Genomic DNA, 72089 nt, shown 5'->3' on the forward strand with positions numbered 1-72089 from the left:
GCAGTGAAAGACCTCCACAAACCCCACATTTGTGTGCTCAGTTTCTGCTCCTATTTTATCCAGGTCACTCCTAATACTGTATCTTGTATTCATAGCCAGGCTGTTTCCTGCTCCCCCAACTGTAATTACATGATCTTCCTTCTCAAAATCCATGCACAGCTGACCTAAGTTTTCTGTCACCTGGCTAAGGTGGTTTCACAAAGCTAGTGACCTGGTACCCCGCACCTAATTTCTCCTAAAGCTGCTGGCCCACACCCCTCCCATGACTGCTGCCTATAAGCAGAATTCTTCTTTTCCTATTCTGATTTGATCCCGACCTGTCTTTTTTCTTTAAGCTAATATTCTGCTTCACCCTACTTTCAACTACATCTGGATGAGGCCCTTCCTCCAGATAGCAAGCCAAATTGATTTACTAATTGAATTTCTGGAGTTTCTTCAAGTGTTTCCCTTTTTCGCTCTTTGCTTGCTACCCTTTCCCGGATCCCAGTCTCTGTTTCCTCCCTTTACCTACATAATTCCAAGTTCGCGTTTTCTTATTCAGCGTTAGGGGCACAAATTTTTGCCTTTTGTTCAACGATTTTTCTGTCCTTTTTACTAAACCTACACTGCCATGGAAGAGCCTCATCTTCTACCCTCGTTTCCTCGCCGCTACATTCGCCCCAATGAAACCATAACTTACAGTCTACACAGAACACCCCCCTCTTTCAAATTTCTACGGCAACCACCATATTTGTCACACATGGTTTGATAGAAAAACTTAACACAAAATCAGTATAATTATCCATGTCTCGGACCCAGAACAGTGCTGCTGTGGTTTGAGGAGCGCTATGGTGAACTCATGTTGATGTCTCGGCGACCAAATTACCTGATGTAAATTCTGTGGAACCCACCTGGGTCGCTATCGGGCACCATCACTGCCTACGCAAATCAGCGGGTCGTTGTTTACGCGAATTAGATGGCCTGTGCATAGACATACAATGCTACAAACGTCCACACACCTACCACCAAACTGTGGGATCCGTGATACGCAGAATCAGTGATTTATTTCGTTCCAAAGATTAACAAACAAGCCATTAAACAGTTGGTCGTAATGTTTTGGCTCATCAGTGAATCTTTATGCGTCCAACGTAGTGTCAAAGAAGTTAAGTAAAAATTGACAATCAAAACGATTTTCATTTGTACATTTCATATGCTAAAGTAGATTAACGATGTTTCTGAGGTCCACAAAGTTCTCGATATTCAACAGCTCTATCACAGATTAAAAAATTGTCACTGCAGATGGTTGTGTATACTCCAATATTCTATAGACGGAATCACAGACACACTCTCATGTAATTAGTTCTCTTTTGCATACAACCATAGCCTCCTATATTTGTACACAACAGGAGATATTTTATACCTTTTTAACCAAGCAATTTTTAACCAATTTCTGCTGTTTTAAGCATAAAACGTAACTTCACTACTTGAGCACCTGAAGATAACACATATTCGTCACTGGAACCACACTCAACGTCAAAATCACTTCCTCGACTCACATGATGTTTCATTTACAGTTTGGTCCGCTATCTTGCCACTGGTTTTACTTGATTTTGTACCAGACATAACTGAAGATCTGTGATTCACTAGAAATGCCTACAGGAAAAATAAACCTCACTTTCAAACCATAAACTTAGTTCGTTTTATCACGTAAACATTTACGATTTTCTCCATCGTTTACCGTAGTAAACTCAAAATTTGTGGTTGGTTCACTTTGGCATAAGAACCTCCAAATGACATATTTATCTTTTGAGGAATACGTATTAGCCCCCTAGAAGAAATGTTACATGCACTCTGCCATAAACATCGGATGTTCTGTGATTTTTTAGCTACTATTTCTCCCTTATACCTCAAACATCGTGAATAAATAGTTGTAAGTGCAGATACCATTCTGACCCCTCCAACACACAAATTGTCACACTGAACGGGAAATGTTAATTATTAGAAAAGGTTGAAATGACTGGTTGCTGTACCTAGGCTAAACTCTTATATATTACCATGCCAATCTCGTGGCACAAAATAATTTAATCAACCCCACAGTTTTGTCATCTGTATAGAAAAAGTCTCGTCGTAATCTACATCGAATTAAAAAAGACAAGTTATTCGCAGGAACTCGGTAACATGCCTTGTATAGTCCAATACGACAGCACTAGGTAACTGTGAGGCACAATATAACCCACGTCCGCCTGGTCTGTGACACACTCCATGCTGTAATTAAACGCTGCGAAGCTGTAACAAGGAAGCTTTTAATGCAGTCCATCAACGCAATGTGAGCACTGCTAACCTTGTTGGAATGATTAATTGTTTTATAATGTCAGCTGCGCACGTTTTTTATCGACGAACCCCTGTCACCAGCAGGAGAGAAGAGGGAAAACGGATTCCCCTACGCTAACGAGAGGCGAATTAAAAACTCTTTAAATTTCCATTCATCTCGAATAACACTACCGCCTCTGTCGCCGAAAGCAGCTGACGCGACGCAAAATACAGTGAGTTTATCGTGATATCTTTCAAAGTTAAGAAGACAGTAGTATTAATCAATACTGAATATTTTTCTGTAAAGAAATCATGATTATATAAAACGAGCACATATACTTCGGTTTACTTGTTTCAAAATTTTTTAGTTTGTTTGATATTCATAAAGCAATATGTCGCAAATAACAACTCTCATCCGTTATTCATAAGACATTTCTAAATTTTGATTCACGATTTCGTAACGGGAAATCTTTTCTGTAACAACAAAACAGTCAATATGAGATCATAGTTTATCAGTGACTTGGGACCCTCCGTACGAAAAATCATTTAAGGAGCTCCGTTGACTATTCCATGGACCCTCCGTACGAAAAATCATTTCAGGATCTCCGTTGACTATTCCATTCCTGTGAAACAGCTGAAGAAAAACCTAGGAGAGCTACGTTCAACTTGGCTTCACTAATCCATTAAGATACTCGTACGTTTCATTCAAGCAGGATACTGCTGCTATCCACCACTGTCCAGCCAAAAATTGTGTTCCGTGTCTAAAGAACTCATCACCGACGAAACGTTCAATCGTTGTTCACAGATAATGGAATATAATTCGTCTATCAACTGGGTGACAGTTATCTCTGTTTTAAGGGTGCATTCAGATCCAGGGACCTCACTGAGCAGCCCATTTGGTAAATTTTCTCCACCAGAATATCTTAATGTTGATTAGTCTTATCATGTATGAAGAGAAATTCTGCATTAGGGAATACATTAGCATACCATGTCTGTAGCTTTGGATGTGAGTAGCAATCATCCAACTACTAAATAAGTTGCGAAACTCCTGCACACTCCACCCACTGCCAACACACAGTTCTGCTTCCACGCTCTTATACTGCTTACCGCTTAACCTCAAGACGAAAGTGCAGCGACGAGCATTCTGGAAAACTGGGTTCAGTAGTGGAGAGAAGAATTTTCTTAATAGATGTTACCAAATACCTATCTTGCTGATATAGAAACAAACAGTTCCCCCTTCTCGACGTCCATGAATTTCACACCGCAGGACGTCTGGCTCACAATCCGACTGCTATGATATTCTACGAATCAATTTGTCTCTTCGTGTAGCTATAACCGCTGCAAGCAACTGTTTTCCAAGCACCATTGAATTTCGTCATGCATATGTCGTATTAAATCAGGCGATGCTGAAGGGAATTAGATTAAGAAATCAACCACCGAAAGCAGTATACAAATTTTGCTATTCAGCCAGCAAAACAGCTGGCGATGGCCGAAATAAAGACGGTATTAAATGCAGCCTAACAACGGCACTAAAAGCTTTTTCTGAAAAACGGGAAACGGGAGTTGCCTATGTTGAAGTGAAACGTCGATGATGAAGAGTATGGGCAAGAAAAGAACTGAAGTTTTTGAAATCTGTTGGTAAGGAAGAATACTGAAGATTAGATGTTTAGATTGAGTAACTAACGATGAGTAATGGCATCCAATTGGGAAAAAAGAGAGCTTTATGGAACAACTCGACTAAAAGAAGGTTAGATTGACAGGAAATATTCTAAAGCACCAAGAAAAGGTTTTGATAAGTGTGTGTGTGTGTATGTAAACATTTTAGAGGTACACAAAGGCTATGCTACAGTACAAAGGTTCAAGTGACACTAGGTTGCAGTAGGTATGCAGAGATGAAGAGATTTGCACAGAATAGACAAATGTGCGGAGTTGCATCGGGTAGTCTTCTGACTGAAGGTCACTATATTAACTCGATGTGGGTTGTTCAGCCCTATATTGGATTGTTCGACGCTATACTCGTCTCTTCAATGCTGTCATTCGCTTTTTGCTGCCTGACCTACTGCATACATTTATTTGAATCTTAACCACCACCAAAGCCTTGAAATTATGCATTTTGCAACAGTCCACACCACTATGAAAGTTGCACAAATAACCTAATACACAAGAAAGGAAGTAGAAGTAATGCGCTGAATTACAGACACACATCACTGACCTCTGTTTGTAGTGGGGTTTTGGAATATAAGCTGTGTTCGAACATTACGGAATACCACGATGAATACGATCTTTTAACACATAGGCAGCATGGATTCAGAAAATATCTTCTTTGTGAAGCACAACTGCCTCTCTGTTCACTGGAAGTAATGAGAGCTGCTGGAGCGCTGTCGACAGGGGATCTAAAGCTAATTCCATATGTCAGTTGTGCGGTTCAATCGTGAATTCGCGTCAGAAAAATCACAGTGCGTAGTAATTTAAAAGAAGTAGTCGAGAAACATCGAAGTGATCTGTCGTCCCCCTAGGAAATGTAATAGGCCCTCTGCTGTTCTTAATCTATATAACCGATTTAGGAGACTATCTTAACAATTTCCTCAGATTTATTATTGCCTTGTGAAATCATTAGAAGATTAAAACTAATTGCAAAATGACGTAGATGAGATATCTATATGGTGCGAAAAGCGACAATTGCCCTAACTAATGAAAAAGTATGAAATCCTCCACATGATTACTAAAAAATCCGCTGTGTTTTGGTTACCCGATATGTCTCACAAATTTTAAGGTAGTCGATATAAATAAATACGCAGGCATTACAATTACAAACAAACTAAACTGGAACCAAAGACTACACTTCACCGGTAGGGAACTTAAAAGGTACAACGCTTTTATTTAACAGACTGCTACACTACACTTGTTCGTCCTCTTCTGGAGAATTGCTTGGCGATATGAAATCCTTGCCAGATATAATTGACGGAGAACATCATTGGGGTCCAAAGAAGAGCATCTCCTTTTGTATTCTAGCAATGGAAGACAGGGTGGCAATCATTAAAGAAAAAGGCGTTTATCGTTGCTGTGAGATCTTTTGACGAAATTTCAGTAACCAACTTTGTACTCTGAATGCGAAGATATTTTTTGAGTCACACCTACAAAGAGAGAAATGACCACCGCAATAAAATAAATCAGAGTTCATACAGTAAGATTTAGGTATTCATTTCTACCATCTGTTATTCGAGAGTGGATCGGTCGTGAAATAGTCTGAAAGTGATCCTATGAACCGCCTGAATTGCAGAGTAGTCATGTAGATCCAGAATGAGATTTTCACTCTGTAGCTGATTGTGCGCTGATATGAAACTTCCTGGCAGATTAAAACTGTGTGCCGGACCGAGACTCGCCTTTCGCCTATCGCCTATCGCGGACAAGTGCTTTACCATCTGAGCTACCCAAGCGCGACTCACGCCCCGTCCTCACAGCTTTACTTCTGTCGGTACCTCGTCTCCTACCTTCCAAACTTTACAGAAGCTTTATCACACACACCTACAAAACACTGTTCTTTCAGTGTCTGTTGGTGACAGTATGTCGATGTGACGTAAAACCATACGTCTCTCCTCCTATGCGGTGCTTTAAGTGCTGGAAGTTTGTTCACATGTCTTCCCAGTGCAATTCCAGCGCCACATGGAGAGATTGTAGATATCCATTGCATCCAAATATTCCATGTGCCTCTCCTCCCACCTGTGTGTCCCCTGTGGAGAGCACCACTCCCCCCCTCCCCCCCTATGCCGCAACTGCAATGACGATGCCCCTCATCTAAGCCTCCTACAGTACATCCCCTAGGTGGTTGAGGGCATTTCTTCTTCTGTTGCTCCCAAAGCACGTACTTGGGGAACAATGGCCCCTCAAACGCCCAACAGCCTCCTCCAGTTCCTCTCAAGTGTAAGGAATCCCTTGAGACTCTATGTTCCAAGATCTCCACCTGTGCAGAAGTGGACACCAGCCAGAGGCTGAAGGGGCCACAAGCTGCTGGCCGAAGGGCTTCACAGTTTTCCTCTGTACTGAAGCTACTGCAGAGAAGCCCTCCCAGGAAGCCCTAAAGAGAAGTGAGAGGGCAAAGAGATGAAGAAGTCTATTAAGAAACAAGAAACTCTGTTGGCACCCACACCACCACTCCTTACCAGTTCCACATGTGAGGACGATGTGGAGATTTTAGTGTCCGCCAAGGATCTAGATCTCACCGACCCGTCAGAAGCAATGACATGTGAACTGCCTTCTTTGTCATTTCATGCCTTCCCACACTACTGAAAGCATCATCTTCCAGTGAAATTGTGGCAGTTTTTCCTCCACCTAGCTGAGCTACGACAACTCTTAAGCGTTACACTGCTTTCTGTGTTGCCCTTCAGGAAACTTGGTTTCCAGCAATGAAGATCCTCGCCCTTCGTAGCTATCAGGGCTGTTACAAAAATCGTAATAACTGTAACAGGATGTCAGGTGGAGTAAGTAAATAAGTCCTTACCTCTGTCTACAGCAAACCCCTGCCCTTCAAACACCTTGAGAAGCTGTGGTCAGGGTAAGGACAACGCATGAAATTACCATCTGCAACATCTACCTTCCTCCAGTTGGTGCAGTATCACAAAATGTATTGGCTGCACTAATTTCTCAACTCCCCCTACATTTCCTACTTTTAGGTGATTTCTACGCCCGTAGCACTTTGTGATTTGGTAAAGATGTCGAGAATCTATTAACTCATCTCGACCTTTGCGTCCTGAATATAAGTGCTTCCTCTAATTTCAGTGTAGCACATGGCACATACTCGGCCATTGGTCTCTCAGTTTGCAATCCTGGCCTTCTACTATCTGTATACTGGAGAACTCACAACGACTTTTGTCGTAGTGAACACTTCCCACTCTTCCTATCCCTCCCAAGACGTCTCTCACCTGGACGCTTGCCTAGGGGACTGGGATGCTTTCGCCTCTGTTACCACCCCTGGATCTACGATGCTTGGTAACATCGAAGTGGTGATCCAGAATTTTGCTATGACCGCCGGCCGAAGTGGCCGAGCGGTTCTGGGCGCTACAGTCTGGAACCGCGCGACAACTGCGGTCGCGGGTCCGAGACCTGCCTCGGGCATGGATGTGTGTGATGTCCTTAGGTTAGTTAGGCTTAAGTGGTTCTAAGTTCTAGGGGACTGATGACCTTAGAAGTTGAGTCCCATAGTACTCAGAGCCATTTGAACCATTTTTTTTACTATGACCATTGTTTCTGCAGTTCCTCATGTTGTCCATGGTGCAAGACACTGCCTAGGTGGTCACCGGATGTCTCTGTTGTCATTAGATATCGCAGATAGGCCCTTCAACATCATAAGCGGCACGCACAAGCGGCTCCGTGCCTGGGTCAGTCAACTAACTAAAAGGCGGAAGCAGGACTGCTGGGAACGGTACGCTTCCACCATTGGAGCACAAACTCTAATTTCCAGATTTGGACTAAGATCAGACGCCTTTAGAGATATCATATCCCTGCAGATATACTTGGGATTTCCACGAACGGTGCTATCTATACCGTCGCAGAAACAATCACAGAGCGTTTTACTGAGCATGATGCTCGAGCCACTGCGTCTGAGAATTACTATACGCCACCTTGAGCCATACAATGCCTCATTCAGTGAATGGGAATTTCTCAGTGCCCTTGCTCATTGTGCCACCACAAACACTAGCCAGACCTGCATGCATCCCCAAATGATTAAACATCTATCAGTGGATTTTGAGCGCCACATCTTTACCATTTTCAACAACATCTGGATCGATGCCGAATTCCCGTGTCAATGGGAAGAAAGTACACTATTGGCCATTAAAATTGCTACACCACGAAGATGACGTGCTACAGACGCGAAATTTAACCGACATGAAGAAGATGCTGTGATATGCAAATGGTTAGCTTTTCGGAGCATTCACACAAGGTTCGCGCCGGTGGCGACACCTACAACCTGCTGACATGAGGAAAGTTTCCAACCGATTTCTCATACACAAACAGCAGTTGACCTGCGTTGCCTGGTGAAACGTTGTTCTGATGCCTCGTGTAAGGAGGAGTAATGCGTACCATCGCGTTTTTGACTTTGATAAAGGTCGGGTTGTAGCCTATCGCGATTGCGGTTTATCGTATCGCGACATTGCTGCTCACGTTGGTCGAGATCGAATGACTGTTAGCAGAATATAGAATCTGTGGGTTCAGGAGGGTTAATACGGAACTCCGTGCTGGATCCCAACGGCCTCGTATCACTAGCAGTCGAGATGACAGACATCTTATCCGCATGGCTGTAACGGATCGTGCAGCCACGTCTCGATCCCTTAGTCAACAGATGGGGACGTTTGCAACACAACAACCATCTGCACGAACAGGACGACGTTTGCAGCAGCATGGACTGTCAGCTCGGAGACCATGGCTGCGGCTACCCTTGACGCTGCATCACAGACAGGATGCCCGCGATGGTGTACTCAACGACGAACCCTGGCTGCACGAATGGCAAAACGTCATTTTTTCGGATGAATCCAGGTTCGTCTGTTTACAGCATCATGATGGTCATATCCGTGTTTGGCGGCATCGTGGTGGACGCACATTGGAAGCGTGTATTCGTCATCGCCATACTGACGTATCACCCGGCGTAATGGTATGGGGTGCTACTGGTTACACGTCTCGGTCACCTCTTGTTCGCATCGACGGCACTTTGAACAGTGGACGCTACATTTCAGATGTGTTACGACCCGTGGCTCTACCCTTCATTCGATCCCTGCGAAACCCTACATTTCAGTAGCATAACGCACGACCGCATGTTGCAGGTCCTCTACGGGCCTTTCTGGATACAGAAAATGTTCGAGTGCTGCCCTGGCCAGCACATTCTACAGATCTCGCACCAATTGAAAACGTCTGGTCAATGGTGGCCGAGCAACTGGCTCGTCACAATACGCCAGTCACTACTCTTGATGAACTGTGATATCGTGTTGAAGCTGCATGGGCAGGTGAATCTGTACACGCTATCCAAGCTCTGTTTGACTCAATGCCCAGGCGTATCAAGGCCGTTATTACGGCCAGAGGTGGTTATTCTGGGTACTGATTTCTCAGGATTTATGCACCCAAATTGCGTGAAAATGTAATCATATGTCAGTTCTAGTATAATATATTTGTCCAATGAATATCCGTTTATCGTCTGCATTTATTCTTGGTGTAGTAATTTTAATGGCCAGTAGTGTATTATCGTTCCACTGCTAAAACCTGGTAAGACGCTGTTAGATGTGGATAGTTATTGTCCTATTAGCTTCACCAACGTTCTGTGTAAGCTGCTTGAACGTATGGTGAGCCAGCGGTTGTACAGGCTCCTTGAGTCTCCGGCCTTCTGGCTCCATCCCAGGGCAATTGTCGCCAAGGTCGCTCCACCACTGATAACTTGACAGACCTGCAGCCTGCCATCTGAAAGGCCTGCTCTCGCCGTCATTACGTAGCGGTCGCGCGGTTTCAGACTGAACCACCTAGAACCGCTCGGCCACACCGTCCGGCGAGAATGGGGTCCTGCAGGGTTTTGTACTGAGCGTCCCCCTCTTTCTAGTTGTCATTAATGGTCTCGCAGCAACTGTGGGGTTCTCAGTATCACCCTTCTTATATGCTGACGACTTTTGCATTTCCCTTTGCTCATCTACTATTGGTGTGGCTGAACGTCGATCGCAGGAATCTACACGAAAGGTGCAGTCATGGGTCCTCATCCAAGGCTTTCAGTTTTCAGCCACCAAGACTAGTGCAATTCTGTTGCCATCGTACAATTCATCTGCACCCACAATTTAATCTTGATGACCATCTCCTTAATGTAATGGACTCTTATCGCTTTTTGGGATTGGTTTTCGACGTACGTATAACTTGGCTTCCCCACCTTCATCAGCTTAAGCAAAAGTGTTGGCGGCACCTTAACATTCTTCGATGCCTGAGTCACACCGACTGGACTGCCCTACCCTGTTGCAACTGTACAAGACACTTGTACAGTCCTATCTTGACTATGAGAGCCTGGTGTATGGTCCAGCATCGCCCTCAGTATTGCGGATGCTGGACCCTATACACCACTGTGGAGTTCGACTTGCCACGGGAGCTTTTAGAACGAGCCCTGTGAACAGACTAATCGTGGAAGCTGGGCTTCCCCCATGCGGATCAGGTGACAACAACTGCTAGCCAATTATACTGCACACTTTCGCAGATCACCTAAACATCCGAATTACCGTCTCATTTTCCCTAAAGCGGTGACCCATATTCCGCAACGGCGGCTCAGATCTGGGATTAGAATTGCAGTCCCTGTCTGGTCCCTTCTTATTAAACTCGAGTCTTTCTCTCTAGCACCTCTCCTCTGGGTCCACTTACGTACATCGTCGTGGTACATACCTCAACCACAGTTTCGTCTGCACCTACCACAAGTCCCAAAGGACTTAGTTCATCCTGCAGCCCTCCGCTGCCTGTTTTTCTCTATTCTTGATGCATCCCAGGTTTCAGAAGTAGTTTACACGGGTAGCTCAATGGTTGACGGTCACGTTGGGTTTGCTTATGCTCACGCAGTACGAACTGCAGTGCCCTCGTTGACAAATGGCTGCAGTGTCTTCACTGCAGAGCTGGTAGCCATCTCTTGCGCTTTGGAGCATATCCGTTCGTGCACTAGGGAGTCCTTCCTCTTTTGTAGCGACTCCTTGAGAACGTTTCAATCTCTCGATCAGTGCTATCCTTGCAATGGTTTGGTAATGGCCATCCAAGAGTCTGTTTACATCCTCGAAAACGTGGACGGTCAGTGGTCTTCGTATGGATTCCGGGACACATCGGAATCCGGGGAAACGAACTTGTCGACAGGCTAGCCAAAGAGACTACTCGTAAACCGAGTCTGGAGCTCAGCATACTGGAATCTGATCTTTGATCGGTATTAGCCGCTGCGGTTTTCGGCTCTGGAGTACAGAGTGCCACTCCCTGACTTGGCCGAATAAGCTACCTATGATAAATGAGACAATGAATGTGTGGAAGTCTGCTGTACGAGCCTCTCACACCAGTCATACTCAGCTGACTCACAGCCACCTCCTACGTCACGAGGTCCCACCTTAGTGTCGCTGTGGTTCACGCTTGACAGTGGTGAACGTCTTGTTGGACTGTCCAAATTTAGCTGCCCTGCAGCTGACTTTAAATCCCCGCGACGCGCTCCCTTCGATTTTAGCCGGAAATGCCTCAACAGCTAACAAAGTATTTAAGTTTTATCCGTGAAAGGCTCTTTTATCAATCTATTTAAGGTAGCCTCCTTAGCTTCATCTCTCTGGCACTCACCCTACTTGCGTTTTACTTCTTCCTAGTTCCCTCTAGATTTTTGTGTGTTTCAGAATGGCTTGCTCATGTTTTCTATTCCTGCAGTCAGCCAGCCGATGCCATCTGCTATATTATTTTGACACCTTCTACCGCTTTTTTTTCCTTTTAGCTACTGTTTTCAATTTTCGCTTGATACTTTAGATTTCTGCTTCAGTGTGGTTACACATATAGTTTTACGCATTTTATTCCTTCCCTGGATTTAAGGTGTTAGGATAATTTGGGGTATTGTTTTAATCCGTGACCAATGTTACCAAGGAAAAAAGGGACTGATAATCTTGTAGTTTAGTCCCTTTTATCTTTACGTTTTCTTGTATGTTGCCTTTACATATCCCTACTATTTAGCTTTAACATTTTCAATTACTTGCACTGTGAATAATTACATTTACTTTATGTTTGCACTTCACTCTTCGTTTTTTATATCTTTTTCAGTGTTATTCATCAGTTTTATATCCACTTTGACGAGAGCAATCAGTTATAGTCCGACGGTGACCTTGTAAGCCGGAAACGGATTCAGGAAATGAATTAAAAGGTCGACCTTTACATTTATCGAAGCTATGGTACCCGCCCAGCGGAAGTGAGTCGACGTGACGTTCAACTGTGACAATTCTAAGTGGATGTCGAAAATGGCACGCAGCGATGTGGTTCGAACTCCACGTTAAATGGCAAATCTCGCTGCGGACAAACTGGTTCTCACGTCAGAGGACAGTAAGAGCTTGCTGGCTGCATCATTCATGCTGAATAAAGCCCTGTAGCATTCACATCAACTCCTAAATCACTAGGGCACCCGATTTAAAATTGTATTTATATTAAATAAAAGGTTGCAAAGCTGCCTTAAAATGTTCAGAACAACGAAATCAAACAAATCAATGTTTCTTGCAAATTAGATACGAAAAAACTATCATAAAGAGATAACAGTACCTTATAAATTCCTTCTTAGACATGAATTTACTGCGCAGAATTCGCTTAGGCGATTACTGTTTTTGTATGACGAAAATTAATCAGCTGAAGACTGTGCACTGACGATCGTATTGCAGTATCAGGGCCAGTCACGTACCTGAAACAAAAAAATGAAAATATTTTCAAAAATATGAGTAACGCCATCTTACTTGCCTCACGTAAATTTGACTCTAGAAAATCTAATGTGTTGCTAACAAATTAGCTACGCCCTGAAGACTGGAACAGCACCAAAAAACACTCTCACTCTATTATTCTAGGGAGCGATCGATGAAAGTTTATTTTTTTATACTGCCACAAATTTCCGTACTACAGTTACATATCATTGTAATTATTATGTCGTTAGAGTTTGGCATAGCTGATAGACATATAATGAAAGAAAACAACCAACGCCAGAACATAAACACGCTTAGAGGCAGGAGCAAAGTTTTCAGATATTAGCCTGCACAAATTATGTGTTCACTTCAGAACGAAATGGAAGTGAATGAAAACTCGAAAGACGTCTTACGAAAAGTAAGACAATCTGCAACGGTTTCTGTAACTTATTAAAAGTAATTTAAAAGTTTAAAACATTAATTAAGAGCTTGCAAAAGCAATTAACGCCGCCAAACCTCGACGTGCTCGTGGGGGAGACAGGCTATTCCACTGGCAGCGAAAAGGGCCTTGCGGGCGAACTACGTCGACGCAACCTGACAGCGTGCAAACAAGATGCCCCTCTTTGCGCAAAGAAGCTTTGGGCGGCGTAACTCCTTTGACTAGAACTTTGCCCGCGGTTCTGAGCACTGGGAATTGGGCTTTCCGGCGTGAAATTTACAGGGCAAGTACGTGACCTGACCTGACGTGACGTTAAGATCTTATACTGACGACGTCGCTGTTAGCGTGTTTCGGCGACAACTATCTCTCAACTCTTCATACTCGAGTAAAAATAGTGAATCGCTAGGCAGACCACAGCCCGTAGTAAGATGGTATCTCAGATCAAGAGGGTCTGCTTCGAAATTATCTCGCTCATTGCAGACAAACAAACACCAAAGTTACCATGACGCGGGTGGTTTGTTTGTTGTTATGAAACTGAACACATAAGTTAATGTCCATTTACGGAAAAAAATTCCAACACCAACAAGGAACTGTGTGACATAAACGAAAGCTGACAGGCGTGTTTCTACATCTGAAAGATGATTATTAAAATTTCGCGCCAGTGTATAAAAGTGACGCTAACAGCACCACTATGAGGCTGTAAATCAGGTTTGCTTTAAATACGTGCTGCAAAGATCGTGAGCGTTAGTTACTTCTGCGATTGGACGTGGTGAGTTGATGTTAGTCACTGATGTTAAGCGCAACAAAATGCCATTATCAACACCTCACTTACCTTAAACGAAGTGATTTCATAGTGTTACGAAAATCTGAATGTTCCTTCCGCGATAGTGCGGAAAAGTCTTGGCGGGAATGTAAGCCACTGTACATGATTTACATTATAGCTGGCGGCGGTGGTCACGAGAATGTACGGTGGCAAGAAGACCTTACTTAGGACGGTCACGTGGCACCACGGAAAGGGAAGACCGTCATGTACGGCGTATGGGTCTGGTGCAACGTACTTCATCCACAGCAGGAATCTGAGCAACATTTGGCACCACAGTGACAGCTCCGAGCCAGACGTCCTGTAGTGCGCACTCTGCTGACTCCAAACCACCGTAATTTGCGACTTCAGTGGTGTCAAGCTCATTGGAGGGCACGGTGGAAGTCTGTTGTGCTTTTTGATGACAGCTGGTTCTGTCTCGGCACCAGTGATCACTGTGTGTTGTTTAGAAGGAGGCCAGTTGAAGGGTTGCAACCAGTCTTTCTGTGTGCTGCACATACTGAACTTACACTTTGAGTTATGGTCTTAGGTGCAATTTCGTCTAACAACAGGAGCACTCTCGTGGTCACTCCACTCAACCAGATTGCAAATTTGTACGTCAGCCTGGTGATTCGATCTGTTACGCTGACGTTCATGAATAGCATACCAGACGATGTTTTCCAACAACGCTCGCCCACAGACCACTGTTGTAACCCATCATGCTCTACAGAGTGTAGACACGTGTCTCGGCCTGCTCGGTCACCAGATATGCCTGCAATCGAGCAAATAGGGGATATCATCAGACCACAACTACAGCGTCATCCACAGACAGCATTAACTGTCCCTGTACTGACCGACCAAGTGAGACAGGCATGGAATACATCCCACAAACTGACATCCAGCACATGTACAACACAATGCATGCATGTTTGCATTCAACATGCTGGCGGTTACATCGGTTATTCATGTACCAGCATTTCACATTGATTGGGGCAATGATGTAACTCGCGCTCACATTAACCTGTGATCTTGCAATGTTAAACACTTACACATGTTACCTAGAAAAATGTGTTTATGAAATTTCGTTATTCTTTATTAATTACTTTTTGGTGTTTTGGGCACAATAGTTCAGGTATATATGCCGACGTCCTAAGCTTAAAATTAAGAGATAGAGAAACTATACGGGATATTGAACGGGTAACTCAATACGCAAAGGAGATGAAAATATAATAGTCGTGCGAGACTGGAATGCCATTGTACAGGAAGGAGTAGGAGAAAGGGTTATGGGGGAATATGGGCTTGGTACAAGAACGAGAGAGGAGAAAGACTAATTGACTTCTGCAATAAATAGAAGGTAGTAATAATGAATACTCTGTTCAAGAATCACGAGAAGAGGAGGTATACTTGAAAACGCCCAAGAAATATGGGAAGATTTCAGTTAGATTACATCATGATCAGGCAGAGGGTCCAAAAGCAGCTACTGGATTGTAACACGTACCCAGGCACAGATATAGACCCAGGTGATGAAGAGTAAGATGAAGTTTACGAGACTAGTCAGGAAGAATCAGTATGCAAAGAAGTGGGATACGGAAGTACTAAGGAACAAAGAAATACGCTTGAAGCTGTCTAAAGTTATAGATAATGCGATAACGAATAGCTCAGTGGGCAGCTCAGTTGCAGAGGAATGGACATCTGTAAAAAATGCAATCACAGAAGTCGGAAACAAAAGAATAGGAACAGTGAAGGTATCTGCGAAGGAACCACGGGTAACAGAAGAAATAGTTCTGTTGATTCGTGAAAAAAGAAGCATAAATATGTTCAAGGAAATTCAGAAATACAGAAATACGAGTCGCTTAGGAATTAAATAAACAGCACGTTCAGGGAAGCTAAGGCGCAATGGCTGCACGAAAATGTGAAAAAATCGAAAAACAAATGACTGTCGGAAGGACTGGCTCAGCATACAGAAAAGTCAAAACAACCTTCGGTGACATTAAAAGCAATGGTGGTAACATTAAGAGTGCAATGGGAATTACGCTGTTAAATGCAGAGGAGAGAGCGGATAGGTGGAAAGGGCACACAGAAAGTCTTTATGAGATGGAAGACTTGTCTGATGTCATTGAAGAAGTAACAGGAGTCGATATGGAAGAGACAAAGCGTCCAGTATCGGAATCAAAATTTATAAGAGCATTTGAAGACTTAAAATCAAAGAAGACAGAAGGGATAGAGCAATAATAGCCCAACTGCGGCTCGAAGGAAGTTCTCGACCGAGTTAAAGCTGAAGACAACCGGTCCAAGTGTGCTAACAATCAAGAAATTGATTCGCAAGTTTGAAAGACCGGATAGTATTCATGATGACAGTGTTGGCAAGTCGGTCGTACGAAAAGGGTGAAAACGCCTAAAAACATTGAGAATACACGCGCTGTGTTTCAAACCAGACCCAGGAAGTCGATCAGACGAGCTGCGCAACAAGTAGGAATAAACCGGGAGATACTGCGACAAATTGTTATTTAAAACCTGCATCTCTTCCCATACAAAATTCAAACCATCAGCCATTAAGCCCAAGGCCCGTGGAACAGCGATGGCGTTTCACCAACCCTATTGTCCGCAGTATTATCGAACAGTACTTGATTTGAATACCTTTGGTTTAGCGACGAAGCCCACTTTCATTTGGATGGGTTCGTCAATAAGCAAAATTGTCGCATTTGAGGGACTGGGAATCCGCATTTCGCGATCGAGATGTCTCTTCACCCTCAACGGGTGACTGTGTGGTGTGCAATGTCCAGTCTCGGAATAATCGGTTCGATATTCCTTGATGGCACGGTGACTACCGAACGGTACTTGAAGGATTTGGAAGATGATTTCATCCCCGTTGTCGAAAGTGACCCTGATTTCGACAAGATATGGCTCATTCAAGACGGAGCTCGACCCCGTCAAAGCAATAGGGTTACTGATGTTCTGCAGGAGCAGTTTAGAGACCGCATTCTGGCTCTGGGGTACACAGAGGCCTTGTCATGGGCCTCGATTGGCCCCATATTCTCTCTGAACACATGCGACACTTTTTTGTGGGGCTATATTAAAAAAATGAGTACAGCAATAACCTCAAAACCATTGCTGAGTTGAAAATAGCCATTCAGGAGGTCATCGACAGCATCGATGTTCCGACACTTCAGCGGGTCATGCAGAATTTTGCTATTCGTCTGCGCCACTTTATCGTCAATGATGGCAGGCATATAGAAGATGTCATAAACTAAAGCCGAATATCTATAGTAATGTTTACATGTTGCATAAAGTGTGTGCACGGCGTAGTTTGTAACTATTTTTCGGCTTTTTTTCATACAGTTCGATAATTGTCACCCTGTATGAGTTTGGCTATACAGTATCCACATAATTCAGAAGACTGGAAGAGCTGACAAGTGCGAGAATTATCGCGCTATCAGCTTAAAAGCTCATACACCCAAGTTGCTGACAAGAATAATGTACAGAGAAACGGAAAAGAAAATTGAGGATCTGTTAGATGACGATCAGTTTGGCTTTAGGAAAGGTAAAACACCAGAGCCGCATTTCTGACGTTACAGTTCAAAATGAAAGCAAGATTAAAGAAAAATAAAGACATGTTTATCGGATTTGTTGACCTGGAAGAAGCATTCGACAGCGTAAAATGGTGCAAGATGTTCGAGATTTTGAGGAAAATAGGGATAAGCTATAGTGAGGGACGCGTAGTATACAACACGTACAAGAGCCAAGAGGGAATAATAAAAATGGATGATCGAGAACGAAGTGCTTGGATTAAAAAGATTAAAAAGGGTGTAAGGTATGTAGTCAACTGTTCAATCTGTGCATCGCGGAAGCAATGCTGTAAATAAAAGAAAGGTTCAAGAATGGAATGGAAATGCAACCTGAAAGGATATCAATGACACGATTCGCTAATAACATTGCTATCCTGAGTGAAAGTGAAGAAGAATTACATGATCTGCTGAATGGACTGAACAGTCAAATGAGTACAGAATATGGATTTACAGTAAATCGAAGAAAGACGAAAGTAATGAGAACAGCGAGAAACTTAACATCAGGATTCATGGTCATGAAGTTGATGAAGTTAAGAAATTCTGCTACCTAGGCAGTAAAATAACCAATGACGGACGGAGCAAGGAGGACATCAAAAGCAGACTAGCAGGCCAAGAGATATCAACTAGTATGAAACATAGGTCTTAATTTTAGGAAGAAATTTCTGAGAACGTACGTTTGGAGCACAGCAACGTATGGTAGTGAAACATGGACTGTGGGAAACCCGGAACAGAAGAGAACCGAAGCACTTGAGATGTGGTGCTACAGACGTATGTTCAAAATTAGGTGGACTGATAAGGCAAGGAATGAGGAGATTCTGCGCAGAGGCGGAGAGGAAAGGAATATGTGGAAAACACTACCAAGAAGAAGGGAGAGAATGACATGATATCTGCTAATACATCAGGGAATGATTTCCACGGTACTAGAGGGAGCTGTAGAGGGCAAAAATTGTAGAGCAAGACAGAGATTGGAATAATCCAGCAAATAATTTAGGACGTAGGTTGCAAGTGCTACTCTGAGATGAAAAGGTTGGCACAGCAAAGGAATTCATGGCACACCACGTCAAACCAGTCAGAAGACGGATGACTCAAAAAAAAAAAAGAAAAGAACCACAGTAGCATCTGTTGACATTATTGTTTATCCTTACTTACTTTCACCGTCGAGTCCACAATGATAAAATGCCGGATCACTTACAGCGTATGTTTAATTATTTGAGATCGTTTGCGGCCACAGTAATTTCAGTTGGGTACAAAACATTTATCGACACTAATATATTATGATTTATTTAAATCTTAGATCAGTTTTATGAAGATCATTTGTTTAAATACGTCAAACGAAGTTTACGAAATTGTAAATTATTCTTCAATAATACACACCAAAAAAGTTTTGCATCGCCCCAATACCCAGAACTCCTGAAGATAGACGTTGACTACGGATATTGTATAACAGACACAGTCCCTTTGACTGTTCAGAGATGTCACTAAACCCGCCCAAATATGTAAAAAACCATGCATGAGCAACGCCTATTAGACGGAGGGGGGTTCGACAGCCGATCAGTTCCAGTCATAACACCAGGAAGGAGGTACACGGCTCATGTTGTCTGTAGTTCAAGCAAGACTAGACGGTCAATACCGCCGTTTGATCGCGTCCGCATTGTTACTTTGTGCCAGGAAGGGCTCTCAACAAAGGAAATGTCCAGGCGGCTCGGAGTGAGCCAAAGCTATGTTGTTCGGACATGGAGGAGTTATAGAGGGACAGGAACTGTCGATGAAATGCCTCGCTCAGGCCGCCCAAGGACTACTACTGGATGACCGCTACCTACGGATTATGGCTCGGAGGAAACCTGATAGCAGCGTCACCATGTTGAATAATGCTTTTCGTGCAATCACAGGACGTCGTGTTAAGACTCAAACTGTGCGCAATAGGCTGCATTATGCGCAACTTCATTCCCGACGTCCATGGCGTGGTCCATCTTTGCTACCACGACACAATGCAGTGCGGTACAGATGGGTCCAACAACATGCCGAATGGACCGCTCAGGATTGGCATCACGTTCTCTTCACCGATGAGTGTCGCATATGCCTTGAACCATAAAATTGTCGGAGACGTGTTTGGAGGCAACCCGATCAGGCTGAACGCCTTAGACACACTGTCCAGCGAGTGCTGTTTTGGGGTGGCATTATGTGAGGCCGACTTACGCCGTTGGTGGTCATGGAAGGCGCAGTAATGGCTATATTATACGTGAATGCCATCCACCGACCGATGGTGGGGCATTCGTTTTCATTAACGACACTTCGCACCCCCATCGTGCACATCTTGTGAATGACTTCCTTCAGGATAACGAAGTCGCTCGTCTAGAGTGCCCAGCATTTTCTCCAGAGGTGAACCCTATCACACATGCCTGGGATAGATAAAAAAAAGGGCTGTTTATGGACGACGTGACCCACCAACCACTCTGAGGGATCTACGCCGAATCGCCGTTGAGAAGTGGGACAATCTGGACCAACAGAGCCTTGATGAACTTGTGGATAGTGTGCCACGATGAATACAGGCAGGCATCAATGGAAGAGGACTTGCTACTGGGTATTAGAGGTACTGGTGTGTCCAGCAATCTGGACCACCACCTCTGAAGGTCTCGCTGTATGATGGTACAACATGGAATGTGTGGTTTTTATGAGCATTACAAAGGGCGTAAATGATGTTTATGTTGATCTCTATTCCAGTTTTCTGTATAGGTTCCGGAATTCTCGGAACCGAGGTGATGCAAAACTTTTTTTGATGTGTGTAATTCCATCTATCTCTTTGAAGTATTAGCTGAACGTGACTATGACATAATCTCAAGCCTGATAACAGGTGCCTACTGCACCAAAAACAGTATGAAGTGGAAAACTTCGGCGAATTTGTCAGCGTATTAACGATCTAACCAATAAATACTAGTTTAACCGTGCAATTACGAGGGTTGTTCGGGAAATAAGGAAAGATCGGTCGCGAAATGGAAACCACAGTGAAGATCAAAACTGTTTTCTTTGCACATTTAGCTACACCTTCCAGGTACTTCTCTACATAGTCGCCACTCCGCCTTAGACGTTTGTCGGAGCGTTATACCAAATTTACAACACCGTCGTCGTAGAAGGCAGACACCTGAGCTTTCCGATAATTCTCTACGCTGATATATTTCGCGTAGCCTGCGCCCAAGTGTTGTCTTCGTATCCAGCGTTTCATGTGAACAGAGATGATACTCAGGACGAGCCAATTAGGGCTGTGTTGTGGGTGATCGAACACTTCCCATCGAAAGGCTGCAGGAGCGTCTTCACTGCCCCGGCAGAGTGCGGCTGAGAATTGCCAGGTAGAACGAAGTGCGTGGCAGTTGTGTTAGGTGGGCTGCATTCATTAAGGCGAAGCCTCTCAGCGGGCCCTCCTATATGGCAGGAAACATTGTTGTTCTAGGCACCTTTACTCGCTCACAGTTCGCCCACAACTGAAAAGAGCGTCTTGATGCGATCGACGGGCATACTAGAGACACTGCCCAAAACGTCTGAGAAAAGCCTCGTCGGATTTTCACAGTGGTTTCCATTTCGCGACCGATCGTTCCTCACTTGCCGAATAGCCCTCGTACTTTGATGCAGTTGAGCAGGTCATTTGTACAGGGGGTGCACAAGAATATGGAAACAGCGAGAGAAATGAACATACAGGTAAAAACATATGCTAGCCAAGCCGGGAGGTTGCCTGTTTTCTGTAACCACGAACGACACCTGTGCAATGTCCTAAATACGTTGTAAGTGTCAGTCGTGGCTACAACAGAGTTATGTACCGCTGTGATTGCATTATATCGGAGCTAAGTGAATTTGAGCGAGGGCATATTGTTTGTGCTCGTATTGTGGGTGCTTCTGTAACCGAGGCAGCCGAAATGTTTGGCGCTTCAAGAGCGACTGTGTCGAAAATCTATACCGCACACAGATAAATGGAAAAAAAAATCATCCGCTGTGTGACAACCTGCACGGAAGTGTCTGTTGAGCAGTCGTGGCAGACGGTCGCTGAAGAGGATTGTGGAGACAAATAAAATAACGACATCTGCAAAAGTCACGGCAGAAGTGAATACAGCACTCGCATACGCTTTCGCATCAAAACAATACTAAGGGAGCTCCACAATCAGGTAATTGCAGGACGAGCATCAGTGATGCAGATGTCCCCAACTGGAAAACGTGATCCCAAAGCCGTAAATCCTGGACTATGGAGCTATAGAAGAATGCTATTTGGTCGGTGACTCTTTTTTCACACTGTTTTTAACTTTTGGCCGAGTCTGCGTCACAAGAGTGAAATGTGGCGGAGTTTAGGTGATGATTTGGGCAGCCATATCGCGGTATTTCACGAGCCACATGGTGTAACGAGCATTTGGCTCTCATTTAAGTATGTGGCCGAAAGAGACACCCTTCCAGGAATTGTGAAACGAATCCTGTCGTCCAGGACCGTGTGCCACAAAGACTGCAGATTCGCCACGAGATGGGGAAATTCACAGGCGTGTATTGTGCTGAATGAGGCCAGGCTGTTCAGGCATAAGCGCGGCAGTGTGCGAGTGAGACAGACGAGAACCTACATCATAGAGAAACCGCGTAAGAGGTGTTTCGCCCAGGGACGCATAGCAGTGTTAAATATGGCGGACCTAAGATCGCCCATAAAGAGAAACATTTATGAAAACTATTTTATTCTGTAGTAATTCAGGGAATGTAGCCACAGTAATTTTAATCCACCACATTTCTTAAATTTTCATGGTGATCCCAATAAAACTTGAATACTGATCATATGTGTCAAAGTGAAATCAACAAGGTTTGAAACAAAGGCCTGAATGCTAAAATCTGAACGCTTTGGTCGACCTTAACGATCGACATTTCATATAAAAGCATCATTAAAATGACAAATGTTGTAAATATCAACTCTGTAACTTTATTTGTTTAAAAGGTATAGTAAATTTAAATTATCAGTATTTTCAGTTAAGCATCAGATCATCATCTCCTCCACACAAAACACATTGAACGAAGACAGCATGACACCTTATTGAATCATTAGATAATAGAATATTTTTTGTAAAGTTTAGTGCATAATAGTTACTTTTGTTCTTTATTTATTTATCAGTAAGCACATTGGTGCAAGACTACTGGCCGTGACATTCAAAGTTAAGAAGGAAATTTTATTGGTTTTATGTAAAAGAATTTAACGTTTATTATGTAATTGATATTATTGTTACTTTATTTGGAATATGAAAGTGATCAAGCTTTGATTATTTAAATCTATTAAAATGTAAAATAATAAGCTGTAACTAATCATATGGACGGCTTCAGGGAAGGCGACTGCACTAGTCAGTTGAGCGACGATGTTCGGCACGCGGGAGACGCGGCCGGAGACGGAAAGAGGGACAGTGCTGCTGGAGACGCGAAAGCGGACGGTCGGTCTTTAGGCAGCTAGAAAGTGAAACGACTTAGAAAGTTTCGAGTTGTGCGGTATAGCGGGACTTAGTCTCTCAACGGTGAGCAGCCTCGATCTCGATGTGAACTCTAACTTTTCGCATAGATAACGAAGTGAAGTATTGGACTTGTATTTCGCGATGAGATTGTGAATAATCGAACTGTGTTAATTGGATATGCGCTCGAGTGTAACACTAACTCTAAATACGACCAATTTTGCCATTAGCTTGCTTTCTGAGTAAACATTAGTATAACCAAATCGTCACTGTGTGGCTTACATCATTTATGGGTCGTTAATTTAGCTCCCGATATTATTATTACTGTTATTATATGTTATATTAACTTTGTATGTTTCATACACTTTCGCCAACAGCCAGACAATTTAACCAAAGGGTCACAAGTGTCTAACTTAGGGCGTTTGATGCGACATGTGCAGTTCAAACCCTAGACGAGTTTGGGCCAAGACATTTCGACGAAGACAAAGAGGAACCACATGTGAGCCCGAACATCTTTCGGATGTTAGCTCGCAATGGTTACTCTGCTAGATCACATTACTGCCAAGCATTATGTGACCATATCGGCTGATCAGGTCCACCCCATGTTTGTTCCCCAGTGGTGATGCTGTGTTGCAAGTCGACAGGGCTCCTACTCACAAAGGACAAGTCGTGCCCTAGAAAGTTTTCTTTTTTAATAACGAGGATGAACTGTCGCATGTCCCCTAATGACCACAATCCACAGATCTCAAAATTATTGGGCCGGGGAGAAGGTTGGGATCTGTACCTAATCATTCCAAAAAAACTCGAAGCTGTATTGAACGTCACCGGTTTTCCTACACCGTATTGGGTGTGGAAGTGTGTTCTGTTTCCGGTGCTCCTATATTTTTCCATCCCCTGTAGTAAGGCATGAACGCTTCGAAAGATCTGTGAGAATGTTGTTGTTTGATTATATTAGTCCTTCCTGCACTCAGTTAATTTGGGTACAATAGGGTATGTGGCGAGATTTCCACACGTTCTGTTTTCTGCATCCGTTTCTGAGTCAATGGTGCCCTCACTCCCTCTCTTCGCAAATCGAATACCTACCACAGTTCCATTACAGCAATAGAATATCTGATACGTCTAGCATCTTGACTGTGCCTAGGCGAAACACTGAATGTCTCTCCATCTCCTTCTCCGTTTTAGGCACACGGCTCTGAAAATAATTACCGTGCAACATGCATTTCATTCAGAGCTGCCCTGTATTCAAGAGAAGACAAAAGTCTTACATATTATCCTCGGCATAACTTCCCTCTTGACGTATCTCAACTGTGTGCGTTCTGTACAACAGTGTATCAGGATTTTTGCTATGCTTCAAACACTACCCATCGCTTACTCGTCCCTACCTATTCCTGTTTTAGTTCCACTGTCTCATCTACTATAGTTATCTCATTATTTCTTGCCCTTCTCCAGACCACTCAGCTTCTCCTCCAGATGTGATACATGCTGTTGTAGATTTCTATCTGATTGCATCAATTACATGCCGCTAAAAACTTACTGAGGAAATTTCTAACTATACTAAAGCTTCTGAAGTATTATATTTTTATTAGTAACATTACTATTCATATTACAGTGATAACTACATTCGATATCGTTACTGTACTTTTACTTCTCTGTATGACCAACTGGTTGGCTCTGAGCACTATGCGACTTAACTTCTGACGTCATTAGTCGCCTAGAACTTAGAACTAATTAAACTTAACTAACCTAAGGACATCACACACATCCATGCCCGAGGCAGGATTTGAACCTGCGACCGGAGCGGTCGCTCGGCTCCAGACTGTAGCGCCTAGAACCGCACGGCCACTCCAGCCTATGACCAACTGGGATCATCTAACAAATTCTATTCCTCATCTTTGTTTGCTGATTCCAATTTTTCCAGTACACTTTCTATCTTCTCAACGTGATGTTTTATTATCTTCCGTCCGTTTTGTTCCTAATTTCTTATTTTTTCTAATTACTATTAAAAACAGTCTTGATCACGATTTATTTAACAAGGTGACCGATTTCGACCACTACTGTGGTCATCTTTAGACCATTGAGTAGGAACCTCTTTCTGTTGGAGAATCTCCAACAGAAAGAGGTTCCTACTCAATGGTCTGAAGATGACCACAGTAGTGGTCGAAATCGGTCACCTTGTTAAATAAATCGTGATCAAGACTGTTTTTAATAGTAATTATTTATAAGACATTGATCACTGCTGTTCCCATAATGCATTCAAAAGTAATTCTTATTTTTTCTGCTTTCAAAACTGTCTAAAGCTAGAATTTTAGTCTTAAAAAAGCTTCTTTTTTTTACTTTCAATTCTTTGACTGTGCCTTTCTATTTAATTTCTCCTTTCTGCAGTCCTTGATATTATTAACTTCTTTTTCGATATATATATATATATATATATATATATATATATATATATATATATATATATATAAGCAGTAAAGGAAACAAAAGAAAAATTCGGAGTAGGAATTAAAATCCATGGAGAAGAAATAAAAACTTTGAGGTTTGCCGATGATATTGTAATTGTCAGAAACCGCAAAGTACCTGGAAGAGCAGCTGAACGGAATGGACAGTGTCTTGAAAGGAGGCTATATGATGAACATCAACATAAGGAAACCGAGGATAATGGAATGCAGTCGAATTAAATCGGGTGATGCTGTGGGAATTAGATTAGGAAATGAGACGCTTAAAGTAGTAAATGAGTTTTGCTATTTGGGGAGCAAAGTAACTCACGATGGCCGAAGTAGAGAGGATATAAAATGTAGACTGGCAATGGCAAGGAAAGCGTTTCTGAAGAAGAGAAATTTGTTAACATTGAGTATAGATTTCAGTGTCAGGAAGTCATTTCTGAAAGTATTTGTATGGATTGTAGCCATGTATGGAAGTGAAACATGGACGATAAATAGTTTAGACAAGAAGAGAATAGAAGCTTTCAAAATGTGTTGCTACAGAAGAATGCTGAAGATTAGATGGGTAGATCACATAACTAATGAGGACGTATTCAAATGGCTCTGAGCACTATGGGACTTAACTTCTGAGGTCGTCAGTCCCCTAGAACGTAGAACTACTTAAACCTAACTAACCTAAGGACATCACACACATCCATGCCCGAGGCAGGATTCGAACCTGCGGTCGCGCGGTTCCAGACTGTAGCGCCTAGAACCGCTCGGCCACTCCTGTCGGCTGAGGTGGTATTGAACAGAATTGGGGAGAAGGAAATTTGTGGCACAACTTGACTAGAAGAAGGGATCGGTTGGTAGGACATATTCTGAGGCATCAAGGGATCACCAATTTAGTATTGGAGGGCGGCGTGGAGGGTAAAAACCGTAGAGGTAGACCAAGAAATGAATACACTAAACAGATTCAGAAGGATGTAGGTTGCAGTAGGTACTGGGAGATGAAGAAGCTTGCACAGGATATAGTGGCATGGAGAGCTGCATCAAACAAGTCTGTGGACTGAAGACCACAACAACAACAACAGATATTCGTTTTGTTTGTCTGTTCTCATTTACTCAGTAAGATGTCCAAACGAGACCAACCTTCGCTTTGCCGTTGTTTCTGATATTTTCTTTATATTTTGCTAAATCTACTCTTTGCTTCTCATTTTCCACTCATCTGTTGTTTTATTTAAATCATTACTTCTGAATAATCTGTCTTTCATTTATGTCTGTTCAGTCCAGTTTTTGGTTCATTGTTAAGCAGTAGCATGCACACACGCATTTCGACAAAACATTGCGGTAAAGTGTTTTAGTTTTGTATTTCTAGAAATAGATTTCTTGTTGTAGACATTGTAAGTAAACCACACATTCTTTCGATTTTATCATTAATACGACAAGTATTATTGTTATTATTATTATTATTATTATTACTATTATCATTTATTATTATTATTATTACTGTGGTATACCGCTGAATAACTATATATGTTGTAATATTAAATTACTAAGGGCAACTGTTCTGAAGTAATGTTGCCAGGTCAAAAAAATAAATTAATAAAAATAAATAACTTCTTAGTTTTTCACCAACAAATTGTTTCAGTATATTATTTGCGTGTTCGTCATTTTTGGAAGGCTCCTTTTATGTATAACATTGAAATTAATGAAACTCATTGAAAACGGAGTATAACTTTTATGAACTTTCAGAGACCAAATTGCCAATGCTACTGCCATCTGAAAGACATGCCTGTCCTCCTGTTGCACTACATGTGTAAATAGCGCTCAGACTAGCGACAAAGAAGTGCCATCCCCTTTCACTTGCGAGTTGTTGGCAATGCCCTCGTATTTATCCGGCCGACCGGAACCATCGCTTCGGCAGCGCAGGTGTTGGTAGCTGGCGCGTGCTGCGGCCGTGTACCGCGGGCTGCCTCTCTGCCCGTCTCCCCCCGCCGGCCGGCAGCTGCGGCTTCCTAATGAAGGCTTTTTGCGGCCGACATTCCCGTTGCCGGCCTGACCGGCACGAACAATATCGCTCGCCCCGCCGGAGCGGAAACTCAAAGCGGGCCCGCAACACGAGACGCGCAAACATTTTAGCCGGCGGACGGATGCTAATGTTAACTTGCGGCCTTTAATTAAGGCACACGAGTCCCGCACCCATGTTCAATACTCTGTGGACCGAGCAGCAGGAATTGCGAGCTGCCGCCATCTCCCTGCGCACACGCACGTATTAACACACACACACACACACGCACACACACACACATTGCCAACCTCCGAGAAAGCAAAAGCGCCTGTTTGTGTCTATTGATTTCTCTGTTCGTCCCCTCAAGCTCGTCCTCATTCCAGTCCTGTCACAGGGTCTACCCTGTAACGTGGACCCACCCAATATTTCTCAAACTCCCCTAGATACCGACACTACGTAACAAAATTATCTGGTGATTGACACTCGTAGTACAGTGAAACAATCTTCTTGTTTGCAGAACACTCTAATGCATTCGATATTCCTTCAAAAAATTAGGAAAACAATTTTTGTCTTCTACACTCACTCAAAAACTCACGTGACTGTAGTGCATCATAAGGTTTGTCCATAAGTGCTCTATGCTTTTGGTTGTCTTACATCGCTAGGGCACACAGATAGCATTCAGAAGTACCATGGATTTTGTACATGTTTCTCATTGGCAACTTAACAATTTGCATCCTGTTTATAGAGTTAATTTGGCTTAAAGCTTTGAAGAGATAATAGCAAGGACATTTTGATTCTTTCTGAAAATCTCGCAGGTCAGATACCACAAGTTTTGTTATAGGTGCATTCTTGTATTTTGTGCTCTACTTAGGGGTATTCTGTACGTACTGTTTTAACAAATTATTCTCCAGTGACAACGCCTTTTAGCTTCCTCGTGCCCTAGTGTGAAAGTGTTACACAAAACTCTGAAAATATCATATAAAGCAAATTAGCGATACATCACAAGTTGAAATATTTTTAGAAACTAAATTCTCATGTTTCTCATTTTATGGTACTGTCTCCACCTTTAAGGAAACTAAAATATTAATACTTACATTTGACTTGACGGTCAGCAACTGCACGAAATATTATTCCGAATTATCCACTAAATGTCAGTTTCATGACGGCGGCTATGGATATAGATGTGTTACCCAGATTTCCCGCTTATCATAAGCGTTAGCCTTAATCAGTTATGATATCCGTACACGCTTCCCAGTGCGATCCAAAGCTACATATATCATTGTCCACTATTAATTCCACATAATCTCCAGGTTAGGAACTCCTTACTACACTCCCAACTACCTCACACAGCTGATAAATGTATGACCTTACGGCTGAATTTGACCTGCTGTTTTATGCCTTCATTACACTATGAATCGAGATCAATAAATAAATAAATGAAGCGCCTCTTACACGTATGATAACTAAAATTACATCTTTATTGCACTTATCTATGTAAAATAACCTTACCTCCTGTTATGCATTTCGATTTATATCCGTAGCAACAACAATTCATCACCACTGCAAATAAATCTTTGTAAAAAGAGCAAATACTATACATTTTTACGTAGGTTACGGTATCATTGCAAAACGTAAACAGCAACGCCATCCAACGTCATGTGACAGCATAGCTTTGATGTTGGCAACATGTGCAGTCTGTCATGTTCAAAGATATTCTTACTCTTTTGTTATAATGCTTCAATTATTCCTAGCAAATACTTTCAGAACTGTTTTCCTGTGCGAAAGGTAAAGATGAAACTGACGACACAGTGCATATCGGACAAATAGTTCACTTCTGGCAAATTTCAGCCCTATATATTGTACAATTTTCGACTGTTTTTGAAAAACATGAGTTAAACGAATTATTTTTCTGAGAGCTGCAGAACTGGCTTCTACTAGCATCTGTGTGCTAAGATTCCACGAATAAACTTTATTAGTATCTTGAACCACATAAAGTTTGAAAAGGTGGGCGGGGGGAAGTGATACACAGACAAAAACCACAACAATTTTGATTTTGATGTTTGTGTTTACGCCTAACCAGCTGTATGCTTTTACGTTGCTACGTGACCAGTTTATTATTTCATCTTTAAGCAGCATTAACTGATAAAAAACTGTCAATGAGTATAGGTTGTAGCTTGATAGCGGCCATTTTGTTCTACATAAGTGCCGCAGGAATATAATACAAATATACTGATATTTCTCGAACACGTTATCAATGCCTGATATCGGTATGGATGTCAGACGGACTATGGGCAAAGCAAGACTGCAAACGAATGATGCATGGGCCTCAAACCGGATAAAATTAAGAAATGAAACGAAAAATTCGGATCTAAAGCTGAATGAGCAATAGCACAATAAAATAACCTGAATCATGGAACTATGAAGAAATTTTATACTGGTCCCAAAAAGGCATAATCGGAATATTTAGGTTTAACTGTAAACAACCTAACTCCTGACGGTGATTGATATTACGACGATAACATGACGAAATCTCAAACTCTTCCTGAATGGAAAGGTGACACACAGTGCAATTATTTTCTAATCGTCAGTCTGTCTGATATATAGGTACAAAAGTGTTGCATATATGCATTCGGAGCCATTTATGCTAACGAAAATTAGTTCAGTCTGACTTTAGAATTTCTGACAGCGAGACAGTAGCTTCAAATAAAAATAGCATTTACGTTTCTGTGACCTGTTTTATTGCCAGTATTGGAATAAACATTGGTATAGGCACAGACGTAATTAACTTTCTAAAGACTATGAGTTCAAGAAACGACGAAAATTGCAAGATGCTCATCCTATTTAAAGACTATGTTGGTCTAGACTGTACATCAGTATCATAGGATAAATTTCAAACGTCTTTGGTGCGCCTCTTGTAGTGAGGCTATTTGATACGAGCTGCATACAGGACGGTGGATTCCAAAATGGCCACCATACTGGCAGCATAGTCTCACAGGTTTTCACCTCTCCCATCTTACAATATTTGACTTTAAATTTCTGTTTCTAAATATATTTTTGCTTTAGATGGGTGATTTTACAGCTGCCAGGTAAAATGTGGTACTACTACACTTTCTCCTGCTGTATAAAGACGTTCCTTAACTGATGAGATCTATTTGTAACAGTAGATTTATTAAAGTGTCGTGTAATACATAATTCGTGAGTTACACGACACACTCGAAGTGAAAGTAGATTTGAAGGTAACAACAAAGACGCGAGTAACACTGGAAGTAATCTCACAAACAGAACAATGGGGAGAGGATAAATGAGCCAGTAATCACGAAGTCACAGGATGCCGTTTGACTGGATGTTGCGAATCTGTAGAAGTATTTCGTTACATGCCAGAGCTGTCTCAAATGTGCAAAATGGTGATTACTGTTGATCGTATAAGTGAGATAAACAAAATGTAATGGAAGTTTATAGTAGACTGTGTGTCGACCCACCACCATTGTTTGCGCCGAATAACATTCCAGCGGAAAAGCCAACGGTGATCGATAAGCTATGGTACTTACATTCACTTAAGGTATTCCATTAAATGTTTCCCATAATTCTTCAACACACCTCTTCCGTCGTGTTTTACAGTCGTGTTGTAGAAGAAACACTTTAACTAGACCACTGTACCTAAAAGTGCATTATTATAGAGAACTCAGTGCAAAAATCCGTTCTGCCGCAAAGACTGACTACCGTTAGAACGACGCACACACTACTGCATCAGAGTGCTCTCCACCTCATTACAAGATCCGACAAGACATACACAATACACCACGTATGAAAATAGTAATAGTAGAGCCGAATGGTTACAAGAATATATTGCAGTGTATGTCACCAATAACCTATAAAGAAATATGTGGTCTTAGCTAATTGTCTACGAAATTTATTTGTACGCATCAGACATACAATGTCACATGAATGAGGAACTTCCCGAGTAACATTTCTTGCAAAACGCCCTGCAGGATTCTACGCCGCTGCACGCTTGCTTCTATGACGGACACATAGGAGATTAGTCCATACCCCGTTTCCTTCCTAACGATCAAATCGACGGTAGTGAACAGAGGATGACTACTTTTGAGAGCTCTGCCTGAATGTTACCATCAAGATAAAATTGTACTCACCCTAAGAAAGCTTTTATGTTGATGAAATCTGATCGAAAAGAACTATGGACGTCACCCTTTGATAGCTACAGCTATGAGCAGAGTTTTGTGGTTGGGGAAAGGGAAGTAATTCACGAGCCAAAATACGGATACCATGTGATTTCTAGTACTTGGAGTCAGGGAGCCAGGGAGTTTTAATGTAAGGTACTTTTAATGTTAAGAAGTTTTAATGTCAGCAGGTTTTAATACCAGAATTTTTTTATGGCAGTAAGATTTCATAATAGTAAGTTTTCATGGCAGGAAATTTCATTCACACTCCCACCGTATACAACGCGTATTTACTGAGAGCTGGAAAATACGTAAACTGCATTAAACTTTCTTTTCGACAGATTCATAAGGGTTTACAAATTTATATTTCGCTGTTTATTTATTTATTTGAATCATTCCATCATGTACCCGAATGTATTGTTTCAACCACTATCATTTCAGCCACTGTCATCTATTGAGCAGCTGAGCGAAACTCTGAAATGAGTCACTTTACTGACATACAACACACACCCCTATTCCTGCAGGTTTGTACATTTCATGCGCTATGTCTGCCATGTCTCCTACATCTTGTAACGCCCGGCACATTGTTCAATGGTAACTCATTCCTCTCAAAAGCTAAGAACTTTTGTCCTGTCTATTTATGATGTTAGTTTTTTAATGCACTTGCATGCCTAGGGCTACCAGTACCACAATTTTTCACCTAAATTTCCGTGTAAACGTTGCATTATAAGGATGAAACTGTTGTGTATCGTCACGTTTGGCCCTCAATTTTAAACATTTTCTGAACTTTATGGCCGTCAAACATGTTAACAAAGATTAAAGGACTGATGAAGGATCTCCTTCTACTAAAAGGAACGTAGTTGTCTTTAACACCGTGACAGACAACGAGGTCCGAGGATTCACCGTAGAACAGAACACTTGTCTGACCAGCATAAAGTTTTATTCCGATATCTGCAAAAGTTTACGAAATCTGTACATTTGTATAGACGCTGTGTACAGATATTGCTTCCACGAATTATTGTGAGCACCACCTAAAAGGTGACGTCAGCGCGTAGTTCATGACACTTGATTCACACTAACCAACGAAGAGGGAGGGAGGGGGGGAGAGCGGGGGGAGGGGTTGGGCCCAACTTACCATTTCGTTCGCTCCGATTGTTAAAACTTGGTTTTATTGTTTTCATATTCTAAACAACATTACGCTGAAGAACAATTGACCGTACATATTCTCTACCCACCGCCCCCTAATACCTATCCCGTCTTCTCTTCGACGATACGTCATCTCTGAGTAGAAGCGCCGGACACAAGATCTAAAAAGTACGCGACGTGGGCATATAAAATTGGCACTACGAGATGACTGGTCACTCTGGCAGCTGAAAGAAGCGTCATTGTGTAGTATGGCACAACAAGAACACAAGAGCCAAGACGACAGACAACAAACAAGCAGACAGCCAACAATGAAGAAAACATCACCCTCAACTAAGACTAGATTAACATGTATCTGAAATATTTGAGGACAGTGCACGGTTTATTCAACTTCGAAAATGAGTGAACATATACATTCTGGGTACGGTAACCGATTAAGTCTGTGAACTCTTATCGTGCATATGTATGAAAATGTAAGTACACAAATTCCAGTGTTACGAATCACGTCATACAAACCGCGAAGCACGATCTTCGTTGACGTACATGGTGACAAGAACGACAGTGCGTGAAAGCCGCTGGTGACATGCAACAGTAGCAAAATGAATACTAGGTAACAAGACTCTTGTCTGACACACCAGATCAACCATGTGTAAAAGGCTTCGAAATAGACTACTGGTGTATACGCTCCTGTTAGTAAGGGCTCACTTAAAGGAGGAAGTACTCTGGACCACATCGGATCGATGCTGCCCCTGAGTGACGATGGGTAGTCTGGTTTATGAGTGGGATACTGAGGAAAGTAAGTAGACAAACACTTTGAAACCACACTCAAATAAAAGAAGTCGGTAGGAGCAGCAAGGTCTAGGACCATAAAGCGATGTTGAAGGCGCTCTCCGCCGATGTGAATACGAATCCATTCTTAGAGGTCATGCATACATGACGAATTTATTCTTCGGCGATGAAAATGTGCCTTACAACACGAATGCAGGCGTTCAGAAATGGATGGAAAAGTTCGTTCAAAACTTCAAACTCCTTTCTTGCACACAAAATTTCAATATCTTAATCCATCTGGACTATTTTAGATCTCAGTGACATGGAGACCTTGAGTATTTCGACGATAATCCACGTATTCATACTAATGAAGTGCACAGGTGGAACAGTGGGTGGATGACGTAGCTCGCGGTCCTCAAGTCGACAATGTATGGAATAGGCTATATACTTTTTCCCCTTCCGTATAGTGATCTTCAGAGAAAGGTGACATTGTGTAGCAGGAGATAACAGTGAGTTTGGTTTTTATTATTTTACAGAAAAAACAATGTAGCGACATTTCTGTTTTTGATTGCCGGATTTGGGGAATTTGTCCATTTCTAGAGCTAAAACTGGAACACAGAGGACGGTTGCTATCACCGGAATCAGCCGGTAAAATTCTGATCACGATGAGATGCGACGTCAGCGTACTGAAATGCAGCTCAACAGAAGACTACATTTTTGTCTTTTTAATTTCCCCACCGTAGCAGTTGCTGCTGATTGTGAGACTGCACGCAGTGTTCACCGGCAGGTGACCGCCAGTGATCATCCATACCCACCGTTCGACTACCGTAACGCTCCCAAACGCATAGTGGAATATTACTCAGAATATGTCGCTTCTCGATTGCGATCATAACGATATAAACATTAGGTGACATCTATATTCCGCAAAGGACTTTATGACTGCCGTGATAGTGATGTGTTCGACTCGACACTCAGCTACTGGGAACTACTGGTGATACCAACAACACCCTTTATATAAGTGAAGGTAGACAACTCTCAGTAATACTCTTTGCTCATAATTTTTCTTACTTTATATTCCAACCGGTAATACCTTATAAATTTTTGTTCAGAAAGTCGAAACGTTTTGGCAGTACGCCCTCATGGACTAAAATGCAGTAGCCAAGATTTACTGCAGCTGCACAATATCACGAAATATGTTTTATCAGTAACTAAGTTTTATTTTGCACAACTTTCACTTGTATTTACGACACAATTATTACATCGCTTATGTTGTTTACTCGCCATTCCTAGCTGATATTGTTTTCGTCCACTGTAGTAACCGCCATGTTCCCAAAATATTTGTAGTAGTTATAAGTTCATAGTCTTTTACGACCAGTGTTCATTTTAATAAAATCGTTTTGAATGTTCGGACGCGTCATTATAAAACACAGCAGGAGTCTACGAACTTCTATGTCAACGTGGCGGAGTCTACGTTGGTGAAACTGGGAGACCACTTTGCACTCGCGTGTCGGACCTTTAACCGTACATGCGGCTGGGAAAACTTATCTGTGGCTGTACACCACCAAGAGTGAGGAAGAGCTGTCAGCATTCAAGAACATGGTGTGCTTGCTCGGCAGCCGACATCTCACTGCTGGCAGCCTCTACCCCCTGGCACAAGCTGTCGATTCGATCCTGTAACAATCACCTTCTGGCAAAGCACAAGTAATAACTACGGTACAGCCTCCCACCCCCATTCTCACCCTTTCTTTTTCATAAGAATATCTACTTGGAACTGCTCAGTGTCATCCCACGATGTGACGCAGGTAGTCAGCGGACAACCGAAATAATAAGACGGAAAATGCGGAATACCCTCCTCAGAATCTAGAAGTCAGTTGCTCTGAAGAGGATCGCTGGAAAGACGGCCTATACGGTGGTGGTGCACGTATTTTAGTTTTGTAATGACTTGAAGTAACACCTAAAACAGTTTTATTGGAATGGATAGTAGAATTTCTCAAACCGCAACCATAATTTATTATTCGGTTCATTCAACCTGACCAGATTAGTAGCTATTGGCACAACGAAAGAAATTCGTTAAAGTTTAAAAAGTGTTGCTTGTCAGGGTTCTCTTTCTATACAAATAATTGTCAAATTACACACAACATATGTTTCAGCCCAGAAACTACTAAGATGATTATTTTCATTATAACAATAATACTTATAGTGAGAAAGAAATAAAGATACCTACATACATATTTCTTACTTTGGCGTTTCTTACTGACAATAAACAACCTTAGCTACCCTCCTATCCAGTGATAATAGAGAATGGGAGAAACGTTACGTAAAATTCAAAGCGTTAAAAACCTAATTTATTACATACGCTGCTGGCACACTTGATAGTAGTGGTCGAAATGTTGGTTCATATTATAACACGAATTGTCACAAACACAGAACAGCATATGTGGCTCTGGAACAACACATATGTTCAAACTGGAGCCCTCAGAAGAGATGAATATTTGGGTAAGAGGAAGGAAGAGAGAGCATATAGACTGGAGGCAAGTAAGAGACGAGCCTGGAAGATCGCTGTTGCTTCTGCCGTCTTCACCAATCACAAACTGCCGAACTCCACCGCAAACACACAAACGTGGTAATATTTCAGAAGACCAGTTATTCTTCGTGTCTACTGAGTGCGTTACCGGTACACACACACACACATACACACACACACACACACACACACTTACACACACACAACATAACACACACACAACTGGTAGTTAGACCTTTCTACCATTATTGATTACGGACGCGACCGCTAAGTGCATAAAAGCGGCAGTGTATAAAGACAGTGTCACAAGGTGCCGGCGGAGCTGATAAAGCACGCCATGAAAACTGTAAAAACGGTAGTTGGAGCGTTATCATAAAAAATTGCATACCGATGGAATCTTGCTCTCTTGTGTAATTCTCAAAGGTTGAGTCAGTTGTGAAAAACAGAATGGAACCAATACACGACAGTGTGCCTAATGTATACAGGGTGTACCATAATTAATTGCGAATGAAACTATGTTGTTGTTGTGGTCTTCAGTCCAGAGACTGGTTTGATGCAGCTGTCCATGCTACTCTAACCTGTCCAAGCATTTTCATCTCTGAATAACTACTGCAACCTACATCCTTCTGAATCTGCTTAGCGTATTCATCCCTCGGACTCCCTCTAGGAGTTTTACCCTCCAATACTAAATTTGCGATCCCTTGCCTCAGAACGTGTCCTACTAACCGATCATTCTTCTACTCAAAGTTGCGCCACAAATTCCTCTTCTCCCCAATTCTATTCAGTACCTCCTCATTAGTTATGTGATCTACCAATCTAATCTTCAGCATTCTTCTGTAGCAGCATATTTCAAAAACTCCTGTTCTCTTCTTGTCTAATCTAGCTATCGTCCATGTTTCACTTCCATACGTAGCTACACTCCATACAGATACTTTCAGAAAGGACTTCCTAATACTTAAATCTATACTCGATGTTAACAAATTTCTCTTCTTCAGATACGATTTCTTGTCGTAGTCAGTCTACATTTTATATCCTCTCTACTTCGACCATCATCAGTTACTTTGCTTCCCAGATAGCAAAACTCATATACTACTCTAAGTGTCTCATTTCCTAACCTAATTCCTTCAGCATCACCTGATTAAATCCAGCTACATTCCATTATCCTCGTTTTACTTTTGTTGGTGTTCACCTTATATCCTCCTTTCAAGACACTGTCCATACCGTTCAGCCGCTCTTCCAGGTCCTTTGCTGTCTCTGACAGAATTATAATGTCGTCGGCAAACCTCAGAGTTTTTATTCCTTCTTCATGGATTTTAATTCCTACTCTGAATTTTTCTTTGGTTCCTTTACTGTTTGCTCAAGATACAGATATAATAACAACCCCGTCTCACTCCCTTCCCAACCATTGCTTCCCTTTCATGCCCTCGACTCTTGTAACTGCCATCTGGTTTCTGTACAAATCGTAAATAGCCTTTCGCTGCATGTATTTTTCCAAGTCTACAAATGCTAGAAACGTAGGTTTGCCTTTCCTTAACTTACCTTCTAAGATAAGTCGTAGGGTCAGCATTGCCTCACGTTTTCCAACATTTCTACGCAATCCAAGCAAATCTTCCCCGAGGTCGGCTTCTACCAGTTTTTCCATTCGTCTGTAAAGAATTCCTTTTATTATTTTGCAACTGTGACTTATTAAACTGATAGTTCGGTAATTTCCGCACCACTCAACAGCTGCTTTCTTTGGCATTGTAGTTGGTATATTCTTCTTGATATCTGAGGGTATTTCGCCTCTCATACCTCGCTCACCAGAAGAAAGAGTTTTGTCATGGCTGGCTCTCCAAAGGCTAACAGTAGTTCTAATGGAATGTTGTCTACTCCTGGGGCCTTGTTTCGACTTAGATCCTTTAGTGCTCTGTCGAATTCTTCACGCATTATCATATCTCCCATTTCATCTTCATCTACGTCCTCTTCCATTTCCATAATATTACCCTCGAGTACAGCGCCCTTGTATAGACCTTCCATATACTCGTTCCACCTTCCTGTGTTCCCTTCTATGCTTAGTTCTGGTTTTTTATCTGAGTTCTTGATATTCGTACAGGTGGTTCTCCTTTCTCCAAAGGTCTCCTTAATTTTCCTGTAGGCAGTATCTACTCCTAGTGATAAATGCTTCTACATCCTTACATTTGTCCTCTAGCCATCCTTGCTTAGCCATATTGCACTTCCTGTCGATCTCATTTTTGAAACGTTTATATATCTCCTTTCATCAATTAAATTCAATATCTCATGTTGTACCCATGGATTTCTACAAGCTTCGTCTTTTTAACTACTTGATCTGCTGCATTCACTATTTCATCTCTCAAAGCTACCTGTACGTCTTTTACTGTATCCCTTTTCCATGTTCTTGTCAATAGTTCCCTAACGCTCTCTCTGAGTCTTCCTAAAGCATCTGGTTCTTTCAGTTGATCCAGGTCCCATATCCTTAAATTCCTACCTCTTTGCAGTTTCTTCGTTTTAGTCTTATAGTTCATAACCAATAGATTGTGGTCAGAGTCCACATGTGCCCCTGGAAATGTCTTACAGTTTAAAACCTGGGCCCTAAATCTCTGCCTTACCATTACATAATCTATCTGAAAATTTCCAGTGTCCCCAGGACTCTTCCACGTACACAGCCTTCTTTCGTGATTCTTAAACCAAGTGTTAGCTATGGTTAAGTTAAGCCCTGTGCAAAATTCTATCAGGCGGCTTCCTCTTTCATTCCTTACTCCCAGTCCATATTCACCTAATACTTTTCCTTCTTTTCCTTTTCCTACTATCGACTTTCAGTCCCCCATGACTATTAAATTTTCATCTCGCTTAGCTATCTGAATAATTTCTTTTATCGCATCATATATTTCTTCAATCTCTTCATCATCTGCGGAGCTAGTTGGCATATAAACTTGTACTACTGTGGTGGGCTTCGTGTCTATCTTTGCTACAATAATGCGTTCGCTATGCTGTTCGTAGTAGCTTATTCGCGCTCCTATTCTTTTATTCATTACTATACCTACTCCTGCATTACCCTTATTTGATTTTGTGTTTATAACCCTGTATTCACCTGACCAGAAGTCTTGGTTCTCCTGACAGCGAACTTCACTAATTCCCACTATATCTAACTTTAACCGATCCACTTCCCTTTTTAAATTTTCTAACCTACCTGCCCGATTAAGGGGTCTGACATTCCACTCTCCGATCCGTAAAACGCCAGTTTTATTTTTGCTGATAACGACGTCCTCGTGAGTAGTCCCCGCACAGAGATCCGGATGTGTGACTATTTTAACTCCGGAATATTTCACCCTGGAGGACGCCATCATTATTTAACCATACAGTAAACCTGCATGTCCTCGGGAAAAATTGCGGTTGTAATTACCCCTTGCTTTCAGCCATTCGCAGTACCACCACAGCAAGGCCGTTTTGGTTGATGTTACAAGGCCAGATCGTTCAATCATCTAGACTGTTGCCCCTGAAACTACTGAAAAGGCTGCTTCCCCTCTTCAGAAACCACACGTTTGTCTCACCTCTCAACAGATACTCCTCCGTTGTGGTTGCATCTACAGAGTATACGATATTACAAAAAAAAGTTACGTCCTAAAACGAGATAAATGTAAATTTATGATTACCGGTTGCCACTGACATGAGTGTGAAGTACGGTATTGTCATGGTTAGAACAAGTGTATTAGAAACATCTTTTCGACCAAGTACCCATGAAATTGGGCTTATATTTCAAATATTTCACAATAATAATAAGTGTGATAAATTCCCCGGGAAGCATGGCATTAAACTTCACCAATTACTCCGCCTTAGTAGCTGCTTGATCAGTGCAGCGGACTGCTAAGCAGGAGCCCGGGTTTTATTCCCGGCGAGGACGGAGATTTTCTCCTCTCGGGGACTAGGTGTGGTATTGTCCTTACTTATTATTGTCATAATCAGCATTGCTGTTGAGATGGCTGAATGGGCGCTGCGCGAAAGCCATTAAATTGGAAAAAAAATCTTGAACACTTTCTTAGCTTCTGTGGAACTCAACGTAAAGAAAATGACAATAAATGATGTCCGAGAATTCCAGCAACTAAAGAACGAAACAATGTATTGCAAATCAGAGAACTTACATGTAAACATTAGGTATTCAGCGGATTTGTGCGTGTATCATCGTACCCTACACACAGATCTGTGCGTCTCTAAGCCCTGCTCGCGAATAATCTCGAGATCTATGTTTCGAAAGGCTTCCTCAACATTTTTACGCAATTCTTCGTTAGTTTTGCACAGACTTTCAGCCACGTTGGTCTTTACTGTTCTCAGTCTAAATTTACGGAAAGCGTTTAACACAGTTCCCCGCTCCAGACTGTTAAAGAAGGTCTGAGCATTCGAAAAATGTTCTCAGGTATCTGAAGGGCTCGAATACCTATTAAGTAATAGAACCCAATACGTTGTCCTTGACAGTGAATGTTCATCAGGGATGACGGTATCGTCAGGACTGCTTCAGGGGAAAAAAATAAACTGAAAGAGCACTTAAGATCGGTTGAAGGTCATACTCTTCCATTAGCTGGAGTACTCAAAGGGTGTCTGCCCGCTGGTTTCCTCGCCGCCTTACGGAAGGCTTACATCTGTTTGGCACGAAGAAGTGTGCACTCCGCAGGAAACAATACGTGGATGATGACAGGTTATTGATGCACCAAGACGTTCGCTCGGACATCGACTGGTTGAGTGGTAAGATGCGGGCGTACAGGCCCTCCTAGTAAAGTCGGGTAAGGCCGTCGTATTAAACAAGAGCATTTTGTAGCCAAAAGAGTGGGGAAAATATGGTGTATTGGAATCCCGGTACACATATCGCAGCATACGCTCCCTTACATGTTCCAAAACGCCACGCAAAGAAAAGGGATTTTTCTGGGGCTCATATGTCGGGTTGTATTAGTGATACAAAGGCAGGGTAAAGTGTTTTGGATAGCTCTTCGACTAGGAGCCATTTATGTGGCCAACTGAAGAATCGTCTTACTGTAACTGTTTTACAGTATAGGGTCGAAGTTTGAATATTACACACCTCCTCCAGCAAATGGAACAAACGGAGCAATCGACTGGTTCTACGGTGCGCATTAAGGAACTTATGAGGCACTATTTACTTCATGGGCGTTTCCTAAGAAAACCCGAAAAGGCGCTTTTCACCATTTTTTCGCCGTCATGGTTTTTCGAAACTAAAACCGAGTTTCAGACTCCAAGATGGTTATGCACAGGAAATTGCTGAAATTTTTACGATATGTTTCTAAGATCTCCACATCTAACTACTTTAAAATTTTTATTGATATCTTTAACCATTTCCGAGATACAGAGGTTTAAAGTTATCCTATTTGTACACGTAAAACACGCTTATAAAATCCAGTGTGTGTTGAGAACGTAGTTTATAAAGTGACATAGTACGGAGAAATATACTGTGAAGTGTCTCTGTTATCATCAGCAAGGCTATGGTAAACCGATGTTGTGGTACTGAAGCACATGCAAAATTTTTGTGCACGTAAAATTCGGACTGAAGTGTAAAATTGGTTTTGCGTTATTTCAGTTTCACATAAGTAAACTATTTAAATTTTGCTGACCAGTACATATCTTTTCATATGAGTTGTAGAAGGGAAAGAAGGGGATCAACGGACAAATGCGTCTATCGGAGTGCAAAAAAAGGCGAATAATCTCCTGTTTTATAACAGACCCTGACTGAAAAATAGGGTACCAGCTTCCTCATTCCACCTGCGTCAGCACTTGTAAAAATTTTCCCAAAAACTGATGCGAACATAAAACGCGCTTGTTTATGCTCGAAGGAGGCAGAAGCTGTGGGAAATAGACGGAAAAGTAATAAATACTGGAACAGTATGATTGTGGTATAGAAAGAGCGAAGGAGACAATGGCTGTATGTGTGAGAGAGAGAAAAGGACACAGTGACAGTGGAACATAGTTCACGGTGACAGAACAGTGCTCGGAAAAGAGTGAAGGAGACGCTGTCAGTAGGACAGGAATAAAGAGAAGGAGGAAGAGGAAGCGAGTGAGAACCAGTGAGGATGAGAGATATATCCTATAATAATAGTGACAGTGAGAATAGACGGCAGTAGTAAGAAAGAATGAATGGGAGAGTAGCAGTAACAGAGAGAACAAGAGGGAGACAAACAGTGAGAAGAGTAGGACAGAACGAAGGGGACCCTGGCTGTGGGACAGACAGACGCAGAGACAAGGCAGAATGAGTGAGTGAGAATGGGCAAGTGGGAGTGGATGGGTATGAACGACTTAACGGAGATGGACTAGTGGTTGTGAGCGAGTTAGGCAAGCCTTTGGGAGTGAGATTTGAGTTGCATGTTAAAAAGAGCGCGTATAGAGCACGAACATGTACGTAATCCAAAGTTTTTTGGAAAATTTCTAAAGGTGCTGAGGAAGATAGAATGAAGCATCTGGTACCCCACAATTCAGTCAAATTCCTTTAAAACGGGAGCCTCTTTTGCCCTCCGAAAACGACATTTTTCCGTTGCTGAATAAATGGGCTGCTGTTTTCTCAATGATTTTCCGATGGGAGTCCGCTTCATTCTACTTACCTTCTGCCCTGCCACATATCCTGCATAGTCATCGTGACCTGCAACGAGGTCAATAAACCTTCAAGCCATCCTGGCCTCGTTGCAAGATGACCACAGCGAAGTAGGTGACGCAGGCAATAGTGTTTCTCCGATGCGTTAACTCTGTTTCACGTAGTACTTCATTCATTTTTTCGTAACTGGCATCACTCACTGTCACTTGCGCTGTGTGAGGTGAGTGCTCTAAGCCTCTTCTGCGGATTTCCGTGATGCCTGTTGAAATATCTATGCAGCGTTGAATCGAAATGGCATCTACCATTCTGTCTACAGTCTCCTACAACCCTCGGCCTTTAACAGTTACGCTTCATCGGTTTTCTTGTGTCATGTGTAGTGTATGCAGAGGATTACTCGGATCCAAACGGTGGGTATGGGAGGAACGCTTTGCTCTTTCCCGGCCGTGGAGAGCACTGGCGAGTAAGCCGCTGGTGGTGACGAATGCCTGCTGCCAGACGCGGGCCGTGGCAATAAAAGTGCAGGCGCGGCTCAGGATTTAAGGCCTCTCGGCCGTAAACGCGCTAAATCCGCGGGCCGAGAGGGACCATCGCGCTGTATTAAAGCCAGGCGTCCCTATGCCGCTCAGTCTCTCCGTACGGCCCCAGAGGAGGGTGCTGCTGTGCCGCGCAGGCGCTACGACAAACCGGGATGCAGTAAAGGGCGCACTAACACCGGCACCACGTCTGCTTACGTTCCCATAAAGAAGGGCAGAGAGGGAGAGGAACACCGGCGTACGAAGACAAATTACAACGCAAACCAAGACGAGAGTGATAGGGGATGGAGAAGGAAGAGAGGGAGGGCAAGAGAGGAGGGAAAGACGGAGAGGGAGAGAGGGAGGGAGGGAGAGAGACAAATGAGACAGAAACGTCCAGACATACAGGCTTATACATCTGCTACAATCGAGTTCGCATGTAGAGGGTTAGATAGAGGAGGAGGAACTGCTGATGGACGAGGACGAAAAGGAAATAGAATAGCAGCAGACTGCTATACAGTATCTAAAGAACGGCATCGCGGGAACACCAAAAGCTGTTGTTGTGAGTACAGGGTGTAGTTGTGAAACTACCGTAGCTATCATAAACTCTCATAATTAAGCACAGACTATCGTAGTTTTTGTGGTAGCTGTCGTCAGTTAAGGTCGTACTCTCGTTATCTGTACTTTAGGTGTGTTGAATACCTATCTGGAGTTACCTGATAACGATCGTTTTCTTTACGTATGCAATCAGTGCTTACTAGTTTCCCCTAAAAACCAGAATGGCTGAACGGTCTAGAAACTGAGAAAAATGTTCAAATGTGTGTGAAATCTTATGGGTCATCAGTCCCTAAGCTTACACACTACTTAACCTAAATTATCCTAAGGATAACCTTACACACCCATGCCCGAAGGAGGACTCGAACCTCCGCCGGGACCAGCCGCACAGTCCATGACTGCAGCGCCTCAGACGGCTCGGCTAATCCCACGCGGCCTAGAAACTGGGTGAAGATAAATAAGGGCCAGGCAAACTATGGAACATTTTTGTTCTACATAGTTATCCTCCTGTCTATCACTTAAAGGTAAAAAGTATTTCTTGCAAAATTGAAATTGTTAATTTTAAAATTAGGTTTCATTCGAAAATAGCTAGATTATAACGCGAAACATAGGGATGCTGAAGTAAAAATTAAGCAAAACAGATTAATCATATAGCCCTCGAAAGCGCAAAAACCGCAAAACAAAAATATATCAATCATTTACTTTTGAATACATTATGGGAGAGGCAGTGATCAATGTCTTACAAATATTTGCTATTAAAAACAGTCTTGATCACGATTTATTTATCAAGGTGACCGGTTTCGACCACTACTGTGGTCATCTTCAGACCATTGGATAGGAACATCTTTCCGTTGGAGAATCACTACACTACCGTTGATTCTCCAACTGAAAGAGGTTCCTACTCAATGGTCTGAAGATGACCACAGTAGTGGTCGAAACCGGTCACCTTGATAAATAAATCGTGATCAAGACTGTTTTTAATAGTATATATCAATCATTGCTCAAATACTTCGTCGAACTTCTATAAAAAACGTTTTTTAATTCATAAACAACTATCGTATTCATCAGCAATAACTTGAAAACCTTGCCATCACGATGAAGAACGTTCTATTGAGTAAAAAATACTCGTAACAACGCTTTTATGTGTACATTTGTTCATATGAACTGTACTTGCAATAAAACTATCTGCTTTGGTTAAATAAAAGCTCAGCAGTTACGTGAGGATATAAAATACACAATGCACTAACACTGAATGATGTGCAGTTCTAATTATGTACAAAACAGACAACCAAACAAACAAAAAACAAAAATAAGTCGTCGACTCCCAGCGTCCCTCTTACACATTCATTTATGTCTTTTTGTCTACCAATGCTACCAATATTACTGGTAATCCTACGATTCACTGCATGATTTATGTAGTGTACCTGAACTGGCGAACCGTAGTTTTGGTGAGGACAGCTCTAGTATAGAGTCCTTCATAAGTCCATGGTTTCAGAAGATGACTACGCAAAAACTACAATACATACAGAAAAACGTTACATGTCAGTGGATAGACGATCTCTCCAAGTTTTCAGTCACGTTACAGGTGCTCAATATGGCTTTTGCCATTCGTGTCCCAGTACATTATGTTCAATATAAGTGACCGAATTAATTATCCTTTCTTGCAGATCTTCGACAGATTGGAAATATGCTGTAAGCTACCTACTGTATAATACATAACTCATCTTGCCACCCACTACCATAAAAAATAGCTTATCTTTTGCCAATGATAGATCGCGTCATTTAAGCCCCCCCTACCTAAAAAGCACGAAGACGGAATTGGATACAACTAAGATTGTGGCCGCCAATAACGGCTAAAGTCATAATATAGTCGATAAAACATACTGAAACAAAATTAGGGCCAAATTTGCTAACGAAAATGACGCAATAATATTAGCTAAAAAAGAAAATAAGAAGAAGGAAAATTTCGTTACAGTACCATATATGGGAAACACTTCTCTAAAATTCATTGGCGTCTCCACAGAGTCAGCATTGGCCCTAATTTTCATGATTTATTGACAGCAAAATCGATTTTCGATCACATAATATCTTTAGTGCTTTAGCGTACAAATTAAAGGTCATAGGCACTGGTGTCAAGTTATTAGCAGAAACAGAAGCTATGAAACGATCACATTTTTGGGATCGTTTCATAGCTTCTGTTACTGCTAATAACTTGACACCAGTGCCTACGACCTTTAATTTGTACGCTAAAGCACTGAAGATGATCATTATTAATAAATCATCAAAATTACGGTCAATGCTGACTTTCCTTCTAATTTTAATTCTCTAAGAATAAGTGACATCTTTCATAATGCTAATGTTAAAATTAGTTTTTGTGCAGAGAATAAACTATGAATGACCAACACACTCAATAGACAAAACTCAAAACACAACAAATTAGTACCATATAAAATTAAATGTAGGAACTCAAGTATGTTCTACATTGAACAAACAGGATGAAAACTCATTACAAAATACAAAGACCATACATACAAGAACGAAAACAACCATTCCACATATAGTATGCATCTTGGAGAAAAACGACATTCTATGGTACGCATAAGCACTAAACATTCCATTCTTCATAGAGCTGAACTATGGAGCTACATGAACGTATTAGACAAAATAGAAATTTTCACACATCTGGCTAAAAATCGGAATGACATTTTAAAACAACAAACAAAACGTATAAATAATAAATATATTGAGAAATGTGATAAAATTCCTACAGGAGATAAAATTCAGCACGAAAGCCAATCCTACAAAGGCGTGCTGAAAAATAATGCATTCGATATTTTTCGGGAAAACTTTGAAAGCTTTTTAAATGCCAGAAACATTATTAACATAATACACCTTTATACTTCATATCTACATATTTATTTCTCAACACAATCCACCTGGCTACAAGCACATTTCTCACAAAATGACACCAGTTTGTTGATCCTGTCACTTAGAATGTTTGTTGACTTCGTTGACAGAGCCACAGCCTTACCTCTGCTTGCAGCACTTCAACATTCTCAACGTGAAGTCGTCGAGCGTGTTCTTTAAGTTTCGGAAACAGATGAAAACCGGATGGAGCGAAGTCTGGACTGTACGTGCTCCCAGCTGGGAACAGACTGATATTGTTCCCGGCTGTGCATACGTGGCAAAGGCTAGAACGTTTTATTTTACTTTAGGCTTGAGCGTAGCTGCTCCAGATTCTGACTATTGCTTTTTAACAATGTAATTTTACGATTTAGTAACATTTCAGTCTGGTGAAGACACCAAGTGTAAGTGTCGAAAACTAGGTCAATGTACGTACTGTTTATGTGCAAACGGTTGACTGTTTAATCCTTTGTTGAAACTAGTATACGGTTGCTAAGCAACAGCCACGTTCAAAACGGTAAGATTCTGTTTTTGTAGTGGGATATCTCACGTAACCACCTCCACCTCATACCCCCAGCAATCTTTTGCTGAGCGAGTGAACTGCAATTTGAAGTCGGTGTTTATAATCTTTCACTCACAGTCACAGATCAAGTAGAATCAATCACATGGTTAAATTTAACATTGAATACAGCTGTGATTTAGGCCCACAAGACGACTCCTGCTAGATTGGTATTTACTTACCGTAAATTCTCCCCTCTGTAACTTTTGGGGAATCAATGATTTGCTTCCAGAGGACAGTAATCCCTAGACCGTAAAGAAAAAAATGGTAGGCCAAAAAGAAGAATATTCAGCTGACGAATAGAAGGGTGCATCTAAATCTACATCTACATGATTACTCTGCAATTCACATTTAAGTGCTTGGCAGAGGGTTCATCGAACCACAATCATACTATCTCCCTGCAATTCCACTCCCGAACAGCGCGCGGGAAAAACGAACACCTAAACCTTTCTGTCCAAGCTCTGATTTCTCTTATTTTATTTTGATGATCATTCCCACCTATGTAGGTTGGGCTCAACAAAATATTTTCGCATTCGGAAGAGAAAGTTGGTGACTGAAATTTCGTAAATACACTCCTGGAAATGGAAAAAAGAACACATTGACACCGGTGTGTCAGACACACCATACTTGCTCCGGACACTGCGAGAGGGCTGTACAAGCAATGATCACACGCACGGCACAGCGGACACACCAGGAACCGCGGTGTTGGCCGTCGAATGGCGCTAGCTGCGCAGCATTTGTGCACCGCCGCCGTCAGTGTCAGCCAGTTTGCCGTGGCATACGGAGCTCCATCGCAGTCTTTAACACTGGTAGCATGCCGCGACAGCGTGGACGTGAACCGTATGTGCAGTTGACGGACTTTGAGCGAGGGCGTATAGTGGGCATGCGGGAGGCCGGGTGGACGTACCGCCGAATTGCTCAACACGTGGGGCGTGAGGTCTCCACAGTACATCGATGTTGTCGCCAGTGGTCGGCGGAAGGTGCACGTGCCCGTCGACCTGGGACCGGACCGCAGCGACGCACGGATGCACGCCAAGACCGTAGGATCCTACGCAGTGCCGTAGGGGACCGCACCGCCACTTCCCAACAAATTAGGGACACTGTTGCTCCTGGGGTATCGGCGAGGACCATTCGCAACCGTCTCCATGAAGCTGGGCTACGGTCCCGCACACCGTTAGGCCATCTTCCGCTCACGCCCCAACATCGTGCAGCCCGCCTCCAGTGGTGTCGCGACAGGCGTGAATGGAGGGACGAATGGAGACGTGTCGTCTTCAGCGATGAGAGTCGCTTCTGCCTTGGTGCCAATGATGGTCGTATGCGTGTTTGGCGCCGTGCAGATGAGCGCCACAATCAGGACTGCATACGACCGAGGCACACAGGGCCAACACCCGACATCATGGTGTGGGGAGCGATCTCCTACACTGGCCGTACACCACTGGTGATCGTCGAGGGGACACTGAATAGTGCACGGTACATCCAAACCGTCATCGAACCCATCGTTCTACCATTCCTAGACCGGAAAGGGAACTTGCTGTTCCAACAGGACAATGCACGTCCGCATGTATCCCGTGGCACCCAACGTGCTCTAGAAGGTGTAAGTCAACTACCTTGGCCAGCAAGATCTCCGGATCTGTCCCCCATTGAGCATGTTTGGGACTGGATGAAGCGTCGTCTCACGCGGTCTGCACGTCCAGCACGAACGCTGGTCCAACTGAGGCGCCAGGTGGAAATGGCATGGCAAGCCGTTCCACAGGACTACATCCAGCATCTCTACGATCGTCTCCATGGGAGAATAGCAGCCTGCATTGCTGCGAAAGGTGGATATACACTGTACTAGTGCCGACATTGTGCATGCTCTGTTGCCTGTGTCTATGTGCCTGTGGTTCTGTCAGTGTGATCATGTGATGTATCTGACCCCAGGAATGTGTCAATAAAGTTTCCCCTTCCTGGGACAATGAATTCACGGTGTTCTTATTTCAATTTCCAGGAGTGTAGATCTCGCCGCGACGAAAAACGTCTTTGCTTTAATTAATACAAATCGAGCTGCCCTTTTTTGCACCCTTTCGATGTCCTCCGTCAATCCCACCTGGTAAGGATCCCACACCGCGCAGCAATATTCTAACAGAGGACGAACTAGTGTAGTGTTAGCTGTCTCTTTAGTGGACTTGTTGCATCTTCTAAGTGTCCTGCCAATGAAACGCAACCTTTGGCTCGCCTTCCCCACAATATTGTCTATGTGGTCTTTCCAACTGAAGTTGTTCGTAATTTTAACACCCAGGTACTTAGTTGAATTGACAGCCTTGAGAATTGTACTATTTATCGAGTAATCGAATTCCAACGGATTTCTTTTGGAACTCATGTGGATCACCTCACACTTTTCGTTATTTAGCATCAACTGCCACCTGCCACACCATACAGCAATCTTTTCTAAATCCCTTTGCAACTGATACTGGTCTTCGGATGACCTTACTAGACGGTAAATTACAGCATCATCTGCGAACAACCTAAGAGAACTGCTCAGATTGTCACCCAGGTCATTTATATAGATCAGGAACAGCAGAGGTCCCAGGACGCTTCCCCGGGGAACACCTGATATCACTTCAGTTTTACTCGATGATTTGCCGTCTATTACTACGAACTGCGACCTTCCTGCCAGGAAATCACGAATCCAGTCGCACAACTGAGACGATACCCCATAGCCCCTCAGCTTGATTAGAAGTCGTTTGTGAGGAACGGTGTCAAAAGCTTTCCGGAAATCTAGAAATACGGAATCAACTTGAGATCCCCTGTCGATAGCGGCCATTACTTCGTGCGAATAAAGAGCTAGCTGCGTTGCACAAGAACGTTGTTTTCTGAAACCGTGCTGATTACGTATCAATAGATCGTTCCCTTCTAGGTGATTCATAATGTCTGAATACAGTATATGCTCCAAAACCCTACTGCTAACCGACGTCAATGATATAGGTCTGTAGTAGCAGGGTAGTATGTTCTTTTTGAAAAATTTCTTAGCAAAGATGCTAAGAAGGTCACCGCTAAGACGCTTCCAAGGTTCGTGGGGCCTTGTAAGGTCATCAGGATTATCTCCGTGGTCAGTTTCCAGGTCCAGTGTATATTTCCGCAAAAACGTATTAGGGCTCGTACAAGCAAACTCAGAGTGGCCATGGGTAACCAGGATGCCGGGGCAGTGTAGGCCATTCACCATTCACCATTCACTCACCCCTCCCCCTCCCCCCCCCCCCACCCACTTCCTCCTGATCATGGGTTGGAGAATTGTGCCATGCGGGCATCTTTTGATATCGATAGTTCTTACTCGTTATTAGCCGGTCCGGCCGCAACAGCTTCTCGGTCGGTTTATCGCCCCGCAGAGGGCAGCTCTGTGGACCGCCATTTATGCGCCGTCGCTGGCTGGAGGCGCTCTCGAAGTGACGGGCGGTTCAGCGGTGTGTTTGACAGCGGCTGGAACGAACGCCATGACGTCGTGGCTGACAATATCCTTGACCTACTGCTACGCGTTGTGTTTCTGGTCACTGCGAATGTCGGCTGAGGCCGTAAAGTTCGCTCGTAGTGAAAGCTGTCTCTGCGCTATGCTCGGACCCGGCTTGTTCTCGGCACTTGAATTCGTAAGAAGCCTGTGTCCACTGTGGTGCCAGATTGTGTTCCTGTCAGCCAGTTTCAACAACCGGGTGCAGGGACATGTGGTGAATAGCATCCATTGGTTACTGATTCTTAGCAGACTCGTCATAACTACTTGCTGGCAGCCCTTGATCGAGTGGTTCTCAACATACTCTTCGATCTGCAAGAAATTATGAAGAGCGTCCGATTATTGTCTGCATGCATATGTTGTGTCGCGCAGTGACTATTCTACCACGCCATCCTCGTTACCTGTCGTTACATGAAAACATCTTCATTCACGAATATTTTAAATAATCTCATTCAAGTACCGTTTCTGTGGATGTGTGTAGCTAGTGGTGCTCGAGCTATTTGACTAAGTTTGGCAGTACCTATAATTACAATTTGTCGTTTCTTTTGGAATCAGGAGCTTCATGCGCAACTTGCGACTTTTCCAAGTTTATTTACAGTATCTATTTGTGTTGTAAATGCAAACTGTTAATTAGTTCAAATGGTTCAAACGGCTCTGAGCACTATGGGACTTAACACCTGAGGTCATCAGTTCCCTAGAACTTAGAACTACTTAAACCTAACTAACCTAAGGACATCACACACACCCATGCCCGAGGCAGGATTCGAACCCCCGAGCGTAGCGGTCACGCGGTTCCAGACTGAAGCGCCTAGAACCGCTCGGCCACACCGGCCGGCTGTTAATTAGTGGTTCGTATGTTATAGAACAGTTCGATGTATCTGTTGTCTATATAGTACGTTCAATTAATGAGGCCTGGATACGATAAATGCCTTTAATGAGAGTGTTTATCGCTCTAGTGGCGATCGCCATCCACACTTAAGTCAAGAAGAAATTACTTGGCTCTGCAACTCCTACTTGTATCATATTTTGAATTTCATGTTGACGAGTTATTCCGATAGCTTGGAACCAGTGGTCTTCCTTCTAATTATCTGCAGTCACATGATTGTCATTTCTGAACCTTATGTAACGTCTATCGACAGTTGTGCTGTCGGAAATTAGTTTAATTAATTCCAGGAATAGCTGCTCTAATCGCCTGGCACTGTTTTCTGTGTTTTAATATATTAGTTTGTGTTTTTAATAAATTTGTTAATACAATTTCTGGCCCAGTATCCTTCCACTCAACACCAGCTCCCTACCATATTGCAATATAGTTTTCTGCTCACACGTATCATACAATCCATCCTGACAAATGATTCCCACACACGCTCCACATTCTCTGCTAACAGCCCAACAGGTCTGTTTCTTTCACACTACATAAGCAACAAATTTTACGGAATGTGGTGTAGCACCCATGGTTTTTTTGTCGATTGGAGCTTTTACCTGATATGTGGTACGAAATCATAGCTGAACCGTCACAGATGTCTCACGTTTATCGAATTCTAGGATTCAAAACGCACACATCGCTTCCACTCTACACTGTTCCACCACTCCTGCCCCTAGTGATGCACTAAGCAACTAAGCCTCTACACGTATTATAACTCGAAATTTACAGACATGCTCTGTACACTGATGTGGGTAATTTTTCTCTATATGTTGCAGTTTTTATGGAAGTTGCCTTCGGAAACCACGGATGTACTTAATGATAACCCTCTATTCACGCCATCAGTCCAAAACATTCCGAAAAGCGATACTCTCTCTCTCTCTCTCTCTCTCTCTCTCTCTCACACACACACACACACACACACACACACACACACACACACTGACAATCATCTGTTGTTATTGTTGTGTTGTCGTCTTGTGTGCGACGACAGGTTTGATCCAGCTCTCCATGCTACTCTATCCCGTGTGAGCCTCTTCATCCTTGAATAGCTACTGCAATCTACATCTTTCTGAATCTGCTTAATGTATTCATCTCTTGGACTCCCTCTACGATTTTTATCTCCACAGACGTCTCTCCAATACTAAACTGGTTATCTCTTGATGTCTCAGAATGTGTCCTATCAACCGATTCCTTCTCTTGGTAAAGTTGTGCCACAATTTTTTTGTATCCCCGATTCCATACAGTGACTCCTCATTAGTTGCGTGATCTACACATTTAATCTTCAACATTCTGCTGTAGCATCACACTTTCAAAGCTTCTGTTCTCTTTTTATCTACTCTATTTATCGTCCGTATTTCACTTTCATACATGGTGAAAGGTGGCTACACTGAGCCACAGCGCCAGAGATCGCGCTAGAGAGTATTGTTCCGCCGCCTCCACTGGCAGTGATTATTGAGAACTCGTAGTGGTCAGTGCTTGGGGAGAGCTCGTGGTAATCAGTGCTTGTTAAGAACTCGTAGCAGAGAGTGTTTGTTGAGATGTGCTAGTAGGGAGTGCTTGCTGAGATGTGATACTGAAAAGTTCTTGTTGAGATGTGGTAATAGCGAGTCGGTGTGGAGATATATTGTAATGATTAGAGTGATTTTGGTCAATATATGAAGGTAACGAAACTTGATTTATTTTTCATTATTTCCATGTTTTAAATAATGCGTCATTACAGGTTCAGTCAACAAAGCATCTGGCTTGTGTTCTTGTATTAGAGTGTAATTCTGGTTTTCTTGAGTAATTATGGTATTTTTATTTTCTTTAATTAATTCAGTATAAATGATATTTGAAATTTCTTGTGTTATTGAAGAAGAACCGTGCCAGATGCGTACGTTGAGTCATACTTCCACACACAGAACAGTTACACTTGTGCTTTGGTTTCGTAGGTTTTATAGTTGCTGGGGACTTAATTAATTAATTGTGTTAATGAAAATTTCCATTTCATTCTTTGTTGTTGTTCTAAGCAGTCAGATTGCGTAATAATACTAGTCAGGGCCAACCGTTTACGAGACTTCGTAATCGAACAGCTACGAAAAATTAAAATTATTTGCATTCTATTTTAATTAAGCCCCCATGCACGTGGCGACCGCTGCTTCGGATCGTCCCTTGGAATCTTCTGATTGTAAAAATAGTAGACAGTAGCATTGTTGTAGCAATTTGTAGTTTAGTAATTATAGTCTGTTTTGCATGTGTAGATTTGGTAATTGTCATTCTTATAATGGTATTTTTTCTCTGAATTTGATTTGTTGTCTTGTATACGCGTTTGACGATTTAGTGCAATTATTTCAATTGTTCGTTAATCGTGTTTGAAGGAAACATTTCGTGTAAATGGTATTGTTGGAGATAAAGTGTCATTGTGTGCAATTTTCATATAGTGACGAGTTTTGTATATTCTGTAAATGATTACGCGATCAATGAAAAAGGCAAAAATGATGAATAGTGAGAATGACGAAATTGTTAACATGGCGAACTCGCCAACAGAGGAAAACAGTGTGATGAATAATGAAGTGGAAAACAATGTAATAAGTCGGGAAAATAGTCCGGAACCATTTCAAAATTATTCTCAATCAGAAAATTCACAGAATACGAGATTAACGATAGAAGATTCTGAAATAGTATCGAACACAGATAGCTTTACAGCCATGCAGAAGGAAGTTAGTTTTGCGGGAAATGTTAGGGGCGAAAAGAATTTCGAACCGGCTATTATGGAGCAGTTGATGGGTGCAATATTAAATCTGGGATCACAAATGGGAACAATGGTAACACAGATGGGAACAATGGAAACACGGTTATACTCACGAATAGGAACAATGGAAACACGAATGGAAACTTTGGGATCTGAATTAAAAAATGATATGGGAACAATGGAAACACAGTTTAGATCTGAATTAAAAACACAGATGGGGACAATGGAAACACGGTTAGGATCTGAATTAAAAACAGTGGCAACACGTTTAGAAACAGAGATGGAAACAATGGAAACACGGTTAGACTCATGAATAGGGACATGTTTCAAAAATATGAAAGATGCGTTAAAGAAAGAAATCAGAGAAGAAGTACAACCGATTTTGAATTCTCACAATAATAGATTAATTGCAGTAGAGATAAGACAAAGAGAACAAGATACAGAACAGGAAGAAAGAGATCGCGTGATAGTACAAAAATTTTCAGAGTTAAATTTACAACGTGCACACGATAAGGAAGAAATATTTGAGAGAATCGAGGAATCCGTACCAAATGACAGAATAAATAACTTAACGCAACAGTGTGAACAGTTAACTACTAAATGTGACAATACTGAAACCCGAGTCGCGACACTTACGGAAGACGTAAATAAACAGAAAGAGCAATTAGGTGACTTTTGGGAGAGAGTTGAGGAGATTTCAGATAAATTGACAAGTCTTAGTTTAAATGGGGACAGAGAATCGGATGATACAGCTCCATTGCCATTTGCAGAAACCGAAGAGTACCAGAACATAAATAAACATGTTGAAAATCAGGGAAAATTTAATGAACGCGTTAAAAGGGAAGTTGAGGCATTACGAATGCAAGTCAAACAAATTGAAGGCGAAATCGTAGGAAAAGACAGCAAAAGAAATTTAGAATCACAGATACCAGGGGGGTTTGAAGAAAGTAATTTGTTTCATTTACGGGATGCAACAAGAGAGCGCCAGACGCGCGAATTTGACAATAATCAACACTGGGACTGGGACAGACGCGGTAGGTCTTTGTCGCCACGAGGCGAAAACTTTGACTATAAACACTTTTTGACTGTTCGGAAATTTAAGATCTTCCGCAATTCTAAGAATGACATACATCCATGTGCATGGTTAGATCAATTTATGTATGCACTCCCACCAAATTGGCCACTAAGTCACAAACTGGAATTTATGTGTGGATACTTAGAAAACGAACCGGCGACGCAGATGCGCGCACTCATTAGAGATTGTAATAATCTGAATGATTTTTATCATGCATTTCTATCGGCATATTGGTCCGAAAACACACAAGACAGAGTCAAACATAGTCTGATTAAGCAGCGTAATTTTAAACAGTCTGAGTTCCGCACGCCGGCAGAATACTTTGAAGACATGATTCGAAAGAATCAGTTCCTGTCCAACCCTTATAGCCCGACTGAATTAATTCGCATTTGTTTAACTAAGCTGCCACAATCCATAAGACAAATTGCTTTAGCTGGAAGATGTAAAGACGACATTGAGACTTTTAAGACTTTGTTACAAGAACTTGAGTATGACAACGACGACGGGACTTCTTGTAACTTTTTCAGTAACAGTAATTACGATAGATTTTCAGAGAAAAGGGATAGTGATCGGAACGGGCGTTATATGGGTAATTTTGAGAATGACAGACGTAACAGACAGGACAATAGATACTAGCCCTATGACAATAACAGACGTTCTAACAGAAATTACACAGACAATTATAATAACGGTAATTCGTACCGGAATGATCATTCATACGGAAACAGTAATCGGTAGCATCAAGACAGAAATTATCCATACAGTAATAGAAATTCTTACTACAGAAATAACCAGGGTAGTAGGTCTAACAATAATTTCAGAAGTGACAGTCGAAATTATACAAGAAGTAGTTATGCAGACAGACAGGAAAACAGAAATTTTAATAACAGACACAACCAAGAATTTGCATCTAACAGACAGGAAGGACCTAATTGGCATCCTCCGCGTGACAGAAATTCAGAGAGACAAGTGGAAATAGTAGAAATTGATCCGCGAAATGTCGGGAATAATCAAAGACGTGACGCAAACAATCGACAATGACTAGCAGCTTCGGCTTCTGGCAGCAATATAGACGGTTCAGAAAGTAATGACACTACAGCTTTACACTACGTACGCCTGGAAGACATGAGAGACATTTTGCTAGATGAAAAGGAAAATAATGAAGACGCATTTTTACAGCCTGTTATTGAAGTATGTGTGGGTAAGAATAAGTTCACGGCAGTTTTAGATTCTGGGAGCCCATTGAACGTCATTAGTGAATCAGTTTTTCGTATATGTGAAAGAACTATTGCCTGTCCTGTGTTACCTATTTCTAAAACTACAATTCGAGGAGCGATTTCTGGAAAAGGTGTGGAAGTTAAATAATAGACCAACCTAAATTTCATTTGTTAAGGATACGAATTGTCTGCTAATTTTATTATTGTTCCATTACTCAGTACACAGATTATATTAGGTATGGAGTTTCTTAACACACATAAGGCAATTTTGAACTTTAAAGAAGGAAGTGTGAATTTGACTGTTGCCGGAATGCCGAAATGTTTGAAATTTTTCGAGTGTTTAGCAAGATCTGAATCAGATACAAAATGTTTAAGGTTTCTTACTTCTGATGTTTTCGTTGAGCATTATAACGACAGTGTGTTTATTCATGACAATGACAATAGATACAGGGACGCGATGGAGGATATAATTAATAGCGAAGAATTAATTAATGAAAAGGTTAAAAAAGCTGAAGTGCCAGATGACGTTGCAAGAGAAGAGCTGCACCATATTTTGACTTCACATGCTACAGTGTTTAGTCATCACACAGGAACTATACAAGGCTTACAATATTTATTTAAAGTAAAAGAACACACACCATTTCGCGGGAAAACGTACGCTATTCCTTTGGCTTACAGAGACAAGGTTAAGAATGAACTTCAATACATGTTAGATCAGGGCATTATTGAGCCAGCAGTCAGCCCTTATACCAGCCCATTACACGTTGTTCTTAAAAAGGATGGGTCAATTCGTTTGGTTCTGGATTCCAGACAGATAAATAATATTATTATTCCTGAAACTGACCGTCCACTAAATTTAGATGAACTTCTTCAACATTTCCATGGAATTAAAGTTTTATCCACGATTGATATGCGCGCAAGTTTTTGGCAAATAGAACTCCACCCTGATTGTAGAAAATATACTGCCTTTTTAGCCTTTGGTAATTGTTACCAGTTTCGGAAATTACCGTTTGGACTTACTGTATCTTCTGCAGCATTTATTCGCAGTTTAAATGAAATTTTACCTGTTTATCTTCGTGACAATATTACTTCTTATGTTGACGACATTCTTATTGCTAAACGTTCTTGGAGTGAGCACAACAAAATTTTGGATTCATTATTACGTATTTTTGCACGAGTTGGCATGACAGTGAACTTGGAAAAATCTGAATTTGGTCGTTCTCAGGTGAAATTTCTCGGTCACATTATTTCTACAGAAGGTATTCTTCCTGATCCAGAGAAACTAGACGCTATTCGTAATTATGCTGTTCCTACCACAAAACGTGATGTTCGAAGTTTCCTTGGTGTCTGTAATTTTCTTAGACGCTTTGTTAGATTGGACAATTTGGCCACACCTCGTTTATGTGAACTATCTGGAAAGAAATCTAATTGGTGTTGGGATGAGGAAGCTCAATCAGAATTTGAACAACTTCGTGATGCTTTAGTTGCTGCTCCACTTCTTTCACATCCGGATCTATCTAAAGATTTTTGTTTGGCGACGGACTCATCATACAAAGGCCTAGGTGCACATTTATTTCAAGAGATAGAAGAAAACGGCGTTGTAGTACAGAAGACTATTGCCTTTGGAAGTCGTGTTCTCTCTAAATCCGAAAAGAATTATTCGATTACGGAACTTGAAGCTTTGGCTGTTGTTTGGGCTTTCACAAAATTTCGCACATTTTTGTTCGGTAGACATACTAAGGTTTACACTGATCATCGAGCTTTGGAATTTCTTATGTCGACAAAATTAACTCATGGCAGATTGTCACGATGGGCGTTGTACCTACAGGAATTTGATTTTAGTATTGTTTACATACAGTGATCTTCAAATATTGTTGCTGATGCTTTATCACGTGCACCTATGGGTTTGAAACAAAGTGCTGACGAGGACTGCAAAGAAAACCATTATTGTTTGATGTATATTCAAGGTGTTGCGTTTGAGACCTTTATTTCGTCTTCGCTCCAGGACATCGCTAAGGAGCAAAATAAGGATCCAATCTGGAAGGACATTAAGGACAAGTGGAGGAGAAAGGAAAGCGTAGCGATTAGACAGCATTATTAAGTTCGCAAAGACATTCTTTTCAAACGAAAATCGGTCGACAACTCTGTTTGGTTAGTTTGTATTCCTGATGAGTGGGCCAATAAATTGATTTGGTACACACATTTCAGTTATGCGCACTTTGGTCCCAGAAAATGCTTTCATAAATTGCGAGAAAATTGCTACTTCAGTAATATGGAAAAACGTATTCGATCTGTTCTTGCCAAATGCAAATTATGTCAAAAGGCTAAGCCGCCAACTGTTTCTCACAGAGCACCGTTGTTTCCTATCATTCCAGCGAAATTAAAGGACATGACTGCAGTCGATTTGTTCGGTCCAGTGGTTCGTTCTACTAATGGTTTTGCGTACATTTTCGTAGCAGTGGAATTAACATCAAAATATGTGTGTTTTACACCTTTACGCAAAGCAACAGCTCGTTCAGTATCTAATGCTTTCATCAAACATTTTCTTAAAGAAGTGGGTCATGTTGATAAGGTTATATCAGATAATGGATCACAGTTTCGCTCTAAAATTTGGCTTCGTACTCTACGGCGTCGTAAGATTAAACCAATTTTTATTTCACTTTTTCACCCTCAATCTAATGCTTCAGAGAGATGGATGAAGGAAATCAATAAATTGTGCCGTCTTTATTGTCATCAGAATCACAGAACTTGGGATCAGTATCTTAATATTTTTCAAAACATTCTGAATGAACTTCCTAATGACTCAACTTCTTTACCGCCTCTATTGATATTAAAAAATAAAGTACCAACAAATCGCATTTCTGAAATCGTTCCTTTTCCGCCTTCACGGAAACTGCGGCATTCTGAAGTTGTCAACCTGGCTCTACGAAATATTGCGTCTGCGGCTGCTAGAAGAGAGAAATCAGCTAAACGTCCTGGTCGTTTAAAAATTTTGTCAGTTGGTCAAAAGGTGTTAATTAAGTCTCATCGTTTGTCTCATAAAGGAAAAGGCTTATGTCGCAAATTTTTTCTGCTTTATAACGGTCCATACAGAATTCGCAAAATTATCCATGATAACACTGTTGAAGTAGAAACTCTTAAATCTCGGCGCTCTAAGGGAATACATCATATATCGAACGTAAACATTTTTGTGGAATGACATACTTTAGAGAAACTAACAGCTACATGTAAACATGCGGAGAATACAAGGATACCGCGCCGTGTTCCGGCGGCGGCGCGTACTCAAAGCAACAGTCAGTCTGCGCGCCGCACAAGGCAGTCGTTGACCGCAAACAATTACTTCCTACGTCACGCACCTACAGCTGATCGAGCGCTCAGTGCGAATGCACTGACAGCCGTAAACAAATACACAGTCTAAATTCTCCGAATAAATTCTGTATAAAGCTATGGTTACTTTATTAATTATATTATTAACGTTCAGTATTTTTCAGGATACGGTTGTATAAAATATTTAAGACCTTCAGGTAAATTCTGTGTGTGTCCGACGTTAAGAGGACTTGCTATGGAGAAAATTTCAGGAAGAATGTAATTTCAAAAAAAAAAAAAAAAAGGGAAGTAAAAAACCAAAAAGGTAACGATTAATTGAGTTTATTTTTCAGGTAACATATTTCCACTTAGGTACGTACTTTAGACGTAATTTGCTGCTCGCGATTACGTGATTCATACTTTGTGCTAATTTCATGTTCTATGAATTTACTTGTGAAGCAACGTGCTTGCGTACGTTAACTGATTTTGACAATGAGTGATTAATGAATAGGGTTGTTACCTGTGTATATTATGTATCGCTTGGCTGCACTACTTTTTCACTGATGTCATATTTTTTTTATTATGTGCCTGTTGTGCTTATTTATTTAAGTTATAATTGTCACCTGATTAATTGTGCTGACTGTGGTTATGTATGTAGGTTATACTTTGTGATTTATCTGCTTGCGCCTTCATGTTTACTTATTAAGATTTCATATGAACATTTATTTGCTTATGCTGATATGATGCTAATGACCTGTTTATTGTGTAAGACATATGTTTGCTGCTGTGCGTATGGATTGCATATTTACACATTTCTGTTTTGTTGTCATAACTACTCTTCAATTTAGAATATAGCAATGCTGATGTACAGTGTACGAACATAGAGTTTAGGTTACACTGTGGTATTAATTATAGATTGTTCGCTTGGCAGAGCCTCGTTGTAAGAATTGTGTTGCATCCACTTGTTGACATTCTGTTCTCTACTGGTATATTTACTCGCTATTGCATGTTTTGCTTATGCTCAGTGCCTTATATTTTTAAGATAAGAAAATGAACTGCTATAATTCGACGAACGACATTAGTACGAGAAACTTCATAGAAGTCACATGAGCTGGAGGTTTTATGGAAGCTGTATAAATTTATGCTAATAGGAAGGAAGCTAACGACATGACATACCAACACTAGGTTAGACCATTGACAGTTATTACACTGCATTTTTCGTGAGTAATTGAAATAAGAAGTGACACTTGACACAAAAAATACTCCACATGTTTGTTTCTGCCATGATTCTTGAAGTGGTGTACACACTGTGAAATATCATGATCATTAACACTTCGTAATCGTACTTAATTACTGAGAGTTATTCGAACTAAGTCTGTTAGAGCTCATGTATGCATTTCTTTTATTTAATTATGGACAAGGAACCAAAATGTATCTTATAATTTATAATGAGTAGCAGATTTGGATCAGATGGATTACACGAGAGGCTGTGTGTTGACATTGTGTCTTCGGATTGTATGAGATGATGAATTGAGGTTTGCATTAGGATTTTGTCTGCACTTGTTCGAGGAGACTGACTAGAGGAAAGAGTTGTTATGGAAGTGAAATGATATTGGCAATAAGGTTTATATGTATCGACGTATTGAAGAAGTATTATTTAGATATTAAGATTATATGAAGTTGATGATTATTGGAGTTTTGGTGGATAAGAGGTAAAGTAAGTAAGGAGCATTTTTTTTTTGTTGGTTTATATGGAACAAGGAGGATGAAGATGGCAGACTCGAACACTTAAGTAGAAGGAAGATTGTCTACACACACTTTGTTAAATCAATAAGCAGTACATACTTTTTTTGAGAGAGGAAGCATTTGTTTGGCTCACTGACAGTTGTTCAGCAACGATACATTTGATTTGGCTTGGCAAACATTGGTCTTGACATGATGACTATGACGTTGACTTAACTATTATTGACTGTTATACATTGCTGCCACTACTACTTGATACACATGTCGAACATCAAATCTTGGACAGAGTTACATTTACACAGTTAACACTATTCAATTACACAGTAGCACTTAATGTGGATGATAGATGGGTGAGTGTGTTTTGTGTGTTTTCCTTTCCTAATCCTACCCACCTATCTCCTAAATATTATTTTATTTGTTGGTAGTGGCTTGCACTGACACCCATAAATATTATAGGTTTACTGATATTTGTGTCTTTGTAATAGTTAATATGACAATTATCTGATATCATTTGTGTGTTTATTATGATTTGTATGTTTAGTGTAAGAGCTTTGTAAAAGCATTTGTATGTGTATTCAAACTATTGTTCATGCCTGAACTGTCTGATTAGTGATGGTGCTGCACTTTTCAACATGATGTGTGACATTTAGTCATGTTGAATTTCTGCTGATGAACTGTGTGATCAGTGATAGTAAAAATTATGGACTGTTACTTGTACCTTTTCTACATGATTGGTGCCACTAGGACATGTTTAATTTCTGCTTATAAACTCTGATGAACAGTGTGATCAGTGATAGTGAATTTTATGGAACTGCTTCTGCTGAGAAATGTGACTTGTTGCTGTGTGTACCTGCTCAACATTGCTGGGTACCACTGATGGACTGCTTCTACTGAAATGATGTTGCTTCTTGCTGTCTGCACCGGGTCAACATTACTGGGTGCCACTGATGGACTGCTTCTACTGAAAAGATGTCACCTGTTGGTGTCTGCACCTGCTCAACATTGCTGGTGCCACTAACGGAACTGCTTATACTGAAATGGTGTTACTTGTTGGTGTCTGCACCTATTCAACATTACTGGGTGCCACTGATGGACTGCTTCTACTGAAATGGTGTTACTTGTTGGTGTCTGCACCTGCTCAACATTGCTGGGTGCCACTGATGGACTGCTTCTACCGAAATGATGTCACTTGTTGGTGTCGGCACCTGCTCAACATTGCTGGGTGCCACTGATGGACTGCTTCTACTGAAAAGATGTCACCTGTTGCTGTGTGCACCTGCTCAACATTTCTGGTGCCACTAATGGAACTGCTTATACTGAAATGGTGTTACTTGTTGGTGTCTGCACCTGCTCAACATTGCTGGGTGCCACTGATGGACTGCTTCTACTGAAAAGATGTCACCTGTTGGTGTCTGCACCTGCTCAACATTGCTGGGTGCCACTGATGGACTGCTTCTACTGAAAAGGTGTCACCTGTTGCTGTGTGCACCTGCTCAACATTTCTGGTGCCACTAATGGAACTGCTTATACTGAAATGGTGTTACTTGTTGGTGTCTGCACCTGCTCAACATTGCTGGGTGCCACTGATGGACTGCTTCTACTGAAAAGATGTCACCTGTTGGTGTCTGCACCTGCTCAACATTTCTGGTGCCACTAATGGAACTGCTTATACTGAAATGGTGTTACTTGTTGGTGTCTGCACCTACTCAACATTACTGGGTGCCACTGATGGACTGTTTCTACTGAAAAAATGTCACTTGTTGGTTTTTGCACCTGTTGACCATTGCTGGGTGCTACTGCTGGAACTGTCAACTGCTTATTCTTGGGCTATGGAAAGCGTTTATGTGAATATTTGTATAAACTGATTTTTTTTTGTATTATTGTTTGTGAAAAGTTATGAGACTCTTACCTGCACATATTCGTCATTGATGACGCTATTGATTGAACTGTTTAACCACATAATACTTGTGTAAACTATTATGTAAAGTCACATGTATGAAAGAATTTGTATTGCTTACTGTATTCTATATATTAGGTTATTGAAAGGTCAGTGCAAAGCAAAATTTTATCTAGTTATATGATATTTACGCATTAATATTATCTTTTATTTTTGTCTGTATTTTTTTTGACGAATTTGGTGGTATTTTCACCACCAATGCTGGCAAAAATACCATCAAATTCTAGCCCGTGGAGGAAGGGCATATGAAAGGTGGCTACACTGAGCCACAGCGCCAGAGATCGCGCTAGAGAGTATTGTTCCGCCGCCTCCACTGGCAGTGATTATTGAGAACTCGTAGTGGTCAGTGCTTGGGGAGAGCTCGTGGTAGTCAGTGCTTGTTAAGAACTCGTAGCAGAGAGTGTTTGTTGAGATGTGCTAGTAGGGAGTGCTTGCTGAGATGTGATACTGAAAAGTTCTTGTTGAGATGTGGTAATAGCGAGTCGGTGTGGAGATATATTGTAATGATTAGAGTGATTTTGGTCAATATACGAAGGTAACGAAACTTGATTTATTTTTCATTATTTCCATGTTTTAAATAATGCGTCATTACAGGTTCAGTCAACAAAGCATCTGGCTTGTGTTCTTGTATTAGAGTGTAATTCTGGTTTTCTTGAGTAATTATGGTATTTTTATTTTCTTTAATTAATTCAGTATAAATGATATTTGAAATTTCTTGTGTTATTGAAGAAGAACCGTGCCAGATGCGTACGTTGAGTCATACTTCCACACACAGAACAGTTACACTTGTGCTTTGGTTTCGTAGGTTTTATAGTTGCTGGGGACTTAATTAATTAATTGTGTTAATGAAAATTTCCATTTCATTCTTTGTTGTTGTTCTAAGCAGTCAGATTGCGTAATAATACTAGTCAGGGCCAACCGTTTACGAGACTTTGTAATCGAACAGCTACGAAAAATTAAAATTATTTGCATTCTATTTTAATTAAGCCCCCATGCAATGGCTACACCCCAGACAAATACTTTCAGTGAAGAAGTCCTAACACTCAAATCTATATTCGATATTATCAAATCTCTCTTCTTCATACATGCTTTTCTTGCCATTGCCAGTCTACATTTTATATCCTCTCTACCTCAGCCGTCATCAGATATTTTGCTACTCAAATAACAAAACTCATCTACTACTTTAAGCGTCTCGTTTCCTACTCCAAATCTCTTAGCATCACCTAATTTAATTGGACTGCATGCAACTGTCCTAATTTTGCTTGTGTTGATGTTCGTATTATACCCTTCTTTCAAGAGCACGTCCATTCAGTTCAACTGCTCTCCAAAATCCTTTGGTGCTCTGACAGAATTATAATATCCTCAGCAAACCTCAAAGTTGTTATTTCTTTTTCGTAAAGTTTAATTCCTGCTCCGAATTTTTGTTTGACTGCATTCACTAATGTTCAATGTACAGGTTGAATAACATCAGGAATAGGCTACAACCCTATCACACATCCTTCTTAACCACTGCTTCCCTTTCATGCCCCGCGACTCTTATTTCTGCCATCTGGTTACTGTACAACCTGTAAATAGCTTTTCGCCCCCTGTATTTTACCCCTGCTTCCTTCAGAATTTCAAAGACAATATTCGAGTCAATACAGTCAAAAGCTTCCTCTAAGTATAAAAATGCTATAAATCTAAGTTTGACTTTCCTTAACTTATCTTCTAAAATTAGTCGTAGGGTTAGTATTGCCTCACGTGTTGCTACATTTCTCCGGAATCCAAACTTATCTTCGCCGAGGTCGCCTTCTACCAGGTTTTCCATTCTTTTGTAAAGAACTGGTGTTTGAATTTTGGAAACATGACCTATTAAACACATAATTCAGTAATTTTCGCACCCATTATAAACTGCTTTCTTTGGCACAGGAATTATCATATTCTTCTTGAAGTTTGAGGGAATTTCGCCTGTCTGATACATTGGCACACCAGATGGGAGAGTTTTGTCACAGCTGGCTCTCCCAAGGCTATCAGTAGTTCTGACGGAATGTCGTCTACTCCCGGGGCCTTGTTTCGACTTAGATATTTCAGACCTGTGACATAATTTTTCTCTCAGAGTCATGTCTCCCATCTCATCTTTATCTACGTCCACTTCTCTTTCTTTAACATTGTTTTCATATTTATCTCCTTTGTATAGACCCTCTATATACTCCTTATCTGCTTAGGACTGGATTCCCATCTGAGCTCTTTACATTCATACAGCTGCTTCTCTTTTCCCCAAAAGCCTCTTTAATTTTCTTGTAGGCGGTACCAAGCTTTCCCTTAATGAAATATGCTTATAAATCCTTACATTTGTACTCTAGTCATTCCTGCTTAGCCATTTCGCTCTTCCTGTCAATCTGATTTTTTAAACGTTGGTATTCCCTTTCACCTGCTTCATTTGCCGCATTTTTATATTTTCTCGTTTCATCAGTTAAATTCGGTATTTCATGTGTTATCCGAGAGCTTCTATCAGGCCTTGTATTTTTACATATTTCATTCTCTACTGCCTTCACTATGTTATCTCTTAAAGCTAATCATTCGTCTTTTACTGTAATCTTTTTCCCTGTTTTAGTCAACCGTTGCCTAATGCTCCCTCTAATATTCTCAGCAACCTCTGGTTCTTCCTACTTCTCCAGGTTCCATATCCTTAATTTCCTACCTTTTCCCAATTTCTTCAGTTTTAATCTACAGTTCATAACCAATAAACTGTGGTCAGAGCCCACAAATGCCCCTGGATATGCCTTACAATTTAAAACCTGGTTCATAAATCAATCAAATGATCAATCTGAAACCTTCCGGTGTCTCCATGTCTCTTCCATGTATACAATATTGTTTCATTGTTCTTAAACCAAGTATCAGCAATCATTAAGTTATGCTTTGCTCAAAATTCTATTAGGCGGCTTCCACTTTCATTACTTTCCGCCAGTCCATATTCACCTACTATTTTTCCTTCTCTTCCTTTTCCCAGTATCGAATTCCAGTCACTCATCACAATATCACTATTAAATTTTCGTCACCCTTAACCATCTGAATAATTCTTTCATTCAATATTTTCTTCAATATCTTCATCTGCGGAGCTAGTTGGCGTATAAACTTATACTACTGTGGTGTATGTGGGCTTCGTGTCTGTTTGCTACAATAATGTATTCGCTATGCTGTTTCATAGTAGCTTATCCGCATTCCTATTTCCTTATTCATTATTAATCCTACTCCTGCACTACCTATAATTTGATTTTGTGTGTATTCACCCGACAAGAAGTCTTGCTCCTCCTGCTACCGAACTTCACCAATTCCCACAATATCTAACTTTAACCTATACACTTCCCTTTTCTAAACTACGTGTCCGATTAAGGGATCTGACATTCCACTCTCCGATCCGTAGAACGCCGTTTTGTGTCTAGTGATAACGATATCCTCCTGAGTTGTCCCCGCCCGGGAGATTTGAATGGGGAACTGTTTTGCCTCCGGAATATTTTACCCAAGAGAATTCCATCATCATTTAACCACGCAGTAGAGCTGCTTGCTCTCGGGAAAAATTATTTCTGTAGTTTCCGTTGCTTTCAGCCAATCATTTGCTAGTAAACTAAATATACGAATGACAGGATGAGGGACGGTCGTAAGCTAACGTGGGGCCAGTGCCAAGCTGTCAGCTTGTTAGTTGAGGAGGCGGCTACCTTGCATGGGCTTCCAGCGCCCCGCTGGCAACCCGGTCTCCGTGTATCGCACATCCAGACCGGACCTGAGGCAGCTATCACAGCCGCAGATCTCGCTACGGAGTTGCCGAGGGTTGACGGCAGTGACACATCTCCGATAGCGAGGCGGCGAGAACTGGCCGCCGTTGCTAGGTAGCAGGCTCCCTCCGCCTGTCGGCCGGGTGCGTTGTTTCCCTGGGAACAAGACTAGACATTCTGCAACCCACTCACTCAACCCTACATCTGCGTCTCTATCTTGAAACCTCTCTGCAAATCAGGAACATAAATGCAACAAAGGAGGACGACAGGCTGCCCACACTCATACACTGACGAAAAAAAATCCCAGCACCAAGGAGGTGTTTTGCGAAATAAACGGATGATAGTAGGCGTGTTTCTGTATCTGAAAGACGACGTCGATTCAGATTTCGCGCCAGTCGCGTAAGGGTGACACCAGTGGCCCCACTAGTAGGATACAAAATAAGTCTGCTTTAAATACGCACTGTAATACACGAGAGCGCTAGTCACCTCTTCTATTGCACATAGTGAGCTGACATTAGTCAGTAATTCCCTTAAGGGGCTCCGGAACGCCCTATACTTGCAATGTTAAAATAACGCTTATAAATTACATCTTTCCTCACAAAGTATTTGAGGTAGGAAGTTGAACATTTTACAGATTGTTTATTGGAATATGGGCTACAACTTAACACAGGGATTTTACAAAATTTAAGTTCAGTTATTAAAGATGATTTTTTTTCAATTGTAATGAAAATTCACAACATTTTTTTTACAATTTTTTATTTATATATTCAAAAATATACAGTTTTTTGTAAAAAGGCTGTGTTAAATTATGCAGAAGGTACTGTGTAACATTTACTGAAAGTTTGAAACAAATATGTTTGGAAGATCCTTGGAAAACATGTAATTAGTATGAGAAAATAAAAGTTTTGGGAATCGAGCGACAAAGATTGGATAAACTTTTTAGTGCATTCCAGGTCCATAGGATGGATTATCTTCATCCTCTGCAAACTCCACCTCCAGCTTCCTCTTGTTCCTCCTCCTGTTTACTCTTGCTTGTATTTCTAGACTCTTTACAGCCCTGTCTGCAGCCCGAAGGCGTTCCTTGTCTAAAGCAAGCATCGCTCGTACCATGTTAGAACCTATCTTCATTCCCATATTTCTAAATACCTTTGGCTTTCCAACATTTCTCCTTTTCCTAAAAGCCTTCAGAGGATTTCTAATAACTTTACTTTTACTCATTATTATACTTCAACAAAACAGAGACTCAAGAAACAGAATTAATTACGAATATTTTCGAGATAACGACAGAGTAAATAAACATGAAACAATCGACAATCACACCAGCGATATATATTGAACCATCACAGGTTAGCCACAACACATACTTTATCTCACATCACTAAAATGTACCTGATGAACACGGACGTTAATAATAACACCATTTGACAGCAGTTTAACAGCGCCACAGTGGGTCACGCCCATGTAGAACACATTTCAAAAAAAATTTGAAAATAGTTGTAGTCTTCGGAATTGAATAAATTATATATCTATTAAAAGGTAATAGTCTGCAGATTCAGAAAACGCGAAAAAGTAAAAATTGAACTTTTCATGATTTTTGAGCCTTTCCGGAGCCCCTTAAGACGACGAAGACGCCATTATCAACAAATCATCCATTTTGAACGAAGTCGTGTAATAGGGCTACGAGAAGCAGGATGTTCCTTCCGTGATATTGCAGAAAGACTTGGCAGGATTGTAGCCACTGTGCATGACTGCTGGCAATGGTGGTTAAGGGAAGGTACGGTTGCAAGAAGACCTCGTTCCAGACAGTCAGATGGCCCTACAGAGAGGGAAAACCATCGTCTTCGTCGTGCGGCTGCAGCGCACCGTATTGCGCCTGCAGCAGCAGTTCGAGGAGCAGTTGGCACCACAGTGGCATAATGAACTGTTAAAAATCGGCAACTTCAGGGTCAGCTCCGACCCAGATGCCCTGTAACGTGCATTCCACTGACCGCGAACCACCGCCGTTCGTAACTTCAATGGTATCAAGCCAGAACTCTTTGGAGGATGGAGTAAATGTCTGTTGTGTTTTCTGATTAAAGCTGGTTCGGCATTTAAGGCCGTATGTTGGTTAGAAGAAAGCCAGTTGAGGGCCTGCAACCTACCTGCCTTCTTGCTAGAAACACTGGACTAAACCTGGAGTTATGGTCTGGGGTGTGATTTCGTATGACAGCACGAGCACCCTAGTGGCTATCCCGTGCACCGTGACTGCAAATTTGTACGTCAATATGGTGATTCTGCCTTTTGTGCTGCCATTCATGCATATCATTCCGTTGGGTGTTTTCCATGTGCATAACGCTCGCTCACTTCCCACTGTTGTGAAACAGCTTGCTCTACAGAGTATCGACATGCTGCATTGGGCTTCACGATCATCAAATCTTTCTCCAATCGAGCACGTACGGGACATCATATGACGATAACTCCAGCGTTATCCACAAACAGCATTTTCTGTCACTGTATTGACTGACTTAGTGGAACAGACAGGGAACTCCATCCCACAAATTGGCATCCGGCACTTGTACGCGTACGACATAATGCATGAACGTTCGCATTCTTGCATTCAATATTCTGGAGGTTACATCTATTATTAATGTAGGAGCATTTCACATTTTCCAATGGCTTTTTTTTCACTCTTGAATTACCTTGTGATCTTACATCTTTAACAAGTTACATAGAGAAATTTACTCCCGAAATTTCATTACCCTACATTAATTATTTCTTGGCGTTGGATTTTTTCCGTGTGTGTATTTATTTAGCCGTAAGTTCACTGAATAAAAAATTAATCACTCCAGCGCGCACGCAAAGACGAATCCTTAAACCTCTACAGATGCCGCATGTGCACTGCCTGTACGTGAGAATAAGACAGTATCGATCAGTAAGACAATGTTTGAAACGGAAATTATACATAAACGTGGGTAAATGTAACGACATGATAGTGTCAAAAAGTGAAAAAGTGACAATCGCATTTGACAGTGCCCATGTCTTCACGGTGTGTGAAGTTGCTGTAATTGTTGGCGTTACGCGGCGGACTGTTCAACGTATCGTCTACAAGCAGTGGTGTAGCACACGTGGCCACAGCACGTGACTTAAGAACTGCGGTTGGAAAAAGATCCCAACGTGTCTACAAGCAGTGGCATAACACACGTGGCCGTGAAACATGACTTAAGAATTGTGGTTGGAAAAAGATCCTGACTGAGAGGGACCAGAGATGCGTTTCACGGCTTGTGAATTAAAATCGCTTCCAAATCCGACAGGAATTGCTGCAGGCAATGAAGGGAGGTCCATCCCAAACTGTTAGTGGGAAAACAGTGCGACGGGAACTGCATGCACGGAACATTTGGAGTCGGTCAGCTCGCAAGAGGCCATTGCTCACACAGGCGCATAAACACAACAACAGCAAAGTTGTCGGGCTGGAAAAATATGTACCTGCTTTCCTGAAAACTCCCCCACCCTATCAGTCTCGTTTGGCCTACAAAATCATCTGACTTGAATCCCAGAGAAAATCCATGGGACACGTTAAAACAGAGAGTAAAACACCGACACCAGTATCCCCGCGATTTGGTGGAACTGAAGGACCAAATTGTCAGCAAATGGCTTAACCTGAATGGGCTCTGCACGCACAGCCTTCTGGACTCTTTTCCTAACTGAATCCAAGCGTATATCAAGTCCAGGGGCGGTATTACATGGTATTAAATGATGCTTGTAACGGTTTACCTACAGATTAATATTTTTTCCGGTGAGCTCATGCTGCAGACGCTAAAGTTGACATGAACTACTGGACACCGCTGGTTAGGTCCACTCCGTCAGTCTCTTCACCTGAGAGCAGCACTTACATCCAACGTTGTCAATTATTTTTTGGATGTATTCCACTCTATATCTTCTCTACAGCTTTTACCCTCCACGGCTTCCTCTAGTGGCATGAGAGTTATTAGTCACTGTGTTAGCACTTGTTCAATCAATCTCTACCCCCTTCTCGTCAATATTTTACAGATATTCCTTTCCTTCCGCTTCTTCAGAGATTCTATTTGTCTTCTAAGAACACTAATTTCCAGCATTCGTTCTATCACCAAAGAACTTAAATCCGGGGAGTATGGTGGATCGTACAGTACTTCCCAGTCCCATCTACCGAACAGGTAGCCACAGCGTGCGCTGTATGCCCCCTCGCATTGTCGTGAAAAATGATGGGTGGGTTGTGCAGAAAGTGTCCCCGGTTCCTTTGCAAAGCTGGTCGCAGGTGATGCTCCAAATACGAACAGTAATACGACTTAAGTCCTTGTGACTTTGATTTGATTCAGGAGATGAAGGAACCACCTCGTGGCATTCGCTTCATAACTGTTCCAGAGATTCGACAGGCAGTAGACCGCTCCATTCGCACCATCAACAGAACAGGCTCTGCCAACGGTACACTACGCCTCCCACATCGCTGGCAACGGGTTCTACACAACGCTGGTGACTACTTTGAAGGACAGAACAGGTGCAAACATGTAACTCTTTTGTATCGGTTGTGAAAAAGTAGTTGCCACTATTTAAGTTCCAACGCTGACATATATACAGGGTGGTCCATTGATAGTGATCGGGCCAAATATCTCACGAAATAAGCGTCAAACGAAAAAACTACAATGAACGAAACTTGTCTAGCTTGAAGGGGGGAACCAGATGGCGCTATGGTTGGCCCGCTAGATGCCGCTGCCATAGGTCAAACGGATATCAACTGCGTTTTTTTAAATAGGAACCCCCATTTTATTACATATTTATGTAATACGTAA

The sequence above is a fragment of the Schistocerca nitens genome, chromosome 4, assembly GCF_023898315.1.
Source record: "Schistocerca nitens isolate TAMUIC-IGC-003100 chromosome 4, iqSchNite1.1, whole genome shotgun sequence".
Taxonomy (NCBI): domain Eukaryota; kingdom Metazoa; phylum Arthropoda; class Insecta; order Orthoptera; family Acrididae; genus Schistocerca; species Schistocerca nitens.